We start from the raw sequence: 72,089 nt of genomic DNA, 5'->3' as shown, positions 1-72,089 counted from the left end.
TTAATATCTCCCACTAATTAAATAATTAACTTCTGTCCTCACATTTTAAGTAGACCACCCTGTCCCTCCACACCAGTTCCATATGAGCCCTCCCTCCTACACTTACATTCTTCCTTTGGGTACTGTGCATTGGAGAGGTAGGCTCTTCTGTCTGCCTCTCTTGCTCCCAGAACTTGTTTTATGGTGTGTGCTGTGTCCCACAGATGACAGGTGCATGGAGGAGAGAGGGGCAGGCACACTCAAAGGTGAGGAACCATCCATTCCTCTCATCAGTAGATGATGTAGTGTCCAGCAGCAGTGGCTGGCCCTACGTGAGGTCTCATCCAGTGCCAACTAAAACATCCTCATGTGCGACAGGTTTACCATATCGATGCCTGACATCAGTGTTTGACTGGGGCATAAAGGGTCCAACACTGATGTCAGGTGTTGGACTGGGGCATAAAGGGGAATGCAGTAGTAGGGGCCCATGATTAAAGGATGTGGTAATCCACCACCGGGAGTGTGGCCAGCCACCACAGTTGCTTGAGCAACCATTAGGCAAATATTGGTGTAGTTTCTATAGAAGAAAACCAAGAACCAAAGTTTTTCAGTGGTCCTGCTCCACAAGGTAACTGATCCTCCAATAGAGTAACGGTGTACAATGCAGTGCACAGTCTGCAACATGACCTGGGGTGGGGCCCTCAGACAGTGTGGCCCACCAGGGATTTCCCCTGTTCCTCTGTGTGCCAGTCTGACCCTGCCTGAGATATCACATAGTAAAGTGAATGCAGGTAAGAGTGAACATATTATTAACAATAATAATATGTAAATAATTGTATGGATTATTTTAATTAACGAAACACAGAAAAAACATACCTTGTCCCAAATAATTTTCACAGCACTGTAGGAGTAACACCTAGGTCACATATCACATTACAAAACAACACAACTCTTTACCCAGGTAAGGCACCTGTACTGGCAGTGTGAAGGAACATTATTATTCCAATTTGTGCTATTGGCTATTGTGAATTTTATGTTAGCATTCTGCTTGTATCGCCTCCCCCCACACACTACTTTACATATTGTTTCCATCACAATACATATTAGTGTTGGCATTTGCAGTAGTGCGATCATGTAATCATTGGTGTGCCGGGAGACATAGTGTAGCGTTGTAAAGGGATCCTTTTATGCCTGTCTGCAATAGTGAAGTGCTGCTCTGAGGCATGCACAGTCATATTTCTGGGTTGGGTATGGGATTCCAGCATCGGTATTTAGACCGTCGGCCACCCGTCAGCCGGGATCCTGACTACATCTCAATATTTCTAGCTAGCAGTTGTATTGAACAGGCAGGCACAGATTCCACTACACGTGCGAGATAAGAGCACAGGATGCTGAGAGCTCTGGGCTGGCACTCTTTGGGCTCTGTTGGCAGCGACTCTAGGCAACAAGCAATCAAATGTCTCCCCCCCCCTTTCCTCCCACACCTACCTCTCATCACCACACATAGCCCCCACAACATAATGAATGTTAGACAGGACACAAACACAAGTGCTAGGAAAGCAAGGGACACATGAAATTGGCAAAACAAGGCTTATGATACAAGTATTGGGAAACCAAAGAGGCGCATGAGGATAGAAAAACAAGGAGAACAGAAAGGACCCAAGGTGAAACACAGGCAAGTAAGGGACAGTGATGAGAAACAAGACAAAGGACATTAAGATGGAACAAGGCCAGAAAAGTCATAAGTGCAAGAGACATACAGTAAGGGGTAACCTAGTATAGACACTTAAGTATTGCATGTACTGTACATGAAGATATTACACACAGAGGAAAGAAGAGCTAAGAAAATCAGCAATGAGAACATGCACATAGGGGCTGGCTCACAGTTGCCTGTGAATCTGTTTAGCAGACAGAGTGTGTTTTTTTCACACTGGGCATGCTTTGTAGCTGAGAACATTTAGGGGTTGATGTATCATGCAGTGAAAAGAGCAACCAATCAGATTCTACCCATTATTTTATAGAATGCACTTGATAAATGCTTCCCCAAAGCAATCGAAATGGGAGCAGGTCTACTCGGCTGTCCATCACTCTCCTCGGTGATTCTCCCACTGCTCATGTATTAAACTATATTTCCCGGACTTCCGGCTCCGCCCCGTTGGAGATGGCTGCAGTCTGAAACAGCTCCCTTACAGCTGCAGCTTTTACACTGCTCCCAAACCTCCAGAGGGTCTGAAAAGTTGGGACTTCGCCACCGCTATAGCGAGGAACATTTTGGCTGTGCATGGAGAAGTATTTTACACCTCTCATGCCCCCTAAACAGCAGCGCCAGAAGCAAGAAAAGGTGAGGGGTGAATCCAAGATGGCCACAACTCACTCAGAGTCACCACACCCAGCCACCTCTGCCTCTCCCTTTTCCTCACAGACTGCTTCTAAGGCCCTGGAAATGCCCCCTCATGCTTTAGCCACTTATGCTCACATAGTTCAAGCTATTAAAATAACCATGGCTCATCTGATGCAGGAACATGCTGTCTTTTAAGCAAGCACTCCAGGAAGCTAATCACAATATACTGCACAGAGGAAACTAATGAAACTAAGGTGGGGGAGGTTTTCCATGATGTTTTTCTTCTGAAGCAACAGCATGATGCCCTACAGAAAGAACTTTATCAAATTCTGCACAAGCTCGATGATCTAGAAAACCGCTCGAGGAGAAAAAATTTGCACATAGTCGACCTCCCGGAGTCACTTAACGGTGACACACCACCTCTCTGCTGGATATGTTTGATATACGGGACTACTGTGGCGACAATGTGATAGAACGTGCTCACCATATCGCCCACTGCGAGACAAACCGGAGGTCCGGCCTCGAGTGACCATCTTTCGCTGTCTGAATTTTCTCCACCGTGAGGCAATATGGCAAGCTTCCAGAAAGCATCGCGCGCTTACATAGGATGATCGCAAGATCTTCATATTCCAGGACTATTCGGCAGAGGTCATGAGAGCCCGCAAAGCTTTTAATTAGGTGTGTGCTAACCTGGTTAAGGACAACCGCCGCTTTGCCCTGTTGTTCCCAGCTCATCTACGTATATTTACTAGGGACTTCTCCGTGGACTTTTCCTCTCCAGAGGACGCTGCTGCATTTCTTTGTGAGGAGACTGAAACAGCGGCTGACGATTCTTCTTGCTCCCATATGGACTCTCAGGGCTGACATATAGGTTCTATAAGTTTCATTAGCCTCTCCCTTTTTATATTGCATATTATTGCGGAGGTTTAGACCTCTATATACAGTAGGTTGTTCCCGATTTCTTGATCTATGTATGTGATTATTTTTTTTGCTGGTATTTTAATGTAATTGTTTCAATTACTTTATTTATACGTTAAGCTGCATACACACACAACGATTGAGTTAATGAACGATTTTAGTAAACGATTTTCTACCTTGAAAAAATGAACTAAAATCGTTTACTAAACTTGTTCATTTACTATGTTCATTTAAATGTAATTAACGATTTTTATGAACTACAAACGATTTTTGCATATTAACTTAATGAAAATCGTTGAGTTGACAAGTCTGACTGAACTACAAACTACAAACGTGAACGCGCATGAACAATAATTGTTCATCGTTTGACTCAGAAAGTGAACGATTTTTTCAAACGATTATCATTAAACGATATCGTTTAACGATAATCGTTCAAAAAATCGTGTGTGTATGCACCTTAAGAATTTGTTATATTATTGTCGCTGGCGGTGGCGACTGTCCTGATGATATGTTTGCACATTGTTTATGTTGATGGCTGGTCTATGTTTATGCATATGGGTGGACTGCTCAGATTTAGCTGCAGCTTCCTGGAGCCTTATTCACTGCTCTTCTATTAGTGTTTACTGATATATTTCTTGTATACACCGGGAAGTCCTGATTTCAGGGCCTCATGTTCCTTGCCCTGGTTTTTTTTATTTATTTATTTATTTCTCCATATATGGTTTTTTTCACTTTTTTTTTCATTATTACTTATTACTCCCTTTCCCCATCCCAGCAGCATTGCAGAGTCTCTAGAGCTTTTACTATTTCCAAATGGTTATCTTATCAGCAATATGTCATGTTTCATAACCTGTGGCTGTATGAACCTTCGGTACATATTTACATATTTTCATGTATTATTTGCATTGTCCCTGGTCTTTTTCTATGTTTAAGATTGCATTATGACTAATCTCAAATTTTGTTTCTGGAATGTGGGCGGTATTAACTCCCCCATAAAACGTAAACGTCTCTTGGCATATGTTTGGAAATTGCATACTCATTTACTGCCTCCTGAAATTTTAAAACTTAACACTATGGGATTTTCTGTATTAGCATCGGCCTCTTATAACTCTAAGAAACGTGGTGTGGTTATCCGGATTAGGAAACAATTGGGCCCACAAATTCACTTCTGCTACTCACACCCATCGGGGAGATATACAATCACTGACGTTAGTATAGCAGGTGAGAGGTTTGCAATATGTAATTTGTACGCTCCCAAACAGTACTCCAGACGGTTTTTTCAGGTTCTATTGGGTAAATTATGCCCTTATATGGACTCCTCACTTATTTTTAGTGGAGACTTTAACATGGTTTTCTCCCCTTACATGGATAGACAACAGCCTCCTTCCAGACCGTGCTGCCCCATCCCTAGGCCTCCCTTTCCTGGCATCGGAATTACGCGTGATAGACGTGTGGCGAGTACTCCTCCCTACCGATAGAGAATTCACTTGTTTGTCTGCTGCCCACGCCACACTATCCCATATAGACTACACATGACTTTCAGACTCTTTGCTTTCCAGTGTGGATGACGCAGGTATAGAGCCCATCAGATGATCCGATCATGCACTGATTTGGGTCACGCTGACCCCTTTGGTAGATACAGGATCCTATAAGCCTTGGAGATTTCCGTCTTACCTAGCCAACTCAGTTACGTTTACGAAGCAAAATGGTGTGACTATGCAACGAATAATGCCGATCACATAGATAACCCGGCTTTTTACTGGCAAACTGCCAAATCTGTTCTTAGCGGAGAAATGATCACCTACATGTCTAAATATAGGAAAGATTGTTTAAAATTGTACTTAAAGGCCCAGGCAGAACTAACTGAATCATTCAGAGTATTCAAACTAGATTCTAACCCCACCACTCGTGAGGCTTACACACGGGCTAAGGCGCACTTCAGTGGGGTTCTGGATTAGGCTGCTGCTCGCCCAGAAAGGGGAAGGACATTGTTAATTCCTTTGAGGCATTTCATACTGATTTATATTCTGATCTGGTCATAGATCATGCTCAGAAGCAGGACTTCTGGAATAAATTGGTCTTGCCGACCCTCTCCCCTGAGCAAGCAGAATCCCTTACTGTTCCCATCACCCAGGATTTAAGGGTTTAAAGGCACTTAAAGCTCCCGGCCCAGGCGGATACTTGGGGGAATTCTTTAAAAGCCTTTCCTCCCATGTATGCTCTCCCTTGGTATCATTTTATAATGCTATTCTTTCTGAAGCCTCTATACCTTTACATTTTAACTCTGCTATACTTAGTGTTCTGCCCAAGCCCGGTAGAGATGTCACACTGCCTGCTTCCTATAGACCTATATCCTTGCTAGATGGGGACTATAAACTATTCATGAAAATTATCTCTAATAGGATGAAACTTTTATTACCTGATGTTATTGGTTCAGATCAGACTGGATTTATCTGGGGTCGCCACTCTACTGTAAATATTCGCAAAGTGGTTTCTGTGCTGCAGTCGACTGTGGTCTCGTCTTGCCCACAGGTTATTATTTCCATGGATGGGGAGAAAGCATTTGACTTAGTCACATGGGATCACCTGTACTATACTTTGATGAAATTTGGTTTTCCTACTAAATTTATTTCCTTATTGAAGTCTTTATACACTGCCCCTTCCACCCAGGTATCAAGCAATGGCTTCCTATCTGCTCCCTTCTATGTACACAGAGGCACACGTCAGGGTTGTCCTATGTCTGTCCTTTTATTTACGATAGCCCAGGAACCCCTGGCAGTAGCGCTACATCAGTCACATAGCTTTACAGGTATACGTATTGGTTCGGCTGAGCTTAAATTGTCACTATTTGCAGACGACATGCTCCTGTTTGTTTCCAACCCCGCTACCAAGTATTATTTCTCTGTTAGCCCAGTTTGGATCATTTGCAGGGTATAAAATCAATTTACACAAATCAGAAATGATGCCTCTTGCGAATATCATAGCAGTGGATTTGAGGGATCATGCCTATCAACATTTCCGTGTTACGTCCACCCATTTCAAATACTTAGGTATTAATATTCCTGTGGTTACCTCCTCCCTATATCGTCTTAATTATACTCCTATTATTGCCCAACTGACTAAATTGCTGGATGCCTGGGAGATGCTTCCCCTGTCCCTACTTGGTAGAATCGCATTACTTAAAAGTGTAGCGTTTCCCAAATGATCATACTCCATACAAATGCTCCCGATTAGCATGTCACTAGCAGACATAAAAACCTGCACCAAGCTCTTTACCAAATTTCAGTGGAGAGATGGCAGACCCCGGTTGGCAGTGAACAAGTTACTACTTCCTAGGTCTCATGGAGGGCTGGGGCTCCCCGATATTCTCACATTTACTAGGGCGGTAAATTTTAGGTATATTGGTGATTGGTTGTTGAACAGGGAAACATATACCCATGCGCCTACTGAGGTAGCTGTGTTTTCACCTTACTCAGCTGCTGCTTTGTTGCATACGCCTAGAAACTCTATCCTAACTCACATATTTCATAATGTCTTATTTCTTGATACCTATTTGGCCTGGAGAGCTATTTGCACCAAACTATCTAGACCCTATACCACCTCAAAGTATATCCCTTTTACTGGTAATCCTATGTTCCCACCAGGACTAGATAACTCTAGCTTTTGCCAGTGGAAACAGAAGGGTATTGCCTTAATTAAGGACATTTTCGACCCAGGTGGAGTTATTCTCCTTTTCTCTACCCTCCATACTGATGCCCATATTCCACACAGACCATTCTATATGTACCTTCAAGCCACTCATTATGCTCGTTCTCTTCAATTCCCGGTTCGTTCCTCTAATTCGCCTGATCCTCTGCACAGTCTCCTATCCTTTCTTGTGGTACACCCCTATAAGACTAATAGGGGTATTCAATATGGGAGCGAAAACATTGATTTTGCGTTAATATCGCACTTTTGACGTCATTATCGCAGGTTTGACTTTTACACCGTATTCAATTTCAAAGACTTATCGCAGGTTTGAAAAGTCTTTGATAAAAAACGGGGATAACTTTTCACCATTGAATAGGTGTCGAAAAAAAGTGCAGAATTGGGGTTTAGGGGTGCAGGTTTAAAAAAAATGGCCTGCACCCCTGGGAATGACATTTAAAAAAGAACTGTGTCAAAAAAAGTTTTAAAAAAAAATAGGGACACCCCAAAAAATTTATTTACAAATTGGGTTAAAAAAAAAATGGGAAAAAATTGTTTAAAAATAGGAAAATAGGTTCAAGGCTATTCTGCAAGTATGCGGCAGGTGTTTTCTAGAATAGGCTATTAGCGGCGGCAGGTGCACAATTGCAGAATTTTTAAAAACTTACTTTAGGGACATCAAAATATGCTAGTACCCATTTTCATGTACCCCAAATTTGATGGGACCACTTAAAAAAACGAAAAAAATAACCTAAGTGATCTTCTGCATCACTTCTTCAATGTCGGGAAAAAACACCTGCTGCGTCTATTTAAATCCCCGACTTTCAATTACAGGCTAAAACGGGGGTACCCATAGTGATCCCCCATGTTTTTACAACTTTAGGGGGGTCCTACAATTTTTTTAAGGAAAAATTTGTAACTGTACGCAAATCCAACTTCGGAGCCTCCCGTTTTCGTTAATTTTATATTGAATACGGGGATATGCAGGCGCGCCCCCGATACTTTAACGCAAGTAAAAACTCTGATATGAAACGTAAACTTCGACAGCGAAGTTTACGTTTCATATTGAATACCCCTCTAAGTATCTTACTACAAATCTGGTGGGGAGTTCGCATGACAAGGTATGGAAACATACATTTTTATCATGGAGCAGAGACCTGGCTACTGTCACTTCCATGGACTGCTTGTTGCATACTTATGATGCTTCTCTTACATTTTTGCTGTTTCTGGCTACAAGAGGTTTACATCAAAACTATTAATAGAGCATATATCTTGCAGGCTCGCAGGAGCTTTATGGTGCAAGGGGAGACGGGTGATTGCTTAAAATGTAGGCGCCCGAATGCTACGTTTTTTCATAATTTCTGGACATGCCCTAAGTTCGCAAAGTTCTGCGGTAAGGTAATGATCTTTATTAACTCTATTTTTCACCTAAAACTTTATAGTGATCTGCTGGCCTTCTTATGTGCTAATCGCACAAACTGGGATTTGGACCCTGATAAATCTTGCATAGTCCCATTACTGACTGTCATTGTCACCGTAGGTAAAAAAAAAAGTAATTTTATGTGCTTGGACCTCCCCTTCCCCCTCCCTTTTTGGGAACGGTTAAGTCATTTATGCTGCAGACCCTGTATTATGATAGACAAGCAGTTTTCCCTACGCTGGAAGCAGGGGTTACATCCTTTTATAACAAATGGGGCGAATATATTGAATCACTCGACTCCCCTACACAAGCTCAGATTTTGAAGGTGTTTGAGACTACCTCATGGTATTTACACAGACAGTTATCTTGATACGGAAATTCTTATGTATAGTATTTCCTTTTGACCAGTTGTAAACCTGGATGTTCCTATATGTAGTATGTATGCTCAGGGGTAATGCTCTGTACATCACCCTGATATTGACCACATATTCTCTCTTCATTGATTCTACTGCAACGCTGCCTTTCTTTCTTTCTTCCTCCACCTCCACTCCTTTTTTCTAACATTTGTATTTTTTGCTGTTATTTTTGTGTTTTGATCCAGATATCCATATGTATTCTTTTACTTTTCTTTGGATTTATAATATTGTTCATGGGCTATGTTTGTAGTGTTATTCAAACTGGGACTACATTTCTACTTCCCTAATGTATGTTTAGTGGTTGAATCTATACACCAGTTTGCTTTTTCCATGTTACCTTTATATAACTATTGCACATTGTGATTTACTGTTATTGATAGCTGCCTGTAACATTTTCTACTTTTTTTGTCACTTGATTTTTGAAAATCCAAAATAAACAGATCTTTAAAAAAAACAAAAACTATATTTCCCTCCTTTTTTGTTTGTATAATCGGTGATCGGAGAGTTTGCTAGCAGGAAAGACTGAAGAGAGAGTCATATCCTAAGAACTGACGATCCCCTTCACAATACAAGCTTCTGAAAGCGTCTGGATTGTAAGTAGAATACCAACCAGAGATTACCCGTAATTAGTCTATGCTTTAATTAGGATCAATATTGAAACACGTGTTTATGCAAGTAGTATTTATTAAAATGTTTGTATATGGACAAAAAAAAATATCTGTATAACAAGTCAAACAGTAAACAAAAACTACATAATACACATGTACATCTGAGTGCTGAAATGGATACATATCATAAAAATAGTCACTGTATATCAACAAAGCAAAAATTACTGAGTGTCCAACTTAAAGTGAAAAATATACTCTAAACGAACAAGAAAAATGGGAAAAGTAAAAAAAAGGCCAAGAAAGAAGAGAGAATAATGAAAAAAGATGGAGGGGATAAGGTGGGGGGGAGGACCACCGGAGCTCCAATAAAAGTACTGGTCTATACTCGGGTAACTTATTTGAAAGGAAGGACTAAGATGTGCCAGCAAGGGATTTGTATCTGTTGGATTAAAAAAATTCCAACCATGGGAACCAGATCAGCAAATAATTCTGAAATTTAGGAGAGAACATTGATGTCATCCATTGATCTATACATTTCTATTCTTTGAAACCAGACAGTAAAGGAAGTAGATTTCCAGCGCACAGTGCCTTAGCTGCATGCACAGCTTGAAGACAGGCTGCAGACTTCACTGCACCCCCCCCCCCCACCCCCGCAGGTCTGTGACTCCCCCCTGGGTGTCCAACCCCCCTCCTTATCTTTTGCCCGGCTCATCTGTCTTCTTTCGGTGAGCCAGGCCACATGTCTGCAGTGCACCGGAGCTCATCTCCCTGGCTCTGCTGTGCAGACACAGCAGGAAGGGATCTGAATAGATCCTTGTGCTGTGTGGCTATGTGTAAATCTGCACAGGCTGCCATGTCAATAAATGTGAAGGTTATCGGGGGCTGAACGCCACCTGAAAGTGGCGTTCAGCCCCCGATAACCCCCACAAGATTAATGCTTTTTCGGAACTTGTTGAATAGCCCCGACACTTAATTTAAATTTTCACATACTTTTGTGAAAAATAAGGGATGATGTATAGGCCCCTAAGAGAGATATTTAGGAAGGATCACACCTAGGTATTTGAGATGTGTGAGGTGCCATTTAAAGGGAAATGTCTGTTGTAATCTAGTAAGAATGTCAGGAGGACCATTAAGATTTAGAGCTACTGATTTAGAGTAATTTATTTTAAAGAAAGACATTTCTCCAATTCTGAAATTCCTTCATTAGATTAGGAAGAGATAACATTAGATTGGTGATGATAACTAAAAGATCATCGGCGAAAAGGGCCAATTTGTATTCTAAATCAGCTACTCACAAGCCTGTGATGTTGGAGTTGGCTCGTATGGCTCTCGCCAGTGGCGTAACTACAGAGGTTGCAGGGGCCCTCCAGCCCAGCAAGCGTCCCCCTGCACCCTCTGTAGCTGGTGCAACTGGGAACGCTGGTCTCTGAAGCAGAGACAATAGACACCACTGATTGCTTCAGAGGCCAGCGTTCCCAGTGACGCAGTGTGCAAACGTCGTGATGACGTCACCCGCATCACCTGACATGTGAGGAGCCTTTGCGCCTGCTGGATCTATTTAGATCCAGTCAGCAGCAGGCACACATGCTGGAGCGTGGACACGTGTGAAGACAGGTAAGTACTGCACAGCGGATGGGGCACAGTATAAGGGGCATTACCGGAGGCACAGCATAAGGGGCATGACAGGGGGCATTGCATAGTGGGCACTACTGGGAGCACAGTGCATTTCATATTTCAAATGTTTCAGTCACCCGAAAATCTCATGCCCGAGCTGCAGCACTGTTTGCTGTATTTACTATTCCCTATTCTGTAAAATGTACTTCCACTGTATGATATACTGGTGCTATACATCCGCTGAAGTGCATCCTCCATGGGCAGGATGTACTTCATGTGGATCTATTCACAAAGGGTATATCATACTGCCACACATGTGCCTTGGGTCCTTGTATGGCTTATCTCCCAAAGTGCAACCTTCGTAGTGTGCCCACCATGGCTGCCTCACCTGGTACACTCGTGGATGGGATGAAAAATACATGGACCTGACTATTATGTTGGGACCCTACTCCTAGCATCAGGATGCTGCAGCCACATTTTGTGTCATCTCTTCTAGGCATAACCTATTCCATCCAGGGTAATCCTACGTAGTGCGCCCAAAATAGCTGCCTCATTTGGTACCTTTGTGGGTGGCATATTTAACCCATAGAAGTTAATTCCCAAAATGTGTGCACCAACCCTGCAATATGCTTATTGTGCTCTCTAGATTTCAGTTGATTTTAATTATCTTGGTGTGGTTTTCTACTTTTTTTTTGCAACACCAAATCCTTGTACAATGTGCCATGTTTTCTGATGTCTGTAAAGCAACTTTGAATCCTATGGGAGAAAAGCGCTATATAAATAAAATTATTATTATCCACTACATCTGTGTAAAGTACTCAGGCATGGGTCTTCCCTTGCACTGTGCATAAGCTTTTGCTGTAAGGGATATATACTGTAATGTTATATTTTTGTATATTATACCGATCATCTATTGAGTAATATTAATAGTGATTATGATTTTATTTATTTATTTATTAACAGTTTCTTATATAGAGCAGCATATTCTGTTGCGATTTACAATTGGAAATGTAAATAGAACAAAACTGGGTAGTAACACACAGATATATGGGTAGGAAGGCCCTGCTCGTAAGCTTACAATCTATAGGTAAATAGTCATTGATACACAAGGATAGGTGCTATATATTGCAACTTTGGTCCAGCCAGAATGGAGAGTTTCTTGGTGTGCTGCATGATCTGGTCACACAGGAATGTTGGCCAAATATCAGGAGGATGTGAAAGAAAGACAATGTGTGAGGTTATGTGTGGACTGTGAAAGGGGATACAATTAGATATGGAAGCTATGAAGGTTATGTGGGCGGTTCTGGAGTCTGATCAGCTTGCCTGAAGAGGTGAGTTTTCAGGGAACGCTTGAAGGATTGGAGACTAGAGGAAAGTCTTATTGTGCATGGTAAGGCATTCCATAGAGTGGGTGCAGCCCGAAGAAAATCCTGTAACCGTGAGTGGGGGCAAGTAATGCGTGGGGATGAGACGCAGATCTTGTGCTGAGCGGAGAGGTTGGGTTGGGAGATATTTTGAAATGAGTGAAGAGATGTATGTTGGTGTGGTTTGGTTAATAGCCTTATGTGTAAGTAAAAGTATTTTATATTGAGTACGGTAGAAAACCGGCAGCCAATGGAGAGACTGACAGAGTGGTGCAGCAGATGATGAACATTTAGCAAGGAAGATAAGCCTCGCAGCTGCATTCATAATGGATTGTAATGGCGATAGTCTGTTTTTGGGAAGGCCAGTGAGGAGACTATTGCAATAGTCAATGCAGGAAATAATGAGTGCATGGATTACAGTTTTAGCAGTGTCTTGTGTGCGATATGGTCGAATTTTGGATATGTTTTTTAGATGTATGCAACATGATTTTGAGACAGATTGAATGTGGGAAATAAAGGACAATTCAGAGTCAAGTATGACACCTAGGCAGCGATCTTGTGGGGCAGGGTGGATTGTCGAGTTATCAACAGAGATTGAGAGATCAGGTTGATAACTGTTAATACAATAATTTGAAACCAACAGTACACTGGTATCTTCAGATTCTGAGTGTCAAGCAACATGAAGAGGATCAACATGTAGTTTATTGGGTTTCTCCTGGTGATCTCATCAGGTATTGCCCATGCTTATTGTCTCCATAGCATTATAGACAATATGTTACAATTTGCCAAACACTTTTACCAAACAACTTGTACTTATGTTCATGTTACAATCTGAGTGTTACATATCACTGGTATTACTCGACCATTTTTGCAATAACCGATTTGGCCAACCCTTCTCCAGAAGACAATATGCCAGTAATCATGTGGTGATGGGGACAATTCATACGTTTTAAGGAACTCTGGACAAAAGGCCAAAGACTTTAATAAAGTAGTATATCTTCAGTCAGCTATTTCTGCCTTGTGCGTAATTTGTTATGTGAATAATAGATCTCACCTTTCAGGAGATAGTTACTGTCATTTATCATCTTTATGCTACACTTTACAACTGAATCATATACATTAGACTGAGAGATATGAATTGGGCACATGGGATATCATTTTCATATCAGTCAGAAATGTAAGGTCCAATCTCACTTCTCAGGTAGTGTCCACTGGGGAGTAGCGAGGGTGGTTCCTGTGGAGCATGACTCCGGGTGGACAGAGGGCGCCATCCAGGGTTCCGGAATTCATTGGTGCTACTCAGTATGATGGCCGCCTGTTAGTTTTATCTCGGTTTGTTTGCTCTATATCCTAAATAAGTTACGGATCTGAGATCCGTTTCTACATTTCATGCTCCCTCAAGTTGCCCAGATTGCCTCCGTTCCGACACTCCCTCCTCTGTGATCATCTTCTGTCACCTCCCCTTTCCTGTCAGATTTATTACATTCACTTCTCACCTCTTTAATTCCCTCCCCTCTCTACCCTGAGATCGGCTCATTGCCCCTGTCCACTCCTGTCTTATTGGCTTTTGTTACCTCCCCTCTCTGATCGACTCTTTGCCCATCCCCTCTCCTTTTCTTATTGGCTTCTGTCACCTATCCTCTCTGATCGGCACTTTCCTCTCCCCTCTCCTCTTTGATCCCCTCTTTCCTTCTCTCCTCATTCATTCATTGTGCTTCAATGGACTTAAAAGTGACACATCTGAGGTAAAGTCCTAAACTTCAATTATAAGGTATTCGATTAAACAAAGTCACTGCTTTGCTATTTAAAGTAATGATGTGTTCCCAGGCATGACCACAAAGTGTTATTTGAAAGGTCTTTTAAAAAATATTAGGAGACCTGAAATAATAATAATGGTGGTAGACAGAACATGATCAGTAGTACTTACATTAATATAGGTGCAATGTATATTTGCGAAATAGGAGTATAGCTAAGAAGGGAGCTTCCCATAGGTGTTCCCACTCCAGTGAAATCTGCTTGAGGCAGTAATAATCTGTGCACCCTGTGGAATTTCACTCTAGCACATGTATTCTGTCAATTTAAGTAAAATGACCAGAATATATAATACAATCTCCTCTATTGACTAATAACAATGATTCAAAGGAGATAATAATCAGATCCTGGGAGCTATACATAAAAAAAGCAGTGCCAAAGGAGCTACCCCTTAATGTCAGATAGTGCATCACCGAAGCATTCTATCCCCCCAATAGGACATCAATGCCAAGTGTCATACTGCCACAGTTTCTCTTTTTTCTCTTCACTTCAGTATTGGCAGTTCAGGCTGGCCATACCCCACTGGCACAGTTGAGTACAGGGAGGGGGGGCGGTATGACATGCACTTTCTCCGGGCGCCATGGTTCCACGCTACTCCTCTGAGTGTCCGTCCATTCAGTGCAGTTAGTTGTACTATATAAAATCCATCATCCAGTTCTAGTAGGCACACTGTAAATCAGATGTGCCTATTATACTCAACTCTGCGCTTTTCAGTGTTAGAGTATTAGGCGGTAGATGTACTAAGCTCTGGAAAGTGATAAACTACCAACCAATCAGTTCCTGTCATTTTCAAACATCTGTAACATGTCAGTTAAGAGCTGAGTGGCTGGTAGTTTATCACTTTCCAGAGCTTAGTACATCTCCCCCAAAGTCTCCTATGTCCTGCACTGTTTTCTGTCTTCTTCTCAGCATATTGTGTCTCCCTTTTGTTCCTGATTCTGTTTAGACTTTTCTTCTGGATTCTGATTTTGGTACCTTGAAGAATTTCCTAAGAGTTCCAGACTTTCGCCAGTTTGACCCCTCTCTTGTGATTGCTGATTCAGTATCACACTTTTCTCAAGAGAACCCTTTATTTGCAGGTATTTCAGCAAGACTACCATACAATCTTTCTGTGTAAGACTGGTATTTCTCTTTGTGTAATTTGCAGCTTTCTCTGTTAGAGCATTGTCCTCTCTGACGTCTTTTTTTACAGTTGAGGAGACCCCGGGAAAGAGATGGATAATAGTTGATTCTGTATCGATATTATGAATCATTATAGTATCGGCTTAGGTGAATCGTAAAAGGAGATATATTGTAACATGAAATCATGATGTTTCTGAGTGTCGATATATTGTGCTGCACATGCACAGTAGCTATATCCACTAGATCTGAGGCTGAGGTGGGTACGAAAAAACCAGCTAGTTGGCACTGTGAAATTTAGAATCAATCCACCCAATATATCTATATATCGCATTGAATCACGTAGAATTATCTATGTTCCAGGCACTTCTGGGATTAATGCCCATCCCTACCCCTGCATCACTATTGGTCTGTCTGCACATTAGAAGGTGGTGGTGGAGAGAGCCATGGGAGAGACCAGAAGACTGCCAAAGCCAGCGAAAGATCTGTCACAGTTCCCCTCTGCTGCCAAAAAAAAGCTGCTCTCTACTACCTGTTCCTGTAGATTTCACTACCTGCGGCTGCTCTTGTCTTAAGTTCAGTTGATTATTGTCTGAATCCTTAATAGTGTAGTCCAGAGTTTCACAAACTCCGCCATTACAGCCCAGGTTTTAAGGATATCCATGCTTGAGTTCAGATGATTAAATCAAATTGACTGAGGTACTAATTAATTCACCTATGCTCAAGCATGGATATCATTAAAACATGGACTGTAATGTCAGAGCTTGGGAACCTCTGAGTTAGGGCCTTCGGACAGTGCTTCTGTCACCAGTGAGTCATTAGGCCCATGGACAAAGTAATGTACTAGGCCTTTTGCCAATTTAGGTAGGCTCTGGGCCTGCTACCTAGTATGGGGATTTAGGCATGTGCCCCACTAGTTAGTCAGGCTCTGATCTGTGCCTTCAGCTTGCTGCATTCGGACATCAAGACAGTCCAGGCTTAGACCTGTGGCGCATTAGGATATCTAGTCCTCATTTCCCCCATTTTGCCGTTTTCCCATCTTTTCTCAGTTTGTGCCATTTGCTTATCATCTTTTCCTTTTTGTTTAGTTTTCCCCATTAGGGTGTGGTATGTTATGTCAACATTTAAAATGTTATTTCCTAGTTGTAATTACCTGAGCTCGTAAACAAGATAGTGCAGCCTCCAAGGATCAAATAGAAGATATCACTTTCCTCTAAATCATAAATAAAGTTCCAAATAAATGTATTCCTTGGTAATGGTAATATTTCTCCACCACAGGTGAAAATACTTCCACTAGTGGAAAAGTGTGTATAGAGAATAGCCCAATCCATTAACACTTAGTTAACTGTTTCCCCTGTACTGCTGGGCTCAATGTCGTTATCGACATGGAGCATACACAATGAACGATATTGTTAACGATATCGTTCAGTGACTGCACCCTCCCTCATCCCCATACTTGCAGAACCTGATGATATTGTCCGTTTGCCCTGCAAGTACAGGCAGTGAAAGGCATCGTTAACGACCTATGGGAGGGCGCATCATTAACAATGTCTTGCATACACACTGGACAAAATTGAACGTGATGAATGATAACGGTATTGTTCATATCATCCAACTTATCGTCTAATGTGTATGCAGCATAAGGATGGTAATACCAAAACGCTTTGCTGGCGGGACCCTGTGTGATCTGGATGCCTGTACACCGGTGAGCAGTATCGGCTTGAACATAGGGAGTAACTGGGACTCAGAGCCGTAACTAGACTTTTGGTGCCCTGTGCCAAAGACAGCATTGGCCCCCTCCCCCCCCACCCATTTTTTTTAAATAGGGACATACGATAGTGCACCTGACAAAGGGCCATTGCTTCATGGGGAAGGGCCAGGGATGAGATAGGGGTACTCCTGGGGCAGCTAGGAGATGCTGGGGATAAAAGAAGAGGAAGCTATAAGTGAGAATGATTATAAACAGGAAAACTGACAGGCCCAAACAGTGCCCCCTGCCCTGCGGTGCCCTGTGCCATGGCATAGGTCACACTACCCTAGTTACGGCCCTGACAGACTCCCCACATATGCGCCTGTCTGATCTTGCTCAGATCATCTAGCCATCTGGTAGGCGTTCCTACACATCAGGAAAGTTTTAAACTTTTTAAACTGTGAAACAGTATTATGCTATGCATATATTTTATTTTTTATGCTACACATCGTCTGGAGGCTCTTTGAAGTTGTAATATAGATTCATGCATTGTGGAATGTGTGCTGTGCTATTTCATCCTCCGTGTTGAGGAAAATTATAAGGTAACCTCATTACCAGAGGGGTGCGAAAAGGTGTGTGCCCTAAGTGTTATTGGATTGGGCTATCCTCTATACACACTTTATACACAGTAGAGGAGTGTTTTCACCTGTGGTGGAGAAATATTTGTAGAAAAACAGTCTACAGTCTATACTATGATATTTTTCTATTTGTTTATTTTTAGGAACATTTAAAATGTTGACAGTCAAAATGTTGACAGTCAAAATGTTGACATGGGTGTTATGTCACCATGTTCATTATGTCAACATTTGGTAAACTTGTGTATTCTATGTACTGCATACATTGGTTAAATTGTTCTGTGCTCATTGTAACAATTTGCTTTTCTGCATGTCACTGTTAGGACATAGGGGTTTATGTAAAAATATGTTAACTTTTTACTACAGTATATACCGCATCAGTTTGATGTGATATATTGCTTTGTTTAGTTTAAATTCATGTATACTTACCTTTCCTGTGATGCAATCCGGCAACCAGGGCTCCAGCAATGCAGTCTTCTCCTGCTGTACTCTGGATTCGTTAAGGTTCCCCCATTCTTAGCATGCGCTGGCCATCAGGTAATTTCACGTCAGTGCTGCGGCAGGTGTGGGGCAGTGCTAAGGGCAGCGGGAAGTTAAGAGATGGTGACCTGGCATATGCATATGTTGGGTCACTTAACTGGCGGGGCCAGGGGCAGAGTGAGGAGGCACTGGAGTTAAGGTGGAAGTGACCTGGCATATGCATATGCTCTGGGCTCCTCTGATTGGCTGCTGTTGGTGAAGGAGGCAGGGAGAATTAGAAGACAGGAAGACAACAGTCTTCTTTGCTTTTCTCCTGTCAGGAGGCTCCTTACACCATCCTGAGCTACAAATTGGTCTTCAGAAGCTAAATGGAAAGCTAAGCTTTCTGTGCTTCTATGGATTGCCCTCCCCATACTATTGTATGGGGAAGCAATGTCTATAACAATTAGGGGCACCACTGGAGAAATCTGAGATTTCTCCACGATAACCCCAGAATATTGTGAAGCAGTGTCTCGTCCTGTTATCACTGATAAAGGGCTTTTCACTGCTACAGGAATAGACCCCATAGTTACACTAGTAAACTACACTTAGTGGTAGAAGTTAGTATTGTGCATACAGTAAAATAACAACATAGCTATAGGACTCTTAGCGCTGTCATCCAATGGCTCCCAATCTTGAGAAAAGAAACCGCTGGGAGGAAGTATGCAATCAAGGGAGGGGGCGCAGAGTGGGAAAGTGCAGCGGACGAGCAGGCAAAAAGGGGGCGGGATGGAGCAGAGCAGTGGACAGAGGGGCAGTGCTGACATATGTATGTATGTGCGTGTGTGTCATACTTGCCGACAACCTGGCTGCCTCATCCGGGAGGAGGCAGCCAGGTCGGCACAGCAGGGGGCGTGGCAAGGTGTGTGACACGAATTTTGGCGCGGAGCGGGGCCGTGACTGCACGATTGCGTCACTGTGACTCTGCTACACAATGCTGAAATTATTGGCATTGTACAGCAGTGGGTGGGGTCACAATGACGCGATTCACCACGAATCGCGGCAGTCGCTTTCCCTGACCAACACACTTGTATTTTAAAAGTTGTCGGATGCGAGGGAGGAAGTATACGCCTCTGGGGGGTCGTTTGGCTGGTGGCAGCCTGGGAGAGTTGACCACTCTTCTGGGCAGCTGGGGGAGCGCCACCCGATTATCAGGAGCCTCCCAGCTGTTCCAGGGGAGCAGGCAAGTGGGGTGTGTGTATATACAGGAAATACAAGAATTGCACTCACAACCACTAATGATAAATATCCAGGGTGCTCCCATAGCAACATCCAGAGACAATTCTTAATAAATGTTGGAATATAAAAATCCAAAAAAGGGTCACTATGTATGAATGTGTGTGTGTGTGTGTGTGTATGTATATATATATATATATATATATATATATATATATAATATATATCTAAATAAATTGTGTGTGTGTATATATATATATATATATATATATATATACGTGTGAGTGTGTGTATATGTGTATATATATATATATATATATATATATATATATATATATGTGTGTGTATAGTATATATATATATTAGGGATGTGCAGGCTCGGATAGGTTCGAGTTTGCACGTGGAGTTCGGATTTTTCCCTCCAAAAAAACGGAACTCAGAACGAGGCAAAACATCATCTTACATGGACGAACATCATCATTCCTGGACAAAAGACCAGGAATGATGATGTTCGTCCATGTAAGATGACGTTTTGCCTCGTTTTGAGTTCCGTTTTTTTGGAGGGAAAAATCCGAACTCCACGTGCAAACTCGAACCTATCCGAGCCTGCACATCCCTAATATATATATATATATATGTATGTATGTATGTAGAAGTAACAAAAGTCAGGCGGCACTCAGAGTCTCAATACATCCAATACCCTCACCAGAGGGATTTAATAGTCGACGTTTCGAGGTGAATCCACCCCTTCCTCAGGACAACATAACAAAGTGAAACACATACATCAGAGCATATAAATACATAAAACAATATACACTTACCCCACTGTACAACCATGCACACCTGGGCTCCGTCCGGCGTCTGAACTTCCGGTCGAGCCACAGGTTGGTCACTATGACCCGTAGCTATGGCATTTCTGATCGCAGATCTATGCTGTGCCATCCTTAATTTGAATAAACACTCGGTTTTACCGACATAATAAAGTCCACATGGACATACAATAACATAGATGACAAAACTACTACTACACGTCACAGGCCACTTAATTTTAAATCTTTTTTTCATATATTTGATAATACTGATGTGTTACAATTGCTGCACGTTGCACAATTTGATGTATGATTATTTTTCATGCTGCACGGTGTGATATTATATATTTTTTGTATATTTAGGGTTGCCATGGCACCGGGTCCCACCCGAGTGACGTCACTTCCGGTTTTTGCGGAGCTGCCGCGACCGGAAGTTCAGACGCCGGACGGAGCCCAGGTGTGCATGGTTGTACAGTGGGGTAAGTGTATATTGTTTTATGTATTTATATGCTATGATGTATGTGTTTCACTTTGTTATGTTGTCCTGAGGAAGGGGTGGATTCACCTTGAAACGTCGACTATTAAATCCCTCTGGTGAGGGTATTGGATTTATTGAGACTCTGAGTGCCGCCTGACTTTTGTTACTTCTACATTTTGGGAGTGCTGTCCCCCTTGGAGGGCACCGGAGCGAGTACTGGGCTATATGACCTATGACACTGAGTGTGGGAGTGCCGGTGCACCGCATTGTGTATATATATATATATATATATATATATTGTGTGTGTGTGTGTATATATAAATATATATATTGTGATAGAAGCACTGGAGAAGTCTGGGATGGCATATATGTGTGTCCCAGATTCCTTTCATATGTGTTTTAAAAACCCCCAGGAAAAGTCTGTTATGCCAAACAGACCAGAAGTGTCGGCTTTAGGTAAAAGTCGGATAATGGGTCCTGGGGGTGTGGATGCGAGAAGAGAGGGAGGGCTCTATCCACAGGCCATTCCAGGTGTTGGGCCTTTCAGTCCGAGAGCAGGCTGATTAGTAGTTGCACGTGGAAATGGCTCATTTAAGCTGTGTTAAGTTTTGGTTCAGTGTCTCACATATCCTGGGGAGATTAGACACTCAGGTTTGTTCAGAGACACTGTGATATTTGAAAGTGCTGTGTTTGTGTTTTGTGGTAAGGCAGTAGGCCCCGCCACTTGTAGAGAGGGAATAACCTGTCTAGTTATTGACCAGACGGGCTAGGACTTATTTTTATGTTTCGTCTATTTTGTTGTTTATGTTGCACAATAAAACTGGTTCCCACCAGCTTGCACAAAAACCCTAGACTGGTGTGCTGTTTCCTGGCTGCTGTGTGTTAGGAGAGGGACCCCTACCCCAACTATATCACAAGATATATATATATATATATATATATATAATATATATCTGTGTGTGTGTATATATATATATATATATATAATGTGTGTGTGTGTATATATATATATATTATATATATATATTTTTTTTTATTTTTTTATTTTTTTTTCTTATGTGTGTGAGCATATACAGTATATGTGTGTGTGTGTATATATATAAATATATATATATATATATATGTTTGTGTGTATATATATATATATATATATATATATATATATAAATCGACAACCAGGCGGCACTCATATCAATAAAGTGGCAGGAAACCCAGATACGGGTTTCCTGCCACTTTAATGATATGAGTGCCGCCTGATTGTCGATTTATACGTTGTGGTCCCCGGAGGGGGCTCGTGAGAGGAAGGTACCTGCTTTGTCAATTCTATTGTTGGATGAGGAGTGCTGCTAGAGTGGTTCCTTTATATATATAATGTGTGTGTATGTATATATGTATGTTCATGTGTATATGTATGTGTGTATATATATATATATATATATATATATAAAAAATTATTTACTTATTTATACATCATTGTGAGTGTTTAAACATGGTGAGTGCTGGGTTTTCTGTTTTTATTTATTTAAGCAATGTGGTCACAGGCCACTTGCACCCCAGTCCTGGGAATGGCGAGTGTAGGTCTGCACCCCAAATCTAGGAGTGGCGAGTGCAGTGGATTTCTCACTTTATATATATATATATATATATATACTGGACCAATGGCTGCACTCCGAAGCAAAAAAAATCACTCAAACAGCATAGATTATTAGCAGCAATGTTTCAGAGCCTTTATTAGCACTTTTGTCAAGCCTGTTACAAAAACACAAACACTTACCACATTTAAATAGCAAGTACTCCACATTTGAACCCTCCCCTCCTCCCTGTGTCCGGCGCCCGTAGGCAGTTGCACCGGAAGTTGCGTCACACTACCCCAAGTATCCATGGTGATGTGTAAACAAATCATTAAGATTTCATATAACCTATTAAGAAATAGGTTATATGAAACAATGGAGCCCCAATGTTTCATTTAGACCTCGTGGGAACAAAGTGTCCAATCTAATTATCCAATTAGTCTCACATTGGAGCAATCTTTTAGTTCACTCGTCTCCTCTAGGCAGAGGTGGTATATGGTCGATGATTCTATATCTAAGGGCAGCGATGTTGTGCTTAGCCTCGGCAAAATGCCTAGCCACCAGTTGTTCACTTGTACCAGTGGCTATGGCTGCCCTGATGGCAGAGCGATGATGAGCCATGCGAATTTTCAAGGTACACTCAGTTTTACCAACATATATTTTTGAACATGGACACGTGATCGCATAAACAATAAAACTGGAATTGCAGGTTAAATAATATCTAATATTGTATTTAACCCATGTGAAAGGGTGAAAAAATGTGGATCCTGTTTGCAGTGAAGTACACGTAATACAATTAGGGCATCTGAAACAATCCGCCTTTGGTGTGCCCAAAAATTCCGATTTTTTTTCTTTCTACCTAGTTGGGAGATATCATTGTCTACTAAATAATCTTTGAGGTTTTTACTTCTACGATAACAAGACATCAATGAAGTGTTATGAAGTGGTTTAAGATCCTTGTCGGAGGTAATAATCGGCCACAGTGTTTTAGCCTCGCGATTAATAAATGTACTCGTGATTAAATTTGTTCACCCAAATATGTCTGCTCATTTTATTTGTAGATTTAGTAGAGGAACCAGATAATAAGTCCTCTACAGGGTTAGACAATGCTTTTCTCTTGGCTCTCTCTAACTCCACACTCATGTGGCCCCTCTGTCTAAATATTTCAAACATACCATCAAGCTGTCTGATGCCCTCATCACGGTCCTTGGCTATATGTAAAGCTCGCAAAAATTGTGAGTATGGGAGCGCATTTTTGAGAGGTGCAGGATGTGCGCTGCTTGCTAAAAAGATGTTATTTTTATCTGTAGCCTTAGTTTGTAGTGACGGTACCAACTTTAAGTCTTTTTTAGTAATGGTGACATCTAAAAAGTTCACCATGTTGGAATCTATGGTACATGTGAATTTCACTAGCCTGTCCAACCTGTTATACTTCTCAATAACTTCTGCGAAGGTCAGTGCACTGCCCCCCCACACGATAAACAAGTCATCAATAAATCGATAGAAAGCCAGGATCTTACTAGCAACAACTGGATCAGCAAAAAATACTTCCTGTTCAATGGTGAACATATATGCGTTAGCATAAGATGGGGCCACTTTGGACCCCATCGCACAGCCGGCTAGTTGAACATAGTATGACCCATCGAACATGAAGTAATTACGGGTCAACGTCAGTTCCAATAACTCCATGAATGACTGTATACATGGTCCCCTTGTACAAGGAATTGCCTGATATCAAATTTTTAGTAGCCTGCATACCTTCCCCATGTGGGATACACGTATACAGGCTACAGACATCCACAGAGCATAACCAACAATCAGGAGGCAAATTATTTTATTTCGCCAATGACACTAACAAACTATTGGTATCTTTTAAGAATGTCGGTCTGGCCTGTACACAAGGTTGAAGAAACATGTCCAAATAGGTAGAAATTGGTTGATACAAAGAACCCTGCACGGTTATAATAGGCCAACCAGGTGGTTTAACAGGATCTTTGTGTATCTTGGGAATAAGGTATAATCGAGGTTTTACAGGATACTTAACCTCTAAAGCTTTTTTTATTTAATTGGAAATTGCACCTTGAGAGCATGAAACCTGCAATAAATTATCTAATTCACACTTAAAAAGTGTAGTAGGGTCTTGAGTCAGTTTCCTGTAAGTAGCATTGTCCCCCAGCTGATTATAAGCATCATCCTTGTAATCTTGCAAGTTCAAAATGATAATAGAGCCCCCCTTATCGGCCTGTCGGATCACTACAGTATATCATCATAGGAGGCTCACTTTTTCAAAGAAATCCGTTCCTCTTTATTTAAATTCCAGAATTTAGGGTTTTTTATTAACTGGGTTGTCACAAACCGATTTGTCCAATAATCGAGAGAAAGTTTTTATTGAAGCGTTGTTGCTCATAGGGTTGAAGGAGGATTTATCTTGCAATTTTAAAAGTTGTGTGGGTACTTCAGAGGGAGTCGTGAGTTTATCTGCAAAAATTATTTGATTTTCAAGCTCCTATTTAATTTGTATGCCTCCATTTTCCATTGCGTCTGATCGAAAGGGACCGTAGGGACAAATGAAAGGCCCTTCCCTATTACCTTAATTTCAGCAAAGGAAAAAGACCTATTAGACAAATTGAAAATTAGGTCCGGCGTCCCCTGGGCGGATTTCCTCTGCCTCTCATTCTGATGACCTCTACGGGTGCGTTTGGGCGAGGCTCTAAAAAACGCGCCTGGTGCGATTTCCCACTGGAGAATGTGTGCGATTCTTGTGAGTGGATTTACACGTAGTATCGGTTTCACTTTCCGTGGTTACTGTATCATCAGATGTATGCAGCCGCAATCTAGGTATAGTACGTTTAAATAGGGGTCTTTTATCAGTTTTCGGGTAGGCTCCAGTCAACCAGTGGTACACCCTTTGTTGTTCTTAATCAAAGTCCACTTTTTTCCTTTTTTCCGCTTTGAATTTAAGTAACTCATTTTTATATGTATCGAATTGTAAGTTTAGTTCAGCTTCCCAATCGGTCTGTTTGTCTGCTTTAAGTGTAGCAACATGGATGGTTTGAAATGATTTGATTTTTTCTTTTGCGATGTTAATCTCTCTCTTAGATTAATCTATGACAAGCAATAGAAGGTTGAAAAAACACTTATTAAGAACAGATGTCTATCTCTTACAGAACTCTACATTGTAGCGTCCTATAGTGGGGACGTTTTTGACTCTAAAGCCACGTGGGATTTTTTTTATCTTTATAATATTTAGTTTAGTTAGCATAAGACTGTGGTAGAAAAAGCCGATCTCCTTTTTAAGACGTAACCAGTCATGATACAGTTCCACTGGAGCAGGGATCGTGGCATATTCAGCTAAATTGTCAGTAAACAAAATCGCTTAAGCCTCAGACTCTGAAAAACTTAAAATTGACCCTTGTTCTAGGGTAACACGATGATGCAGACCTTCAATATTTTCGCTTGCCGTTTTAAATGCAACAGAATCAACAGATCTGGGATGGGTATCTAGGCAACTAAATGGCCACAACCAACATCCCTGTGATAATATACTAGTGCTTATATTACATCGATGATTGGCACTTAGCAGTCCCCAATTTAAATTGTAGTGCTTTTAGCCACAAGAAAAGACTTGCAAACAAATACAGTCCTGGGTGCCTTGAACAATAACTGAGGGCTTGTAATCCAGCAATTAATACTCCAGTATCTCACCCACAGTTAGTAGATATACGTCCAAATTTCGGTACTCAATAGGTAAATCCTTAATAGCTGTGCCGGCTGCCCTCCACAATGTAGTCCTGAAACCAGGAATCACTGTAATATACTGGACCAATGGCATACCTCCCAACATTTGCTGGGAGGGAGTCGGGACCAGCGCGCGCCCGAAAAGGGGGCGTGGTCTAATCATTAATGGGGTGTGGTCAGATGACATGCCCCCGTTTACATCACTAATGGGGCGTGCCCAGCATCTCCGAGATGCTGGGCAGCCCCCGGGCTTCCCCCCATACTCCCAATAGATTCTGTGCGCATGCGCACAGCGTCTATTCTACCTCTGCATACACGCTGCTCTGCATAGCAGAGCAGCGTGTAGGCTTCCCCCAACTTCCCACCCACCACGGGACACTGCAGCCCGCGGGCGGGACAGTCCCAGAAAAACAGGACTGTCCCGCTAAATGCGGGACAGTTGGGAGGTATGCAATGGCGGCACTCCGGAGCAAAAATATCACTCAAAAAGCAAAGGTTATTAGCAGCAACGTTTCAGCGCCTTTATTAGTGCTTTTGTCAAGCCTATGACAAAAACACAAACACTTACCACATTTAAATAGCAAGTAATCCAAATGTGAACCCTCTGCTCCTCCTCGTGTCCGATGCCCGTAGGCAGTCGCACCGGAAGTTGCGTCACTGTACCCCAAGTAACCATGGTGATGTGTAAAGAAATCATTAAGAAAAAAATATATATATATGAACAGTGTAACGATAGCCCCGATACACAGTAGGGCTAAATAGCAGCAACATATGTGTCACCATACAACATATATCGTGATCATCCCTAAAAACATTGATTCCTGGTTTCAGGTCTACATTGTGAAGGGCACCCGGCACAGCTATTAAGGATTTACCTGTTGGGTGCCAGAATTTGGACATATACACATATATATATATATATATACACACACACACACACACACACACACACACACACACACACACACACACACACACACACACACACACACACACACACACACACACACACACACACACACACACACACACACACACACACACACACACACACACACACACACACACACACACACACACTCTCTCACTCACTCACTCACTCACTCACTCACTCACTCACTCACTCTCTCTCTCTCTCTCATATGGTAGTACATACGTATTTTATTATACATAAGAGAATCTTGCACTTTACAAAATAAAATTTTATTTCACATCACAGCAAGCAACATCACTACTATAGAGGTGCGCAGTAAAAGTAGCGATGTTGAGGGCACCATAATGGGCAAATGTGTGCACAGCCGTGATGGTCGGTGGTATATCGCCCATAACACTATACGTTACTGAGAATGTTATCCAATATCCAGAATAAGGGAGATTGGGCCTGACTCAGATATGTACACAATGCCGATCTTTATGCAGTTGAGCGATTACCGGTAATCTACGCATGAAACTCAGTCATCCTGCACGTACATCAAGTTGAATTCTCATTGTCGCTCACAGTGAGGATTTACACGCAAAGTGATTGACAGACAGGGTCAGTGTGTGAGTGGCAATGGGAGGGGGGGGTGGCACAACCTTTTTCAGGGCATTTCTCAGCCTGCGCCTGCGCCTGCGCCTGCGATCCTATACACAGTAGAAATGGTTCTGGCGTCTTGGTTCCCGCAGCCATACTGCAAGAGCATAGGGTTACCCAGAAGTCCGATAATTGATTTATCTGTGACCGATGCTGCTTCTTTGTACAGTCACTTAGATTTGCAGAGCCACCCGTCTCAATACATATCCAGGTGGCTATGACATTTGCATATTTTTGCACAGACGCTGAGTACTTCGCAGCTGTGGTGGCATTAGCTTCCATCTCTGAATCAGCCCTATTGTCCTGTATTGAAAATTTGGAACAAATTAAGAACAACTGGGAACTATAACAAACCATTTATGTCATAAATGTAATAAAACTGTATTTTTTTTTATTGCATATGGGGCATGGATTTGGTTTTCAGTGACTAATACTATACATGCAAGAAGCATAAAGTGATTTTTTTAAATGAAACGTATTATATTGAATGGACACTTGTGTCACTTTATTCCAAATATTTTCCAGCCCAGGCCTGGTCTTGGCAGAGACACTGTTGACAGCGGTTGCCAAGGAGACAGGATAGGTCCCATCTCTAGAGACGTCTGCGAGCGAACAACCAATCACCGGCGTCAGAAAAGATCATGTGACGCCGAGTTGTATAATACCGTGTCCCCGCCGGCGTGAGCGTGTACATCATCAACGGACAACGGTTGAGCCGGGCTCGGTGCGGGGCGCTGCTGCTATTTCTGCGGGAAGATGTTCGGGAACCTGCTCAGAGACTTCGAGGAAGACCAGTTTTTTTCGTGAGTATCACATTTCAGCCTTCACCGCTCGCTCGTACGGTTTTATATATATATATATAAATATATATTTTTTTCTCACGTCGTCTCAGCTGGGCTAGTAATGAAATACGATGGATGAGGACACCTATACCCCGGATGGGGCATGTTAGGTTGTTCCTCGTCATCATATGCCTTTATACCTATTGTGGAACTACAAGTCTCAGCTTGACAAGATGCACGGCTACCTCTAGTTCAACTAACGCTGGAGACTATCTATGGGTGCCATAAATCTGGAATATATTTGCCTATGCTTGTCCCTTGCGTTCCTCTCTATCTAGCAAGTGCTTCCTATTTTACTTTTTGTATCTCGTAGCTCATGATCTCCTCTAGGAATATGCAGCAACAGCTTATTAAATACTTTTAAATAGTTTGTAGAGCATATTTTGCATCAAATGTTTTCTGTGGGTCTCACATCCACTGTCATATACATTTTAGCTTTTAAAAAGTAAAACTGATTTCTGTTATTTAATCTTATTACATGATTTCGTTCTTGTAGTAGCACAGTTCCTGTTAATCTTATTTTAACATAAAATTTGGTACATATAAATATGAATATAATGTACTTGTATCCTACCTTACTGTAAAGTAAAATAAATGTATTATTTATTTAACTTTGACTACTTCCTATAATGTAATTCCAAGTCAAGAGCACCACTTGCGGTTGGTGCATCTAAAATTTGTAACTCCCGAACAGAACATCAACAACCCGTGGCACGCACCTAGTTTGGGAACCACTGCACTAGAGCCTTAGGCTAATGCCATGGGCATTTATGTTGGGGTCAGCTTTGCACTTCGCATTGCAAAAGGAGGGCATTAAGGATTTGCAGCAGTAACTTGTTTATTTCCTATGCAATAACCAGCACTATGTATTAATAGTTAATGCATGTAATTATACCACTTTACAGTATGTCTTTTACATTTACTGGTTTTAGAAGTAAATTATTATTCCATAACCATAGTGTTTAACAAGCACTATTGAACAGAGTATTTTTTTATTAAACAGGTTTTCTTTCAGTTAATTAACCTTTGTTTATCCCAGCAAAAACACTATGTACTGTAGTAATCAATCTAGTATAGAACCATCTATATAACTGTCTACCAAAACACCAAATTCATAAATGTTTCAGTTCTAAAACAACTTTTGTTTTTTGTAATAGGCAGCAGTGTAAGTACTATACTAATAATATTATTTTATTACAAATTATGTTTCTTTTGGTGACCAGAAGGTGGGGGGAGGCAATGTTTGGCTTGGGATGGGGAGTTAAAACTGCAAGATGGACATAATGTCACTCATCCAGTGTTTTTAAATGTAATGCCTACACTACATGGAGTGCTGGCTGCTGACCTGAAGAAAATGCAGTAAGTGAAGCTGCTCTCCATGTGAGTGTGGCGCTTGATTATGATGTCACAGCCAAACGCCATAGTTTCAGGAAGAGGGGATACTGCCCCCACCTCCTGCCGGCTGACACAGCACCAGCTCTGTCCTCAGTAGACCTAAGCTGGGTACACACTATACGATGCATAGTACAATATATAATTCTGATGTGGATTGAGAAGATATACTGTATCATACACATTGTATAGTATATACACCCGATCGTCCCTTCTGCTGTCCTGCACGTCACATGGGACAGTGCAATGAAAGACGCTGTGCAGTTACATGTAGCATGTAATGATACATTGCGCTGTCGTATGTCAGATTGTGCAGTGTGTACGGCATGCGCAATGTATCATTACTTGGTGTCGCTCGGCATCTACGTATGGTATGTACGGTAACTCATCCCATTGAGTGGCTCACTTCAATATCTTATAATATTCTGTCTGGCGTAATATAAATTTCTGTAACATAGATGGCAAATATGCTCAACAATGTGTTCAGCTAACTCCTGAGATATGTAAGGTAGGTAATTTATTTTTTCCATAGTCCCTGGTTTTGTTGGGTCTGGCTTATGAGTTCTTTAGAATTACAATATAAAGGTGCGTCACAGTAGGCAATTAAACTGAGCGATTGAACGATAACTACATCGTTATCGTTCAATCGCTCATTAATCGTTTACAAATTGTGCATTAAAATGCCGAAAACTACCAGTGATGCGCGCTCCTGCTTGTCATTTTTGTCATCAATCATCGCCTGAGCATGCAGGTCAATCTTCGACAGATTGGGTATGTTCGGGGATGAGGGAGGGTGCCTGCAGTGAACGACATATCGTTCATGTAGGCACTTTACAGGATGAGGAACGACTGTACGATTACAATGTTGTAATTGTACTGTTGTTCCTCTATCGGCAAGTGGATACGCACCATAAGAATTGCATTGTTTAGAATAAGATATTGAAAGGCCTCACTGGTCACAGCTATACACTGCTTTTTTTTTTTACCCAAATTTCCCCCTCCCCCCTAGGAGATGCTGGAAGGAAAATCCAAGGTTGGAGGGGTGATAGAGAGTGTAAAGCCGGGTACACACTAGATGACCTGTGTACACGACCGCCGGAAGATGCAACGAACGACATATCGTGCGGTCCGTACGTACCACACAATCTGGTGAACAACCGTACGCTATGTCGTTCCCCCACTGTATCCAAATGCATGGGGTCGTCAGTCACATCCTCAAATTGAGCAGCATGTAGAGCCGACCTAAAGATGCGATGGACAATGCCGTGGGAGCGCGCATAGGGCCTGATTCAGAGCCGGACGCCCTGAAAGAGCGCTCGCTCTGAATCAGGTTGTTTTTTTTTTCTGTGTGTTCGGCCCCCCACAGCTATTGCGAGCGGCCAGGTGATGGTCGCGATGGTCTTGACCATCGTGGCTTGCGTCGAGACCCTTGCGGTAGGGTCTCGTTTCCGCAAGCCCTAGTGAGCTTCTGGCTTTTAATAGAGCCGGAAGCTCACCACTGACATCACCAGCTGCACTCTCCAAGCCGGTCACTGGTCCCCTTCGCTCCATTTTCCCCACCGCTGCTGGCTGCTCCCCATCTCCCACCGCTGCTGGCTACTCCCCGGCTCTTTGTCTCACCACCACAAGTGACTGCTTCACGCGTTCCTGTCTCCGCGCGCTGGTAAAGGCTCCACGGGACTCTGTCTCCCCCCCCCCCCCCCCCCCCTGCTGCTGGCTGCGCCACGTCTTCCCCCGCTGCTCCCCATGTCTGTCTTTGTCTCCGCCCCCCCCCCCCCCTCCGCAGCTGGCTGCTCCCCAGGTCTCTTTCTCTCCCACCCCCCCCTCCCTGCTGGTGACTGCTCCACAGGTCTTCCACCGTAGTCCATCTACGTCAAGGATGGGGAACCTCCTGTCCAGGGGCCGTATAAGGACCTCGGAATAATTTGGTCTGGCCCTCTGAGCTTTTTTTCTGCTAGCCTCATCTGGCTAGCAGGGTGCATAGAATGGCACCCTGCAGCCAGAATCTATGCAGCAGTGCTACCTGCAGCATCCTTAGGATGCTTCAGACGGTCACACCGCTGCCCTTACAGCACCCCGGAGCATCCTCGGGATACTCCGGGCATTGCTGTAATCACCGGCAATTGTGGCTCTGCCCCCGTGTGACGTCACACGGAGGGCCGTGGCCTGCACTGGGCCTACTATAATGTTATATATATCAAAATGGCCCTCGGCATAAAAAAAGGTTCCCCACCCCTGATCTAAGTGCTGCTCTCTTATGTTTAAAGTAAAATTAATAAACTCGTGTCAGCATCTTCTAGCTGCAGCTCCACTGGCTTCTGTGATCGGGGGAACTTATCACTCTTCCTAAAAGCTGTGTCTGCAAAAGGAGTAGCTTTTGAAAAGGATAATTTTATTACTGGCTCTTAATGTTTTGCATACATTTTCATTAACATTTTTACCTGCGATTGTAGAAATTAAGTGTCCGGGCCATTGATTAAGAAGGTAAAGCAGGAGATATCACAGGTACCTCCTGCTTACCTTTCTCTCCCGGGATGGCCCGCTGTCCCCATACACTAGTATCACAGGTACCTCCTGCTTACCTTTCTCTCCCGGAATGCCCGCTGTCCCCATACACTAGTATCACAGGTACCTCCTGCTTACCTTTCTCTCCCGGAATGCCCGCTGTCCCCATACACTAGTATCACAGGTACCTCCTGCTTACCTTTCTCTCCCGGAATGCCCGCTGTCCCCATACACTAGTATCACAGGTACCTCCTGCTTACCTTTCTCTCCCGGAATGCCCGCTGTCCCCATACCCTAGTATGGGGACAGAATTCATTAAGCTCCAAAAATACTATATTTTCGGAGCTTAACTCCGGGAGCATTCAGTGCACCCGCTCGGAGCTTGCAGCCCACTCGTTCCCTATGGGAAGGAGTCCCGGGTTGCAAAGAGGGATCCTCTCTGATCCCTCCGCCCCTGTACGGGTCATACCACCAGCGCCGGAGCTTTTGTGCGCATACATGACTTTGTCCTTTTAGAGCATTGAAAAGATTCACTGATTTTTGGATCAGCTGTCTCCGCGCCAGAGCAATGATGAATTGCTCCGGTGCTCGCGACGAGTTAGTATGTTAATTATCAGACCCTGATAATTAACTTAATGAGTAGACCCCTTTGTGAGGTTCTTGGTAAATGTTTGCCCAAAAATGTTTGCTCATCCACCATATTAAGGTGAACCCCATCAGATAAGTCCCTAATACCAATACATTATTTCAATTTATCCAAGCCCCACCCCCTCACCATATAAAAGCATTAGGCTGTAAGTCAAATGCTCTTATACATACTACTAGAACTTGCTCTTTATTACAGATAATATATACAGGAGTTATATATCACTGGTGCTCCTAAATATTATGCAAATATATTTTTATGCCCATTTACAGAAAAATCTGAGCAGGAAGACTCAAAGTTCTCCATGGTAATGGTAATATCCATGAAATATATATATAATTTTCATGGAAGAAGGTGCTTTTTTGCACCGAAATGGCCGTAGGGCGTTCAGCTACCGGTCCTCTGCCACAGATCATCTCTTAAGACGATATTGAGTTGACAAGTACTCTGTAATTTCTAATACAATGCACTTTTTGCACTTTTTATTGTTGATCTGCTGGCTGATGGAATACATACATGGATTTCTAAAAGATTTTTGGCATATTATCAAGGTGTGCGAACTGTCTGTATTGGACTACGTGTGTGTATGGGTATATGTGTATATAATATTCTAATCAGATATCAATATAAACCAGCACAAAATATATAATTGTAGAGGAGGATGACAGTAGTGTAGAAAGCAGTGAGTCTGACAAGAGGTTACTGTGGCCTCAGAGTAACCTTAGAAGTAAGTGAAAGGAGATGTGTTCTAAGTATAAAGTGGATTGAACGTGTTGAGAGAAGAGTTTAAACAGTGCACTGTATACTTTTTGGATTCACATGCAAGAGTCTCTGTTACATAAATCCCCATGCAAAGCCCTCCTCTAATCTGATAACATTTGCAAGAAGAACATAGTACCTAGAAAATCAGTTTGCAAACACCGATTTAAATAAGCTCTTTTGCTGCATGTTATATACTGCAGCCTTATAAAGCGGGTTATCTTAAAATCACATTTGTATTTATTTGCAGCCTGTTTATACATACTCTACAGTGCTGTGAACTTACCCTTGTAAAGTAATGAAGTGCAACATTTCATACTGACTGTATTGTAGTTCTATTACAACATTTAATTTTGATGAGGCAGTGGGGTTTCAGATACAGGTATGTCATATTGGCCCAGTGTATGTACTATATGTATATGTGAGAGAGTGTATCTATATATTACAGGTTGAGTCTCCCATATCCAAAATGCTTGGGACCAGAGGTATTTTGGATATCGGAATATTCCATGTTTTGGAATATTTTGCATAATATCTTGGGAATGGGACCCAAATCTAAACCCAGAATGCATTTATGTATCATATGCACCTTATACACACAGCTTGCAGGTCATTTTATACAATATTTTCAATAATTTTGTGGCCCAAACAAAGTTTGTGTACATACATGAAATTAATTTAGGTTTAATTTACACCTTATACACACAGCCTGAAGGTCATTTTATACAATAATTTTAATGTTGTGCTTTAAACAAAGTTTGTGTACATTAAACCATCAAAAAACAAAGGTTTTACAATCTCAGTCATGCTCCAAAAATTCAGTATTTTGGAATATTTGGATATGGGAGACTCAACCTGTATATAATTATACACATACTGTACACCTATTATAGCGCAGGATATTACTTTAGATTTGTTTTGTGAATTAAAAAACTAGGTTTTATGAAACAAGCAGTAAATACAATGGATTACTTTATTACTGTTTATGCTGTATGTTCATCTTAACTCAGTACCTACCTCTATATTACAGTGCCTTGCAAAAGTATTCACCCCCTTTGCATTTTTCATGTTTTGTTGCCTCACAACCTGGAATTAAAATGGATTGTTTGAAGGTGTGCATCATTTCATTCACAGAACATGCCTACAGCTGTGAAGTTGTGTTTTTTTGTTTTTTTTTATATTGTGAATCAAATAACATTTAGGACAACATAACAGAAAACTTCAGCATGCATAACTATTCACCCCCCTAAAGTCAGTACTTTTTCGAGCCACCTTTTGCGGCAATTAAAGCTGCAAGGTGCTTTGGATAAGTCTCTATGAGCTCGCCACATCTTGCCCTTGGGATTGTTGCAAAACTGCTCCAGCTCCTTCATGTTGGATGGTTTCCGCTTGTGAACAGCAATCTTCAAGTCTGACCACAGATTTTCAATTGGTTAGAGATCCCGGCTTTGACTAGGCCATTCCAACACATTTAAATGTTTCCCCATAAACCACTCGAGTGTTGCTTTAGCAGTATGCTTCGGGTCATCGTCTTGCTGGAAGGTGAACCTCCGTCCCAGTCTCAAATCGCAGGCAGACTGAAACAGGTTTTGCTCAAGAATATCCCTGTATTTAACACCATCCATCTTTCCCAAATCATGTCTTCTTATTTTTATCACTAAGTAATGGCTTTTTTCTGGCCACTCTTCCATAAAGCCCAGCTCTATGGAGTGAATGGCTTATTGTGGTCACATGCACAGATACACCAGTCTCTGCTGTGAAACTCTGCAGCTCCTTCAGGGTTACCTTTGGTCTCTGTGCTGCCTCTCTGATTAATGCCCTCCTTGCCCTGTCTGTGAGTTTGGGTGGGCGGCCCTCTCTTGGCTGGTTTGTTGTGGTACCATGTTCTTTCCATTTGATGATGATGGGTTTGATGGTGCTCTGGGGGATAATCAAAGATTTCAATATTTATTTATTTTTATAACCCAACTCAGAATTGTACTTCTCAACAACTTTGTCCCTGACTTGTTTGGAGAGCTCCTTGGTCTTCATGGTGTGATGCCTCTCACTTATACCCCTTTTACACCAGAGCAAAATCCTGGGTTTTTGCTCGGTCTACCCGGGTTGCAGCTTAGTGTAAAAGGGTCCCTGAAAAATATCCTGGGTCAAGTGACCCTGCAAGCCAACCCAGGTAGCTACCAGGGATGGACCCAGGTAATGGTGCAGTGTAAACGGTGCAACCCGGGTTATCTGACCTGGATCATGCCTAAAATGAGCGGATTGGTGGTTGTGGAGCATTCACCTCCCACTTTTTATGACCTCACAGGTTTAGCAGGGCAGACCTGAGTTCAGTGTGAACAGGGCTGACCTGGGAGTAACCCAGATCAAAGGTGCAGTGTAAATGGGTCTGACCAGGGTTGGAACCATGTCCAAAAACCCAGGTCGGACCTGGGTTTTTGGTGGAAAAGAGGTATTAGTGGTGTTGCAGCCTCTGGGGCCTTTCAGAAAAGGTGTGTTTATACTGACAGATCATGTGACACTTAGATTTCACACAGATGGACTTCATTTCACTAATGTGACTTCTGAAGGTAATTGGTTGCACCAGAACTTTTGAGGGACTTCATAGCAAAGGGGTGATTACATATGCACATGCCAATTTTATTTATAAAGATTCTTTTTTTATGTATATTTTTCTCATTTCACTTCACCAAATTAGACTATTTTGTGCAGATCCATCACATAAAATTAATATAAAAAAAAAATAATTACAGGTTGTAATGTATCAAAAAAGGTAAAAAGCCAAGGGGGTGAATACTTTTGCGAGGTATTGTATGTCTGCAATATCCGTTCGCTTTGCTTTAGTTTAGACCAATGTTTTCATGAGTGATGCCTATCAATTTGTTTTCATCTAAACAAGGCATTCCTACCAATTCCTTCTTTTTTAGGACCAAATGTTGCATTTATTACTCTGATAAAAACATTACCAGCCACTTGGAAGCTTTTGCTTTTATAGAGACAAAGTTACAACAAGATGATTTCCTAATTCTTTATCAGTCGACATTGTGTAACTACATTATTATTATTTATTTGCTAAATATGAACTTTGAACACTGCCTGTATGAGGTGATCCTCATATACAGATATTTTTTACCTTTCCGGACAGTTACTTTCCCTCAATAGTTTAAAAGTAAGTAATGCGACACATGTGTCTTAACCTTTTCTTCATATATAAGTTATGTCTCCAGTTAGTACCATATGCAATTACTAGCTGATATACTCTGGTTTCAGCCAGATAGACCTTAGATATTTACTGTTTTCATATCGCCACTACAGTAACACATTAATCCTTCACCTCTATAGTAATGCATCCCCTCCCTCACTGCTATAGTAACACATTCCACTCCCTCACCTCTGTAGTAACACATTATCATCACTCACCTCTGTAGTAACACATTTCCCTCCCTCATCCGTGTTGTAACAGATTCAACATGCCCCTCCCTCACACCTGTAATAACACATTCCCCTCCCTCACCTCTATAGTAACACATTCCCCACTCACCAGTAAGATGTTGTGCTGAGAAACATGTTTTTGTTGCGTTGGAGTAACCATTACATTGTTTTGGTACTTTGAGTTGTTTGCAGTTGTATTTAGGATACTAATTATTCTATGATGATTTGTGCTTGGAAGAATGTAAACATCCAGTAACGCAAGACAAAGTGTTTACTTTATTATATTATTACATTTTTATTTAAAATTTTTACTGTATAATTCACAATAACAATTATTACTCACTGGCACATTTCTTATCTGTACATTGTGCCTACCCAAAAACTATTGAATAGTATTATTCCTCTTGCTGAGGTGCGATATAGAAACTGGTGTATTACTGGTCCTAAAGGCCTGCACTGGTGTATTCCCTACTTGTGTTATAATGGAGAACTTATGCACTGGACCACTGTGTCAGTCTGTACTGCTGGCTGCATCAACTGGATGAGTATCCCTTAAAATTGATTTTCTTTCATGTCCAAGTTGGAATTTCATTATTCTTTTAGTGCGAAGTTGGAAAATTGGCCGGCGCTGTGTGAAATCTCTTGGACAGCGTTCATGTACAATTGTTACCAGCTTCTGCCAAACATCTTTTCATGATAGCGTAATATAGTATGTAACTGGTCATATCAAATTGTTCTTTGATATATTGTCTTTGAGGTTATTTATTTCACTAACTATTTAACTTTTATGTAACACCTTTTTTAAACAAACAAAAACCTATTTTTGCATTTATAGATCCACAAAGTGTGGCAAAGCATTAGAGGAAATTATCTTTAAGGGTACATGTCTCCGTTCTCCATCACCTATTATTCCTGGCATTGCTGGCTGTGCTACAAATGTGGCTACATATATCTATTCTCCAATTGCACCAAATAGCGCCACAGACTTTTTCTTAAAATATTCCTCTTAATGTGCTATACTAACGCTAAGTAATTAGAACGCTATTGGCTAAATAGGACACAAAAATGAAGGAAAAAGTATATAATCTGTGCAAAAGGCGAAGCTGCTATATTATAGTATAGAACCTCTGTCTTTTGCTTTTTCACACAGATTAAGTATTTTTTCCTGAATTGGCGTCTTAATTCGCTAACCGTGTACGAAGGACCAGATACAGCAAGGAACGCAGTTGGTAATACGCACGCAATCGGATGAATGTTGCGTACTTCTCATGCTCATGGCGTTCCAGTGCATTTCAACGCTGTTTCAGGAGTGTGCATATATTAGCCACTGCGATGGCCTATGCAGCCTGAGGCCTGATAGCGTGCATGGTTGTTAGCGATTTCTGAGTAAGGTCAGGACTTGTGCAAGTGTGTGTGAGGCTGCGATGGTACTCGATTGTACCGATGGTTTTGCAGTTTTGCTAAACATTACGGATGTGTGGTAAGTAAAGTTGGCGTCCTTATGTTATGTTGCGAGGGCATTGCGATTGCAATGGATTAGCATACTATCGCAGTTGAACTGCGTGCATAATCGCTATTGCATATGCAGTTGCGTACAGTAGTGAATCAGGCCCAAAGTTCTGTACTTATGATTATTTTTTGTTGCAAAGGAATTTGTGTATAGAAACAGATTAAATATAACAATGCGTATTTAAGGAGACGTGTTGCATTCCCAACTCGTCCCATTAATGTGAACACAGAGTAATAATGGGAGTCTGCTTTGAAATCGATGTAGAAAGATTATAGTGCTGATTAAATATCACATGTTATGAAGGTGACTTGGCCTGGCAGCGGCTCCTATCCTTTTGGAATGGGAGTATAAATGATACAGTTCTAAACTACAATTGTCACAACTGATATCCATAAAAAATGTCAGACATCTGTCTTTGAAAAGCAACAATACCTCGACCAGGTTCAGGGAAATATCTGAAAATAACCCTGTTGCATTGCATCTGAATGAAGAATAAACAATTGTAAAAACTCACTATAACTTGTGTACTCGTTTGCTAAAATCTGATCCTGCAGTAACTGTTGCATGGATGTAATGGTTTCCCATGGATGAAATCTTCCTATGGGGAAACCATCTCAGTTATCTGGGCAGCCTCCTTCCCGTATCCTACAGGCAGCTTAATCAATTTAGAAAGCTCCAGAGTTAGCTTGTCCCAGCTGTATATTCACAACAGGGTGTCTGAATAGCACTGCTCTGGAAAAAAGAAAAGTCAGCCGAGCGTGTCTCATTTGTCTCTGTGCTGAGTTATGTTTTGGTGTGCCCACAAATTGCTTTGGTATTGTACCTAGCTTGTGCGCCCAGTACACTTCTGATTGCTCGCCAACTATCTGCCCTGGGCAAAGTAGAAGTGAGCCTATTATTGCGTTTGAGGTGGAGAACTCTGCAGAAGTGTCTAGTTCACATCAATATACCATCCCACCACTTTACAATCACCCCTTTCAGTTCATAACATGTTTCCATTTTTATCCTACAGCTATGCTTAGCCTCATTTATGGGTTAAATTATACATGAGGGTACGGGGACTACACAGTAGTTACGGACTATACAGCCGCATTCATCACGTGACATTTCTGCGTTTTTTTGAAGGGGTGCTGGTTTTTTTGTTGCATTGGGCAAAGCGCATCTAATGTACAATTTCGATGTCTGCTGATGTAACCAGTGGAAGCTGCAACATTTGTGACCTGAGATGGTCTTAAAATAGTTTTTGGTTTGTGAAATTGGCTGTGCTTTAGTCCAGAAGCATGGCCCTGACCATGAGCCCCTTCTATCTCAATATTGATTAGCAAAATGTAATTTTTACACTGCTTCTGTACGTTGTACCCGGCCCAGCCCTCCTCTACCAGCGTTGCAAGCTGCTGCTCTTCTGGTAATGCCACGGTCCCCTTGGAATACATATGCTTGATCAGCATTCATAATGTCGACAAGCAGGTGAATGGCAACAGAATGTCGGCGGCACAAAGCAGAAAGTTAAAATGCTGCTTAAAGCACTTTAACAATGTTGGCAGTATAAATGTAAAGATGCTGTTTTAGCATGTTTTCATTTATACTGCCGACACAGTTAAGGAGCATACATACTAGACGATCTGCTCCCTGAGCGATATAGCCTAGTGTGTCCCCGGCAGGGTGTGCTTGTTCATGACATTGAGCACACCCGCTGAACGATATCATTAACTATATCCAGTGGCAAACGCAGGATTTTGAAAGGGGGGTTTCCAAATTCTTGATTACCGAAAAAACATCTAGCCACAAATAAATATATAGATGCCCCCAGTAGTGCCCCTTATACAGTGCCCCCGGTTGTGGTCCCCCTATGTAGTGCCCCTTATACAGTGCCTCCAGTAGTGGTCCCCCTATCCAGTGCCCTCCAGTAGTGCCCCCCCTATACAGTGCCCTCAGTAGTGCCCCTGAGTGGTCCCCCCTATGCAGTGTATCCAGTAGTTCCCCCAGTAGTGCCCCTATTGCACTACTGGGGGAGCTCCCCCTACAGCCAGCCCAGGCAGTATAACAGGGACTCTTGGAGAAAAGTTAAATTGTTCAGCTGCTCGGGCCGGCGGCGAATGCAGCAACAGGCAGGGGGGTTTCTAGATGCTCGGAAACCCCCCCTGCGTGCGCATGTGATATCGTTCAGCGCCGGGCTCTCTCCCCCATTCCCCAACATGCAGCAAACTGACGACATCGTCAGGTTGGCCTGCATGTTTACTTGATGAACAATAATGACAAATGACCCGCGGGAACGCGCGTCGTTATCGTTCATCTTTTTGATGTTAAAAGTGGACGACTGAACGATAACGATATCGTTATCGTCCAGTGTGTACGCACCTTATGTGTGATGTAAGCAGAATTTTATCTTTGTCTGTATTGTGCCACCGACATTCTGCTCCTGATCTCCTGCTTGTTGACATAATGGAGTATTGTTACTAAAGTGCAGGTTTTTAGAAGTGGAGATGTTGCCCATAGCAACCAGTCAGATTCTAGCTATTATCCTCTATCTGGTTGCTATGGGCATCATCTCCACTTCTAAAAACCCACACTTTAGTAAATATACCCCTATGAATCCTGCTTGTCGACATTATGAATGCACCCAATCTCCACAAACACAGTTCTTGTCTTACATTTTCTAGGTGTGAAACGGCTCTGGATTTCCATTTACATTTTTAAACAAAAGCAGCCATTTTCCATTTGGGAAAACTGTTTGTTTCAAGAGCCAGGATTTATACCGTATCTGTTTTAGAGATTAAAAATAGTTTCCTTAAAATAAAAGCAGGTTTCATGTCTGGACAAGGTTGTCTCTGGTTCTGGGAACTCTGAGTCTGCATGTACTAAATATAAATTTGTCACAATTCCTTAATTATCACGTCTGAGAAAAGCAACACGGTAATCAAATTTATAGCCGCACATGGGTGAGTCATTTTTTTCTTGTTCTGCTTGTTTAAATGAGCACCTTTTGATTGCATCTGTCTGTACTTCAAATACTGCTCTGCTTTCCTGTGTGCAATAATTCTTTCTGAAAGTGTCTGAGACAAACATACCTGTCATTGAAAGGAAAACACACTTACGTGATGATGTATGCAGCCAATGGGCGGAATTCTTTTGTTTCCAGCCCCCATCGCGCCCGACGGAGCTATTCAATTGTTTCTCCTGTCGGGGGCGATCAGTTGCCAGCGCTCCATTTCAGCTCACAGCCCCAGAGGGGTGCGAGCTGAAATCGGCGAAAAGTGACCTGTTCGGGCGCCCAAATGGCACTTTTCACGATCGCTCCCAGCACTTTGGTCGGTGTTAGCTGATTTACGCGGCTAAACCCGACCACTTTGGGCGCGATGAGTGGGAAAAGCTCACAAAATTGAATAGTGGCCCGCGATCTCCCGTCACTTTAGACGGGAGATCCAGGCCGCAAATACAATTGAATTCTGCCCAATGTGTTCATGTTCTGCAGCCTAAATGCTCATTCGCACCTTTTACACAAAGGAAATAAAAACATAACAATTTAGAGCCTTTTTTGTTTATGTTGTTCTTTGAATATTTTTTTTTTTCATCAGTCAGTTAGAAGAAACATATTGTAATGCTGGGTACACACTAGTAGCTATATCTTTCAATGGATTGCTGAACGATATATCTATTGCGGATCAGCTGGTGTGTACTTCTAAACGACGCTGAGTATTTAAATGCCCGCCCAATTGTGATGTTTGGGCTGATTGGCAAGTGTGTCTAGCTTACCAAACGGCCGCAAAGTCTGGTAAGTGTGTACCCAGCTTAAGAGTCTTGACTTGGCTGTTGGCTATGTAGATATATTTGCTCGTGCAGTCTTTGCAGATTCCTAAATGCAACATAATTACACTGCTGAATATGTTGTTGTGAATCATAAACTGCTCCTACTTGTACAGACCTTAATCACTGTTGTTTCTTTTTTTGTTTAGTGTACGCAGCGCCATACAAGAACAAAACCATAAATAACTAATCAAAATAAATATAATGTAAAAGGCATAAAACAGACGTAACAACCAAACAGAGAAAAATTATACAACAAATTGAAATGCAATTCTTAGGAAAAGCAATTGGTGATCCCATACAAGTGTAGGGCAGACGGGATCAAAATCACTGACTATGGGGCCTATGTATGAAAACTTGATGAGAGAGAAAATAGTGAGCTATAAATTATCAACCAATCAGCTTCTAACTTACATTTTATAGGGGCATATTCAACTAGCTGCGGGGTTTACCACGCCGGACCTATTCAATTAGCAGGGATACCCAGCGCGAGAGTACCCACAGTCGGACTTTACCTTGCAGCTCATGGAGGTGCGAGGTAAAATCCGCGTAAAAACCACCAAATCAGGCTTGTGCGCGGGGAAAAACCCATTGATTTTGCAGTTTTCGCACCGCAGGGATTTTGGCCAGCAATTGGTCACGGGGTAAACCCTGCGGCTAATTGAAAACCTCCCATAGGCTGTGTTTGAAAAATGACAGGAGCTGATTGGTTAATATTTATTTCTCTCACAATTTTATCTCTCATCAAGCTTTGATACATAGGCCCCTATATCTCAAAGTGGGACAGACAGGAGATGTGGAGTGAGAATCAAGAAGTTGAAGGGCCTGGTATTCAACATGTGGCCCTCCAGCTGTTGTGAAACTACACATCCCAGTATGCCTGCCACTGTTTTGCTATTACAGCCTGCTAAAACTGTGGCAGAGCATCCTGGGATGTGTAGTTCCATAACAGCTGGATGGCCGCATGTTGAATACCCATGATCTAAAGCAGGGGTGGGGAACCTTTTTTCTGCAGAAGGCCATTTTGATGTATATAACATTATTCGCGGGGTCGGTGCAGGCCACGCCCCTTCCTTGTGGTGTCACACGGGGACGGGGCCACAATTGCCAGTGATTACAGCAATGCCTGGAGCATCCTGATGATGCACCGGGGAGCTGTAAGGGCAGCAGTGTGACCGTCTGAAGCGTCCTGAGGACACTACAGGCGGCACTGCTGCATAGATTTTGGCTGCAGGGTGCCAGATGAGGCTAGCAGAAAAGATCAGTTTTAGTGACCGGGCCCATAGATTGAATTACACCATCTGTAGCAGGGTGTAGTGCTTGTGCCTCTGTGCTGTGATAATTGGTGTACATATGTCTAGGTGAAAAGTTTGGAGAAAATCTAACGTATTATTTAAGATTGTTCTTAATTTCTATTTATTTTTCTTCACAATGAATTAAAACCAGTTAATGCCACAGGTCTATATTTTATATACAAAGTAATAAGTATATAATATTTTTTAGAAAATGAAACTTAATTAACATACACTTATATAATGAAATAATAATGTATTATGCTAAAATTGCAGAGATCCATTCACTGCACACCAAGAACATGTCAGACAGATGATGAGAAGTTTCTCTGATCCTTTTGGCCGGGATCCCTTCTTCAGTATCACAGATGGCAGATCTCATGGCCGCAGAGGGCAGCATGGTTCCCAGGTGGCTCTGAGGGAAGATCACAGGGTAAGCACTTTCCAAGTAGTTCCTGAGTTCACACTGCTGTCATCAACTGAGACTTTATAGTCAGATTCATTTCAAAGAACTGATTGTTAGCTTAGGCCCAGTCTGCGGGCACTGTAATGCCAACCTTTAACTGCCCTGATTTGCTCTTTTCTTTGCCCACAGCTGTTCTCATCCAGTACTATTCCTATAATAGTTTAACACTTGTTAATTTTACTCTATTAACTGTTTTAGCTCCCTAGCTAGGCACATAATTGCAGTTACAGACATTGATGTACAAGTTTAGCACCGTTGAGCCCCTACAACAGATGTCAGTTCCTATACTTCTCACTGTGTAACTGATAAAAGCAAGCTTGGCATTCTTCCATCTGCTATATATAGCAGGCCTATTCCCTTCTCTAAAAGAAGCCCTCTGGCTCAGTTTCACCGGTTTTTGACATAAAAAAGTCAGGTATCCTAGACCAGCAGCATGGGAAGCCGTAGCAAAGAACTGCTATTCCGAGGCCGTACTCTATGAACCAAATACATATATAAACCAAGAATAAAAGCATTGCAGGGTCAGGGGTCGCTGGAGCTCTGCCAGGCTCAGACACTGTAATCTGAACTTGGATATCAGCAGCCCACTAAAGGGGCTTTAGAGAGCAGTCATCTGCAGGTCAGAAGGAAGAGCTGCCAAATATATCCCGCCTTCTCGAAACCTAAACCCGACTACATATATATAAAGCACACTGTTTTTTGAAAAACTAATCTCATCGTTGTTGTTGTTGTTGTTGTTATTACAGTAGTAAGCAAATATTTAGCGTTAATGGAAATGACAAATGAAAAATACATTTCTGGCTAACATGCTAATTGTTTGTGATTATAACTGATAAGATAATTAGTAAAAAATAATTGTTAATGATTTGCTTTTTCAGTTACTGTATGATTTGCTTTATCATTTATCAGAATGTCCTAAATGGATAATGCTGCCAGACTGATGCCTCCATTTATTGAATAAATAAAGATGTCTAATGTACTCCTCAGCCAGATAAGCTTGCTTGTAGTTCATGATGAAGCTTTTGCTGTAAGAAAGCACATGAGCTTGATATTTTGTATCTAACCCAGGACCTTGGTGAATGTGAGTTTACAGTAAGGACTTGCTCACATGAAGGGGTTTATATGTGCTGTACATGTGGTGTGAGAGAACCTGTTGAGCACATGCTGAGTGGATTGAACCTGTGATAAAACTGCAGGGCCATTGATACCTGTGCATTAATTCCTTAACAAACCACATTCACAGTGCGTAGTAACACCCTGATGCTGAGGTTCCCAAACTCCACCATTACAGTCCAGGTGGTAACAATATCCATGCTTGAGCCCAAGTTAAATCAAATTGACTGAGGTGCTAACTAAGTCATGTGCTCAAGCATATCCTTAAAACCTGGACTGTAATGGCAGTTTGGGAACCGCCTTGTTCTAGTTCATTTATTTGTTTCTACAAAAATAAAAATGCATTTGCTGAGCACCAGGGAAATCTTTTCCATTGTAACCATGCAATAAGTGTCTCCTAAAATGTGTTCCAGTATTCATTACATGAAAATGATATTGATTACAACTGATGCTTTTCTTGCAGGCTTCAAGTCTGTCCCATATGCCTAGTGCCCCCTTTTCTAGCTTGGTCAGTACTCTGTGACGTGTGCAGTGTTAGCTCTGCCTGGTGGCATGTGTGATTTTTTTTTTTTTCTTTCTGAGTTGTGATTTGTAGCATGTTTATTCCTGGCCTTTGCAACATGATTACACGTGGGGTGTTTGGCACTTGCAGCACGCTGTTGTTCCTCAGAGACAATGCTTGCTAAGTGTAAATATAATTGCATGTAGTATGTACTAAAATACAGAGTTATGTGATTTTTATTTTTTTTTGCTTTTCACTTTTTTATTAATTATTTTATATTTGCCTTATTCTTATGTTGCTTTCTTTCTTTATGTGGGCAGTCGAGTTCACTGAGTACAAAAAAGCCCCAAGTCTTGCTAACACTGGTCTGCCATTCTTTCTATGTAAATAACCTTTTTTTTCTGTAGGGTTGCAGTTTAACTTGGTCTATTTTATTTTATTTTTATTGGAACTAGTTTTTGCCTTAAAGACTTGTGTACAAGGAACTGTTATGTAAAATGTCACACATACAAAGCAAGACTTCTGGACTGTGCGCATGGCTATGGTGATCAGCGGACTGGCAGGGATTATGTGTCAGCCTTCCGCCTGGTGCTGAATGCAGCCCCTTGCACAAGGTGGCAAAGGGATGTGTTGTATAGGAGATCACAAAGCTTCCCATGCATGTACAGCAGAACCCCAATGGTTATTTACAAACATGGAGATCTGGAATGCAACACGAGAAGTCTCAGTGACTTGTTAATTAAGGAAAATTCCCACAACCTATTTATTGGTGTCGGGTGTCCCTCCATACTCCCCTTAATGCTTTATTTATATATGTCATATCTGCAGTCTCTTCATACCCTACATACAAGAAGTCCTCTAATTTATCACACACTTTTTTTATGTTAAAGGCCCCCATACACTATCTGACAGTTTGCCGGCTTCTGCGGGCTGGAACGGAAACGCTGATGACCGGCAGCCATCAATGTTCCGCGATCCGTCGGAGGATCATGAAGTTCTCCATGTTAAATTTCACCCATTTGCAAATCGCAATCATATTTTGATAGTAATCGTCAAATCAATGGATTTCGCTAATCCTGTAACCCGGCATCGCAGGAACGCGACAATCCGTCGCTAGTGTTTGGCCCCTTTACATTACCGTTTAATTCCATTTCCTTGTTGTGCTGTTAAAATTTGCTTAAGGAGAGTTTATCATGGGGAAAAACTGCATTTGTTTATTGTATGAGAGAAACGTGGTTATTTAAATAACACTGTTTTCCCTTTTCTGTCTAATTTAGAAGCACTGGAGAGGTAGATTTTAAAACAAATGATTTTATTATTTCTGACAGATTCCCTTTTAATGATTTTTATTATCGATATTTTGGGAAAATTATATTATGGAATACTTATTATAGGAACACGTGATTGATTTGCATGAAACATTATAATAATCTGTATGTTCATGTGAAACAAGCCACCAACACTACTTTGCTTATATTTTCACTTTAATATCTTACTTCATATTTTAATTTCACTATAGTCCTTTGATAACTTGGGAGTGCGATATATCTCAGGACAGCTATATTCAGACCTGTTTATTCAATGTAAAATCAATCCATTATAACCTTTAGTTTAGCGAGATCCATGATAATATATACAGACTGCTAAACTTAGTTACTTTAATGTCTGTGAACGTATATTTAAGTAGGTTTTTATGTAACACTGGTTACAATCAGTTTTGCCTAGCATTGCCTGGGATTATCTTTGTGTAACTTGCCTACCCACAGTGTCTGCCGCTGCCTCCAGCCACAGCACCTCCTTCGCTCCCCTCTTTGCAGTTGCAGTGCACCTTTTTGGGATTTTTCTATTTCCTTTATTTCTTTGCAGCAGGGGACACTTTTAGCATTAATATCGTGCCAATGGGGTGACTTTTTATCCCCCAAAGAGAAATATAATTTAGTTGTATTTTGTCTTTGCAAATTATTCATTAAGCTCCATATGATAGAAATAATACTGTTGCAAACTGACATTGCTGGGAAATAAGAACTATATACTGTCTTGTGTAAGTATACAACTTTATTTTTATTTTTTAATTTTAGGCCACTGACTTCAAGGATACTTTCCACTCCTTTGACAGTGTGATGGCAAACATGAGGAACAGAATGATAGACATGCACAAACAAATCGTAAGTGTTTTTAAATTTGTTTTAAATTTTGTATTTTATTTTCTCTGATTTATTTAATCAGTAAGATGTTTTAAGTAAAGAATGATGATTGAATTAGCAAAATGGTTCCTGTGTAAGTGGAAAAGCATGTGCTTTTATCCATTGTACAAGGTGCTGGCTCACAAAAGGATTCAGACCAGGGCCCCATCTGTGTGGAATTTGTATGTTCTCCCCGTGTTTGTGTGGGTTTCCTCCCGAAACTCCTGTTACCTTCCACAAATCAAAAATATAATGGTAGGCTGATTGGCAAAAATGAACCCTAGTATATATGTATGTGTGATATGGACTATAGATTGTAAGCTCCACTGATACAGGGACTGATGGGAATTGTAAGCTAGAACTGATACAGGGACTGATGGGAATTGTAAGCTCCGCTGATACAGGGACTGATGGGAATTGTAAGCTCCGCTGATACAGGGACTGATGGGAATTGTAAGCTCCGCTGATACAGGGACTGATGGGTATTGTAAGCTCCGCTGATACAGGGACTGATGGGAATTGTAAGCTCCGCTGATACAGGGACTGATGGGAATTGTAAGCTCCGCTGATACAGGGACTGATGGGAATTGTAAGCTCCGCTGATACAGGGACTGATGGGAATTGTAAGCTCCGCTGATACAGGGACTGATGGGAATTGTAAGCTCCGCTGATACAGGGACTGATGGGAATTGTAAGCTCTGCTGATACAGGGACTGATGGGAATTGTAAGCTCTGCTGATACAGGGACTGATGGGAATTGTAAGCTCCGCTGATACAGGGACTGATGGGAATTGTAAGCTCTGCTGATACAGGGACTGATGGGAATGACATTATTCTCTATACAGCGTTGTGTAATATGTGTGCACTATATAAATAACTGTTTATGAATAAATTGGTAATTATATAAATATATTTATTTCTTGGTTACAGCACAAACTATGGGGTAAGAATCTATTTATCAGACTATACGACTATTAGTATGGTTCCTCTTTCTATAATATTGCACCTAGATTTCAAAACCCTTTCCTAGACTGCAAGATACCAAATAATTAACATTCATGGAGCAGGTTTCAATGCAAAGAAGAATCGCTGCGGGAGGGAGCTCCTGCAGCTATTCAATACACTGCGCTATTTGAGCGGGCTAAAGGATTTCTTCTCGCACCCCCCTGGGGATGTGAGAAGAAATTTGACAAAAGTGCTGGGCGCGCAGCTGTTTGTCAGCTTTAGTTGGAGAATGCCGGTTCAAGCGACTAAACACCCAGGTTAAATCGTGAGAACCGGCATTCTCTGGCTTAACCACTTCCCGACCAGGCAAACAGCGCGGTGTATTGAATAGCTGCGGGTACTCTCTCCTGCCGCTGTTCATCAACGCATTGAATTGAATTCAGCCCATAATGTGAAATGCGTACTTTACCATGCAGGAATATTTCTATATTGGATCTGATTACTCCTTTATCTAGCACCTTCTAGAAGATAATAGCTAGAATCTGATTAGTTACTATGTATGGGAGACAATTCCACTTCTGAAAACCTGCACTTCAGTAAATATACCCCTTGGAGAGAGAGAAAGTGGAGAAGTTACCCAAAGCAATCAACTGCCATTTATTTGAAATGACAGAAGCTGATTGGTTGCTTAGGGCAACTTCCCAACTTTATCTCTCTCCAAGGCTTGATACATTCCAGTCTCTTGACCAGTGTAAGGTGCTAGTAACTTGGAGGATGATATCTTCCGTTACTAAAGCTGGGTACACACTAGACTAGGGGTGAGCAATAAGCGCCCCCCCCCCAGATGTTGTAAAACTACACATCCCAGCATGCCCTGCCACAGTTTTGCTATATGGCCATGCTAAAAATGTTGCAATGCATGCTGGGATTTGTAGTTCAACAACATCTGGAGGGTCGCTTATTGCCCACCCCTGCACTAGACGATATGTCGTCCGATCTGGCGACATATCGGGCACATTGTCTAGTGTCTACCCTCAATGTCACTGACTATGCGCTCCTGTAGGAGAAAGGAAAAGGACATCGCCCACACCACAATGATCTCAACATCAAACCTCCTCACCAACCAGGTGAGTAGAGCGTGCAGACAGCTCCGGGACTCTAACTCCCTCGGACCGCAGTATCTTGCGGCACCGGAAATCTCGCACATCCCGGAAGGCACTGTTACTACAGGTGTGAGGGAGGGATTGTATTTCTACACAGGTGAGGGTGGGGATTGTCGAATGTGTTACAACGAGGGAGGGAAATGTGTTACTACAGAGGTGACGGAGTGGAATATGTTAGTGCACAGGTGAGGGTGGGTATTGTCTTACTATAGCAGTGATGCATTACTATAGAGGTGAAGAATTAATGTTACTGGAGTGGTGAGATGGAAACCGTAAATATCTAAGGTCTACCCTGGTAAAACCGGGTACATAAGCTAGTTCAATATATGGCACATCACGTTCAATCCCAGGACAGCATTTAATAGAGGGATATCTCTGTATCTTCCACAACCCACATCCTTCCATGGGCAAGATGACCTAAGAGGATCCTTTATCTGGACTTACTCAATTACAATCTTATATTTCTGGAACTTGTCAAACTTACAGCAGGGAGTCCCTTGGTTGGTGGAAACAACCATTGTTGAAGGATCTGAGAGTGTCCAGATGCCAGCACTAGAGATTGGGGCTCTCATCTAAACACAGTACTGGTGCATGATGGTTGTCTCCAGAGTGAAAGTAAGCTACATGCAAATATTCTACAAATGAGTGCAGAGTGGCATGGGATCCAGTACTTTTAATCCCTAATATGTGTCAAACATATGTTGTTGCACAGGCTTATTAGGTGACTAAGGTGTGCCAGATGTGCCTGAAATCCTGATATTGAATTTTCCAAGGTGGTGGTGACACATTCTCAATAATGTTTGCACATTATCAACATTATCTTTCAACTGATGCCCAAGTTGGAAGGGAAGATCCTTTAGAATTTGTATCAATAAAAATGTCTTCAGTGATGATCAGTGTTGGTTTACATCATGAGCCCACCCTACATTGGTATTGCTTATGTTACATCTCATTGTTGGGCTGCTGGAGTCTGAGGAGGAAATAATCCATGTATTATACTTTTAATTTTGTTTCCGTGAAAGACTCCATGGCAGCCCCAATATTCCCACCCGTATTTTCCGGTGACCACTTGGGAACTTACTCAAAGACCATAGAGGCAGAGACAGCCACACTCGTATTGTCCTTTCAGCGGTTTTTCTTTTCCATGTCTCTACGCAGCTGACCAGTGCAGTAACACATTGTTAGGGCTGCCATTGAGTCTTTCACGGAAACTAAATTACCAGTATATTTTGTTTATGCTTACTGTAAAAATGTGTGCTTTATTAAACTTATTTTTGAATTCATCTTTTCGGCAAAACCAGGGGTTCCCAAACTGTCCGAAGGCACCCTATTAATCCAGGCTATTCGTGCTTGTGCACAGGTGGTTTAATCAACTGACTGAGGTACTAATTAAGTCACACGTGCTTAAGCATGGATATCCTTAAAACCTTGAAGACTGAGTTTGAAAACCACTAGTCTAAGCTAAAAATAAAGTATGCGGAACAAATTTTGTGTGACATTGATGTGTCCTGTTTATTTTTCAGAATGGAGGTAGTCCTAGTCACATAGATGTATACATGATCCTGTTACACTTTTCACCCCCTCCACAATTGCTGCCAAGATTTTCCCTGGGCCATGACTAAAACGCCATTCACTGTTCCTCCTGGCAATTAATAAAAGCTTTTCAACACTTCATATGCCAAACATAGATATGTTTAGTCTTTCCAAGAATACGCCTCGTCTATACCAATACTTGATTTAATGCATCATGTTTATACTTAAATATTAATTTGCTATAAATAACACTTCACATTCACTCAATTGTAACCTTATGCCATGTTTGGTCATGGTGCAAGGCTGGGCAGACTTGCTTATGTGTACAGTGTACCAGCCAAGTCTGTATATGAGTTATTCATACTTTAATGTAGTAATATTATCCCCCCTCTAATGCTGCAGCTCCTGGGTTAAAAAAAATAAAATATAATCTTCCCTCGTATGTGAGACACTTTAGCCCTGGGATCATAGTGCTATAATCGTGCTCTCGGCTCGTAAGCTCACACTTGCTCTCCCAAAGACATGGCACACTAGTAACAGCAGTACTGCATGTGTATATTAAGCTTTACTGAGACCCATAATAGCAACAGATAGGCAGGTGTCAACCTTGTGTTTTATTAGTGTGTTTGCTAACAAATAATCTGAAAAGTAATGAGAGAGTTTCTTAAATGCAGTTGGAAAATGCAGCTTTTATTATTCAGTTGATTTGTATAGCTTGTGTGTGACCGGGTAGAGTGTTTTACATTTTTTCAATGGAGCTGGATTTGACCTGTTTAGTGAGTGTTCAAAGCTTTGGGAAATGTTAGTGTGCCAGCAAATAGCAGGTCACATTCACTTTAGTTTAATGATATGAATAAATAGAAGAGATGTTCTGCTTTTTACTGACCTAGAAAACACTGGTTGGGTAACTGAAGTGTGACCTCAGCCTTATTGTGGTACTAGAAATCTGCGTGTTGGAACACACCCTGTGCTACCACACCGCTCCGCAACATAGACATCACTCACTTCTCCTTTTATCTATCCCAATATTCAATCCCCTATTATACGGATGTGTCCTTAAGCTGGGTACACACTTACCGATGTGTGTACTCAGCGATGCATTATATGATCCAGGGCCGACTACCCGATATCTCCATTCACCTGCCTGCCGTCGGCAGCTGGGTCGTTCCATTGGCCTTACATGCACGCCGACGGAACGACCCCGTTGGATGACCTGCGGGAGCGCACATTGTCGTCCATAATAGGTACACATCTAATGTTTACCCACCTTTACACATCTTTTGCTGCAGTTGCACTAAAAAGCCTCTCTCGGCGTGCCATGTCCCGTGAGACTCTGCTAGCGCCCGGCATCTACTTTTTTTTGCCAAAAAAATGCATCTAAATTGCAATGCAACTAGGATGCACCAACAGACTGTGCTGAGTATTTGTGCGACTGCATATCTGTATACAAAGTGCTACAATGTAGCAGCCGCAGATTTTTTCATTCCAAGTTCCATTGTGCACACAATACAAGAACATACAAATCAGGGGCGTCTTAAGAGAGGAGGGGGCCCGTGTGCACTCCCTGTGCGAGGCCCCCTCCTCTCTCCCCGGTGGCCGGCAGATGACTGAGGCGGCTGGTCAGCCACAGGAGCATCAGTAGACTCCGGGCACTAGAGTGTGCCTGGAGTCTACGGGTGGGGGCAGGGGGGGGGGGGTGTCCGGTTGTCTGGAAACCCTCCTCCCCCGGCCACGCCATGACCACAATAGAAATATTATGTAATATCATTTTACTAGTGCTGCATGTTCTCCTCAGTATCACAAATGAAATAATTAGCACCACCTGTGGATCTTTTAGCATGTGTCCGCCAGTAACGAATGCACGTGCGTACCAACTAGGAGGTCTGGAAAACATACAGTGTTAGGCTAGTTTCTCACACAAAACTGTTTGTCCAGACGGCAAAAAACTGTCCGCTTTTTTTCCTGTGGATTAGTCCCTTTCACAAGCAATGGTTTTGTGCCGTGTGTAATGTTTTTGCTGTGTGTTTGAATCTCTCTTCAATCTGTAAAACTGAAAACGGTGGACAGCAGCTGTCCTAGTCAGTGGTTCATGGCGACCGTACACTACACTTTTGTATGATGCATATTAAAGCTGGTTAAGTGTTAATTATGTCCTCTTCATGGATTGGCCACACTCACTCTAAAATAAAGCATTTGGAAACCCCCCTCCAGAAATCCTGCGTTTGCCCCTAATTTGTTATATCATAAAACTGAAACCATGCCAGGCTCACATTTATGTTTCATTTCTTACTGTTGTGATTTTGTTTCTCTAGGAAGGATTGGCAGACCGGCCTGACGCTCACACATTTCAGTCCTCTACAGTAATGACATACTCCAAGACTGGAGATGAGCCCGCTAAGATTTTCCAAGCGTCAAGTCAAACCCGCAAAGCTCCTGGCGGTGTGAGTATCATTCCTGTTGTGCTGAAATTTGTTTTAAGTCTCCATCAATAAGTCAGATGAAATGTAACTAGTCTAAAATACTAAGGGCCAAATGTAATCGGGTGGGAGTTTAAGAAAATGTGAGCGTTTAGCAGTCATATTAATGTGCACATTTTTATCATTTTACTTGCAATTAGTGCCTGAGAAACTCTATAAACTAGTGTGGTTTATTAACTAATGTTAATTCAAAAAGTAAATCACAAACACTTTGCTCCAACTATATGAAACTGTAGCACTATCAGGGTTTATTATAATCTGTGTTTTACCTTCAAGTTAGTAGCTGCAAGTATCTGCCTTTTACTACTGCACGGCGTGATTGAAAGCTGGCTCGTCACTGGCTTATTTACAGCTACTGTACTTATACCATCAAGATATATGGATTTAAACCTATGCGCTGTGCTCATGTCACTTCTATGTGTTCTGTAAGCGGAAGCAGAGGATAGCAAACTGTCAGTGAAGCATTTGCCTAGCAGAAGTCTCTAATAATATGCTTGGTTATGTCCACGGCCAGTCACTTGGCAACATGATTCACTAATGCGTTTTGTGTAGAAAATGTTAAGGTATGAGTATTAGCTAGTATGTCAAGGAGCGTGCTGAAGGCTGCACAGCTTCTATTTAGGTGAGGACCATCACTGACTAATAATAATATAAAAATAACAGCCGCACCATGCCAAAAAGACTAAAATACATCATGACCTTTACAAGTCGCAGTATTCAATAAAAATAAAATTGTGAATTGTAGCGCAGTATTTGATAGTCGGCTGCCTATATGAATAGTCCTACGAATTGAAGTAAAAAAAAACCTTAATTAACATTAACAATTAAGATAGCAAATGTTCTAAGGTCAGGTGTGGAACACTGTATCGCCGGGCCCCATAGCAAACCTTAACAGGGGGCCCAGCAATGCCGCTGTAGCTTACCAGGTCCCCTGCTGTGCTCTGAATAGAGTAAGGAGAGGATGGCTTATAAGCTTGTGTTTTACCTTGTGCAGAGCTGTGGGTGCTTTATGGAAATGAGTAGGGGACTACTCCCTTCCTGACCTAACGGCTACACCCCTTGCACCTACAGTAATTCTGCCACTGTCCAAGGCAGCAAGAGATTAAATATATTTTAGGGGACTTCAATGAGCTGTGATAAGATGAATTTAGCCATGTAAACAGGTTAACGCAGCTGGTCGCAAATTGTTTGCTATTCAGTTAGTTGCACAAGTTAACGCGTGTTAGCTTTCCATAGGACTTAACTGGGCTTTTTCTTCGAATCCCCTGAGCAAGTGTAAAGTTGGAAAATCCCTATTTTAAGGTAAAAATGTTGGGACTTTGGGCCTGATTAAAGAGATTTATGTAAATCTGGTATTTATGTAAATCTCTGATGTTTGCAAATCTGCGCAGGAGCCACACGTGCATGTGCAGATCTGTTTTCTGCGATGTCGGTCACAGTGCCCCGACATGCTGCTGGCCAATAAGGGTGGCAACTGGAAGCATTGCAGAAAATGGGGGCGTGTCTGCCCGAAGCCAGTTATTGTGTTCTTGGATCGAGTAACACTGTCCCCAGCAGCGTGATTTACTCAGACATTCTGAGTAACCTGAGTATTATCTGAATGTCCGATGGTCACACAGTTGATCAGAGATCTGTCAGGCAACTTCTTTTAACACAAGACGCCACCTGAGGCATTTACATGTTGTTGCATAGCCAAAGTACAAAGAAACAGCGGCTGCCACATTCCCATTGTTCAAAAACCCTGGAACACCCCCTCCACCCCCCCAATGATTCATTAGGCACTTTGTGGGGTGATATTCTGCAAAGTTCAGAATAATGTGTTAAAAGATATGGGACCGGTATATGGGATTGTTGTATTGATGGGACAGTTCTTTTTAAACTTGCAGGTGGGAGTTACTGATTTATTTATTTTTTTAACAAATGTTTAAAAGTGGCAAAACTGACGCAACAAAAATTCTCTTACAGCCATTTTTATACCCCCAAATGTATCTAGTGCATTTATTTGCTGAAAGACACTTTCTCTCATTTCAGTGTTCTTAAAAAATACAAAAAGTCCATTTGACTCCTTTTAAGAGCCCAAAATACTTTGCTTTTGGCCTCTAATAGACTTTTGTACTGATATCCATTAAAAGTGTGCACTTTGAGTTAATGGAAGCTTATGATGATCCACCATTGGGATGTAGTCAGGAAGCCGACAGTCTAAATGCCGACCGCCGGCTTCCCGACTGTCTAATCCCGGCAAAATACTAATGACAGGCGTCAAAATCCTGACGCCTGTCATTAGACCTACGCCGGCTGCCCAGCATACCGAACAAAGGTAAGCCGAGCGCAGACAGTAGGGTTAGGCACCCCCGGAGGGAGGTTAGGGTTAGGCACCACCCCCCAGGATACTTAGGTTTAGGCTGTGGGGAAGGGGGGGTTAGGTTTAGGCACTAGGGGGAGAGGTTAGGGTTAGGCATCCCTAAGGAGGGTTAGGGTAGGGAATTAGGTTAACGGTACTTACCTTAATTAGCGAACGGGATCTTCACCCCTGCTGGACTTCCGCTGTCAGGATTTGAACCATGCGGCTGGCGGTAATACCTACTACACCCCCCCCCATTACCCTTTGACGTCCTTTTTTTTTCTGCAGTGCATGGAATTATTGTCGCGTCCCCATGTATCTAGATGCCGGAATAGGGGAAATGACAGAAGATAGGAGACTTTCAGTCGACCCACCACCCAACCTCTGCACTAAAGATTTTTTTTTTTACACCTTGACTGCACGGTGATGTCTCTCTTAAGCACCCTTCTCCTTGGCGCCCCATCGGTACTGATTGCATTGGTGACTAAGTAGATTTTAAACTTGGCTACAGCACTTGAGTGCCCAAGACGAGTGGAACTTTGTCATCTGAATTGTACCTTCTGAAGATGAGTCCCACTCCTTCTTAGCCCTCAAATGGTAAAATATAAAAGGTTTCCTGTCTCAGTGGAGAACATGCTATATAAGACACCTTGTCTGAACAGTAGAAATATGTTTTTGTGAGGAGGACCAGAGACACATTCTTTCAAGTTCCTAGGAGAAAATAATGTTTAAATAAGACACTTATCTGATGCCAATGGTTCAAGCTGTGCCTGACTCGCTAAGGTTTGTAGTTTAATTGATAGCCCCTTCAAATGTACAATATGGCCTGGAATAAGCCAAATGCCTGAGCTATTCATTTAGTAAGGGGCTAGTTAAACTACAAAATTCAAAAACCAAAAATGCACAAAATGGCCTTCCCTCCTGCTCAGAACCAGGTTAGGACATTTTTGTGGGTAAGAAGCTATTCTTGGACATTTATCCCAACTTTGCAACTATTGTAGACTGATACATCTGATGTAGACTCGAGTGTACTACTGTCCCAAGGAGTCAGGGTGAAGTAAACCCAACACAATAAACCACAGGTTCTCAAACTCTGTCGTCATGACCCCAAACAGTGCTTGTTTCCAGGGCTCCTCACAGAATCACAAGTTAAATAATTAGCTCCACCTGTGGATCTTTTAAAATGTGTCCTTGTGTGATGAACACACCTGTGCACCTGCTGGGTGAGCTGGAAAACATGACCTGTGTGGGGTCCTGAGGACTGAGTATGAGAGCCACTTCAATAAATCAAAAGCTAAACCTACAAGTATACAAATTAATTCACAGTAGGGGTAGTATTGTCATTAAGTTTTACCTAGAGAGATGTATGATGTTTTTCAGTTGCCCTGTTATGGGGCACATCCACTAGACTATCTACTCCCTGTCCAATCTTTAAACGATTGTCCCTTGATTTTTTTCCCTTGAAATTTTATCTTTCAGTCTGAACGATTTGCAAATGACTTGCAGTCTATCTTTAATAGATCAAGTGAAATTGACCTGCACGTTCAGTCGACTGACGAGACGATCAAACGACCAGCGGGATCGCGCATCGGTGATCGTTAACGACCAAACACTGCACGATTTATAACCTATTCTTAAACGATTGAACGATAACGATGTCGTTATCGTTCAATCGCCTGCTAAAATCGTGTGGTGGATGCCCCCCTTTAGCCTGGATGAGCCAAAGTTGAAAAAGAAAAAAAAAAAAAAGCTTACATTCCTTCAGTTGTCCTGTGAACCAAAGAGCTAGGAAAAGAATTGAAATGCTCAGAGACTTGCCAGGATTCATTACTTGATGTTCATGGTGACTTACTCTATGAGGTATCGGTGAGGGGGATCCTTTGAGAGGGACTGACAGTTTTTCATACTTGCTCAGTCAAAATGCAGTCAGTGAGGGTAAAAGAGGGCATGAGGGACATATCTAGTTCTAAATATGCCAGTAATCTCTGGTATTTTTCAGTTCCGTAATGCAATGTCTTTGATACAGAATATTACAAAAATAGTATACTCAAATTTAAAAAATACACTATTTAGTGTACCTACACATTGTAATTACAACAATATTTACATTCGAGTGCAATTTTTTTTTGCAGCTGAAAGAAACTAAGAAAGCGGTCCGTGATTCTGAAAGTGGAGTGGAAAAAATAGCAGTTGGACATCACATTAAAGATCGTGCCCATATTGTCAAGAAGTTAAAAAACAACAAAACGGGGAACCATGAAGTCGACCAGGAATTTCTTAATCTGGATGAATGTGAGTGCTGTTAATTTGTGGGTTCTGTATTGCAAGTATATTGATGATCTATGGTTCTTGGACACAAATGTTGTGTGCTTCGTAAATGAGGATGTTCATGTCTACACCACCTCACCACAATTGGAAGCAAGCTAAAAGTGCGTCTAAATGCTGTTGCATTGCGGCTGCTTTTCCCTGGCTCTCTGTGAAAATGCCTTTGTTGTCTGGACCTCCTGTGTGCTGTGGCCATCTTTGCTGGTCTCCATTTCAAGCATCCTGTTTGCTGTTCCGGAGGTTGCGGCTGCCGTCTGTACCTGCTTCTTCAGAGCTAGTTCTGCTGACCTCTCCTGCATATACTGACAGCCGCCAGTTGCTCCTTGGTGTTAGTTAGCAAGTATTGATCTGTGTCATACACTACACGGTGCTACATTGTCACTTCCTGGTCCTTTCATTATATATTCATCCCTCTGTTCAGTGCAGCCACGCACCCTGGGTCACGTGTGAAGAGCTATCTTCTGGACTTCATTCTGATAGGAAGTAAGATGTATGTGGATACATCTATATGCTTCCTCCATGCTGGCCTGTAAAGCTCCTGCTAATAATGGACTGACCTCCTTGGCCCCTCGGGGGGGTCACTTATATTACACAAGTACTCTGCTCTCCTGCTTCATATTGCTTCCAGGTCCTATTCATCAACGTGTGGCTCTAGGAGGCCATTGTTTTTGCTTCTTTGATTGTTTCAAGATGGTTGTGGTCTCGTTTCGACAGTCTGCCTTGGATTGGGGTGATCCTCCTTAAACAACTTTAGTTTGCCTGGGTTCTCATGCATACGACAGTTTCCAATTAGCAGCTCTAAATTAGCGCTGCTAATGAATTGCCCCGAAGTGCCACCCGACGCCGGCATTTACCGTGGATTTTTTTCAGGACCTGATGTGTCCCGAAAAATAATACATGAAAAGTGCCCTTTTTTTCACAGCTGAAAGGTCTCTTTTATATAAAGTGTTTAATTTAACACAATATGTAATCTCCTTGTTCTTGCCGAATGTTTTTTGTTTTTGTATACTTTAGTTTTAATATATGCAAATTCTATATATACTGTACTGTTCTATTTTCATGCACGTATTTGCCATACCTTATGTCTATTCTGCAGTTTTGGGTGTATATGTGTGGAGGGGGGGGTCTACGGCCAAAAAAGGTAATATTCACATCAAAGTCCAAACTCCTAACCTTTTTTAGTACCATCCCTTTCAATAGAATGAAGTTTTCTGTTCTTGGTTTAGCCTAATTCATAGCTCAAATAAATCAGTGAGTCACATCTGGTCTGACCTTATTACATGTCACCTGTATGCGAGAAGCTTTTAATTAAATGCTTGTAGAACACCTACAAATTCACTTTAACATTGTCGGCCTATACCTTTTAAGGACACGTTCGGCATAGTAGTGCATTTGCAAGTTATCTTGTCACCTGTAATTAATTCCTTCTCAATGTATAGTGAACTATTTAAAAAAAAAAAAATTAATTAAAAACTTTCCCCCTAAATCCTCAGCCATGCCTAAAACTTATACAGAATGAGCTGGTTTCCACTATAAGTTTTAGTCTATAATAGAGCGACCATGATCTTGGTGTGCTTCTACTATAACAAAAACTAGCCCCTTGTTGTCAGTACACTTTGCACCGTGCTCACAAAATATTGTATCTAGTGGTCCACAAATTGAGGCACGGCAATGTGTCTGCTTCATGTTTCAGTGGGAATACCTTCACTCTGCCTGTGCAACTTTCTGTTCCACCACAGGTGTGGCCATTTTGTCCTACATTAATGATATCTATTGCCTTTATTGTCACTGCATATCCATTTTATTAACACCACCAAGCATATTAATGCTATTAACAACAATTCTATATAGATGATTAGATGCTTACATGTGGTAATTGGTCTGATAAGTTTTCTTGTATTTCAGCGGAGGCACCGTTGTTTAACAATGAGTGGGACCGGAAGATCTCAAAGTTCCACTCCTTTGAAAACAATTTCCCCTTAGAAGCTCCAAAACGTCAAAGTGCTCACTATTCCACAAAAATAGGACCCCCTGATGTGTCAAGGAGGTGAGTCTGATATGATTACATGGGAAATGGCGGAAATTGTTTATACACACTTTTTCAATTTAAGGTATTCATTGTGGTACTACTTCACAAAAACATGAAATTTGTTCTGGTCCTGGAGATGGAAGAAATATCTGGCAGTAAAGAGGGACAACCTTATACAAATGTTAACAGGAGAAAAGTGTTATGTCGATATGCTGTCTGTCAACATTGTGCATGTTGACTTATCCTTTGTCAACATAATGTCCATGTCAACATTTTGTACCAAGGGGCAGCAGCTAACCGACTGGGTTTGTTAAAGCAAAAATAAATTATGAAATGGTTTAAAAAGGTATTTATGCTTCTCACGTATATAATATGTGTAATAATTACCATGTAATGTGTTTGAATTGTAAATCTATTGTATGCTGTTAACCTCATGTTCTGACCACTACTGCAAACATGAGCTGAACTGGAAGTCAGTCAGCAGTCCACCTCCAATGAAGATAAATGGCAGGAGGTCAACGCAAGTGTATCCAACTCCACGATTTCCATGCTTATCAAGGATATCATCTATAAAATTTTGTATTGTTGGTGTTATCACCGAAATGGACAAAATGTTTCCCTTAGTAGACCCGACTTGCTAGAGGGGGAAGTGGCCACATGGGGAACTTTCTATCATATTTGGACCTGTCCTAAAGTATATTTTGGGTCAAAAGTCACTTGACTTTATGTTGGATGATCAGATCCCTAAGGAACCATGGATTTTTCTCTCCTTTTACCCCCCCAAGGCCTCTCAAGGCACTCGACAACATGTCCTAGCAGCTGCCCAATCTATGGTTGCATCAAGCAGAAGCTTTCCCCTCTCAGCGGTCAGTAAATGCATCTGGCATGTCTCATGCATGGAGAAGATTACCTACTCCCTTTATGGTAGACCAGACTTCTTTAACTTGGTGTGGTTATTTTGGCTCTTCTGAGAGTTCTTACACTCCCCTCCTACTATACTCACTACCTTATACCGAGACCTCATCCCCTTTACATTAGCCACCTCTTTGGACTCCATTTGATGGAACAGCCTCTGCCTCATATACTATTATTTGACTCTCTGCCCTGAACCCAACCCCCCTCCTCTCAAGAACCTTGTCTACGTGATGTCAATGTCTGACCTGAACTATGTTGTATGGTCGTCCCTATTTTTCACAGTAAATGCTGACCTTGTGCACACGGTCTTCCCTACTGTGTATATGCTTTGTATTTATTACTTGTGTCCTTTCAAAAAGAAAGTGTTTACTAAAAGTACTTTCTCCCAATGAGCCCCAACTTTATATTTGCACCCATTTTTAGAACAGAGACCGCACATTGCAATAAAGCCCACTCAATAACAATCCCATATCCTTTATACAAAGCACCATACTCTTCAGCGCTTTACATTCCTTACATTCCTATACAAATTTTTCAGAAGAGTGAGGGTACACTGTACAACTGTCAGTATTACGTGTCACGTTTGTGTAGCTTTAATTTTATATATCGCATAGGTTGTATTGCTCATAGAAATGCATATTTTTGCAAAAGTGTGTCTATTGAAAATATAACATGAAACCTAAGCTCAGATGATAAACACCAAGTTAATTTTGTGTAATGTAAAGGCTGTGCACCTTCCCACAAAGCAGTGAGAACCCCACCTTCCCCAATAAGTTCTCCATTATCTCATTTACATATTCTCCTTGTGCAAAACAAAGTCGTCTTTTTGTTTTTACATTCATGTGTCTAATACAAACTGAGCAGGGAATGCCACCAACTCGTCCCATTAAAAGGTGCAAATTTTGGACCTCTACAGAGGCCATTGTGACCGCGGACTTATACATTTACTGTAAAAGTGCTGCATGCTCATATAAATGGGCGTCTGATTTCACTTATGGTACCCATACACGGTATGATTTTTTACCCGATATGGACAGTTTCGACGGGTTGTACAGACCAATCGTATGAAAATAGGTATTTTCTGTGTGTTCTCCGACCCCTATGCGTGTCCCCGCCGTCGTCTTGTTGGATCGCAGATCAGATGGTTTTGCAGAGAGATCTACGATCTTTTGAGTACAATGTGATACACTTCTATGCATCCTATCCTATGATCGGAACGATCAATCGTACACCATTTGACCACATCTTATGAAGAATTACAAGGGCAATCGTACAACACATCTTACCAACTTTGAATCGCACCATGTATGGAGGCCTTAAAGAGCACTTTGAAAGGCTCATGCAAACAGAATGGATTCCTGTAGTAAGGTTTACTAATTGGGCTGTGTAAAAAACATACCCCTCATAACCACAATCTTTACTTCTGCTAAGTGATGAGGGACTTTTTCTGAATGCTAGTACTAGTTATTTTTGATAAGATGACTCTCTTACAAGGTTAGAGTTAGGTCTTAGGGTTATTTAATAGAAAGCTGCTACATTAGGTATTTTACATGACGTAAAATTCAGCATAAACTATGTAGAATTCAGAAATAGTTGGTATAGTGCAGTTATCCTTATGGAACCAGAACCACCTATTTTCATACTCCACCCATGACCCTCCTTTTCCTGGGTAAGCCTTTTCACATATTATTGTTACTATTGAATGACCTTCGTCTTACTCTACTGGTGGTTTTCTCTTCTATTTAGCTTATTTCATGCAGTGGGAGTGAGTGACCATCTGGCAACCCCAGATCTATCACCTGTACCTATAATCTCTGCAACATGAATGGTTTCTCAGATATGTATCGCACTCACCATTGTTCTGTTAGGTGGGAGAGGAACTTTCTTTCAGCCTTTCCATGCAAATCTAAAATTGCTGTACCACTTCCAGGAAACTTACATCTCTTCCAGCAGCTTTTACTAAAATATTTTTTTTTGTTTGTATGTTCTATTTAAATTAGGACCTATGTAGTGTTGTTGTGGCTGCCCTTTGCTATAACTACAACAAAGCACCCCTGCCGAGTGCGGACAGACCACCTGCAGAGTCACAAATATGTGGACGATAAACTGCGGTCTGGGTGTCACTAAAACATGCACGCAAACAAAGCACTTTTTTTTTTTTTTACACTGGGGAAGTGCACCCCTGATTGACAGAGCACCTCCCCCCCCCCCAGACAACACAGCACCCCTTTATGGACTGCAGCCCTAGCCCCTTGATGGACAGGACAACAACACAGCGGCAGCCCTTATGTATAACACAGCAGCTGCTGCACCCACTGAAGCCCCCCTTTTATATACTGCAGCCCCTTTTTTGGACAACACAGCAGCAGCCTTCAGCCCCAGACCCCGTCAGGAAAAGTTGGACAACACACTGACGCAGACAATGACAGCAACACGTCTGTTCAGTTCACCATCCACACCCGGAGTGAAAATGGCGCCGATCACCGGGACCTTTACAGAATCCAAAACACACGAGAATCCGACAGTGGGGGGATAACGTTTTTTTTGCCTCGTTTTGAGATCGGAGTCAGGCGGGAAAACCCGAGCCGAGCTCGGTTCTTGTCTCTGATTTGGAGGTTCGGATGGGGCCGGTTCCCGCTCATCTCTAGCTATAACCTAGATATGATGAGCAGAGCTAAGCAGTGTTGTATCCAAGGGCAAAGAAACTAAGAATAAATTCTACCTAAATTATACAAAGATTTGGTTAAAATACATATGGGAGCCAGAAAGATAAGACTGTATTTAGTGAAAGTTGCTGGTGCACTTGTATGGAATCAATATTTTATAGTGGTCCTCTCACCTACACACATGACTACACACCGTTATGAGCATGTAGCCTGTGAGATTCAGAACCTCATGAATAGAAGTCTGGCTGTGCTTAATTTATTTCACTAGAAAATTGCCATCGGAGTTGGATCTGCCACCTGTACTTAAATGACCTGACTATAATAAATTATATCCTATCTACAGTATAGTCATGTTTTGTTTGTTCTCTGTTGTCTGCTGTTACAAATAATAATAATTTAAATTTTTTTTTTATTCTAGGGAACGGAACATCTCAAAAATGGTCATCTAGAAGACACTTCATAGCATGTGACTTGTAACAACAGCGTTTCATAAGTAAACAGAACATTTGGTAATATAGGCGAGACGTGAGCATACACTTTGTATCAGGGCTTCAAAAATAAATAAGATGTGCGCATTTCATTGGTTCTGCATTTTATTTCTAAAAGTCTGTCAGTCAGTTCTCCCATTTATCACCGATAATTAGCCGCCTCTCTTCTAAGATACAGGCCATCCTGAGTCAGATATGATGCAGTATATATATTCATTACAGTTCCAAAGTGTGTTTGTGTATATATTTTTATATATATATATATATATATATATATATATATATTTTTTTTTAGTATTACTTTGTTAAGATTGTAGTTTTATGATGTACCAACATCAGGATATAATTTTAATAGTGTAGATGTATGTGCTTGGCCTATGCAGCGGTCAGCGTTATAATTATGTATCTAATGCTCAGAAGGTTTTTCCACATTTTACATGACTTTATTTAATTAGCTTATGATTTATTGAGACCTTTACTTAAAAAAAAAAAAAAAGCAAACATTGTGGTGAGCATTTACCTAACTGGGCCTGATTCACTACGGATCACTATTGCGTTCACAGCTGCGATTACGCACACAGTTCTTTTGCGAAAATATGTTTGCAACTGCTCCCCCGGCACAGACGCCCACTATCGCTTGCAATCCTGTGTATACATCAGTAACATCAGCCCCTCACGCAGAATTACAGCAGGTCTCATCTGTCTCAGCCGTCTCATCGCACGCAGTGAGTACTCAAGCTGCGACTGCTGTCACAGTGGCTAATTTATGTACCCCCAGGAAATGGTGTTCAAACGAACAGGCACGTCTGCGTTTCTCTGACCACTCTCCCGTCACCACCCTCCAAACACTGACGTCCCGTCACTGACTCTGCGAAGGCTTTGTATCTGCGTACGTGATCTCCGTGCAGCCGCAATACTGGGCGGCGTACTGCGATGCATGTGCAGTACACACCATCGGCCAATCTGCGTACGCAGTTGAAATTGCAATCCATGCTGAATCAGGCCATATGTGCTTTTCAGGGAACACTTTTTCTCCTTCAGTACTCCATGGCAGCCCTTCTAATGGTTAAGTCCCTTGTACGGTAGTTAGAGAAAGGTGTCTAAAAATGTGCGGCTCCTCCTTTTCCCTGGTGTTTTCCTGGTCTATTAGCTAGGTTCTTTTCTTTAGCAGGGGCTCACCTCTCTCATGGTTCTCAGTGACACACCTTCCTAATGCTGCAGGCCAAGATGGGGTTCAGTGTTCTGCACATGAAAGAAGCATCGGGCTGGTTGTGAGAAGCAGGAAGCACTAGTAGTACTTCAGTTTTGGCTGCAAACATGGAAGAAACCACTTCTGAAAGCAGGATGGAGACTGGTCCCAAATAACTGACAATCAGAAAGATTGGTCTGTGATTAGTGTTTTCTTCTGTACCTGTGAATACAAAAGAATAAAATCTGTGCAGCCTGTGAAAGTCTTTCTGCACAGAATGGGGTACACTGGCAAATCCCAGAATAAGGAAAGAAATCAGCCTTCAGAACATTTGAAAACTTTGCATGGACAAAAGAAGCTTTTGTTGCCATTAGTGATCTATGCTTTAGGCCTGGTGTTATAAGAAGGTCTCTTACAAGCATAAATGTAGAAGATAGTGTTTCACATTCAGAGACACACCACAAGTTTAGTGTTGAATCTCGAAATTGAAGATACACCTATGAAATGTAATTTATGCATGTTGGCGCCAAAGGATTTAATCTTTAAGGAATGAGATCAAATAGAAAACACCAGTCCAATGTTATAAAGGATTATAATGTATGTATCCATTTGATTGTGAAGATATTCCATAGACAAAAAAAAAAATCTTACGGTTTCACATGTCCCATTAAGGTTTCTTAGACATGATCTGAATTTTCACAAAACCTACTGAATTTCAGCCACTCAAACTCAAAAAAGCTATGAAATTCTGATCATAAAGGCTGACTCCTTCATGGATGTGTTCCTTGCTAAATACAGATATGGTATGCCATCACACCCTGTGGTTAACTGTAGATTCAGTACTCTCGCAGAGTGAGATTACTGTCACTCACAAAATGGTGGAGCTGCTAATTCACAGAATTGTGTGCTCATTGGAATACACACATGCAGTTTATGCAACTGAGGTCTGAGCAGAAGATAGAGCTGCACAGATGGGCTAAGAGTGGGATGGATGGGGGAAGAGACAGCGGTGTGGATGGGGGAGACTGAAAGGCGTGGAGAGGGGGGGAGATTAGGCAGCACATATGGAGGGGAACCAAAGTGATGCAGATGGGTGGAAAACAGATGCAGGGGAGAAGAGAGCAACATTGATGGGTGGTACAGAGTGGCATGGACGCAGGAAGACAGCAGCGCAGATGGGTAAAAACATTGGTAGGATGAGGGAATACAGACTAGCACAATGTGAGAACACCCATCCGTAGGGATTGGGGAAGACCGATTAGGAAGACAGAGTGGCGTGGCTGGGGAAAGGTAGTAGTGCAGATTGAAGGAAACATAGTGGCACGGATGCAGGAAGTCAGGGCAGCGCGGTGTGGAAAGACCAATTGGAGCGGATCAGGGAATAAAGAACTACCACAGTTAGGAGACCACACAGCTGTAGGGATTGGGCAAGATAGAGCAGCGCAGATAGTGTACATGCATAGACAGAGTATGATTCAGAAATTAGGGAGTTGAATGTGTATTCTGAATGAGATGGATGTTGGAACCCAGTGGGATTGTTGTGGTGAACGATTGGGAAGATTGTGGGCACCTAGTAGGATGTGTGTGCCACATAACTGCTCAGACCTCAGTTGAATAGACTGTGTGTATTACAATGAGCACACAATTCTGTGAGTTAGCAGCTGCACCATTTTTGAGTGACGGCAGTCTCACTCTGTGAGAGTGCTGAATCTACAGTTAACCACAGGGTGTGATGGCATACCATATCTGTATTGCGCAAGCAACACGTCCATTAAGGCGTCAGCCTTAATGATCGGAATTTCATTGCTTTTTTGAGTTTGAGTGGCAGCAATTCAGTAGGTTTTGTGAAAATTCGGAGCATGTCTAAAAGCCTTAATAGGACATAGGAAGCCATAAGGTTTTTTTTGTCTATGGAATTTCATTAAATTTATTAACCATCAGGGTTTGGAGGAGCAAACGGAGCCACCTGAAGGGGAGAAGGGCAACAAAATGATACACTAGGTGGAGGAGGGGCCGGCACAAAGGTGTTTGGGTGGTGCAGAGTGAGAGACGGCTGGGGGGGCGCATGTCTGCTAAGACTACAATTCCACTATAAGAAGGGGGTATGCTTAGACATCCCATGGATGGAAAGATGGAAAGTATTTAAAAAACCAAAAAAAACCAAACCTATTTTCTCAGGCACGAAATTGAAATCCAGCATCGACAGAGACTCAACTAAGGATTTAATATTGTGGGGAGATACCATCCATGCGTACAGTGCCTAGCAAAAGTATTCACCCCCCTTTGCATTTTTCATGTTTTGTTGCCTCACAACCTGGAATTAAAATTGATTGTTTGAAGGTGTGCATCATTTAATTCACAGAACATGCCTACAACTGTGAAGTTGTGTTTTTTGTTTTTTTTAATATTGTGAATCAAACAATATTTAGGACAACATAACAGAAAACTTCAGCGTGCATAACTATTCACCCCCCCCTAAAGTCAGTACTTTGTCGAGCCACCTTTTGCGCTAATTACAGCTGCAAGTCGCTTTGTCTAAGTCTCTCTGAGCTTGCCACATCTTGCCCGTGGGATTTTTGCTTATTCCTCAAGGCAAAACTGCTCCAGCTCCTTTATGTTGGATGGTTTCCGCTTGTGAACAGCAATCTTCATAGTCTAACCACAGATTCTCAATTGGATTGAGATCTGGGCTTTGACTAGGCCATTCCAACACATTTAAATGTTTCCCTTTAAACCACTCGATTGTTGCTTTAGCAGTATGCTCCGGGTCATTGTCCTGCTGGAAGGTGAACCTCCGTCCCAGTCTCAAATCGCAGAAACAGGTTTTGCTCAAGAATATCCCTGTATTTAGCACATCCATCTTTCCCTTGACTCAAATCAGTTTCCCAGTCCCTGCTGCTGAAAAACATCCCCAGAGCATGATGCTGCCACCACCATGTTTCAGTGTGGGGATGGTGTTCTTGGGGTAATGGGATGTGTTGGGTTTGCGCCAGACAGCGTTTTCCTTTGGTGGCCGAAAAGTTACATTTTAGTCTCATCTGACCAGAGCACCTTCCTCCATACATTTGGGGAGTCGCCCACATGCCTTTTGGCAAACTCAAATCGTGTCTTCTTATTTTTATCACTAAGTGGCGCTTTTCTGGCCACTCTTTCATAAAGCCCAGCTCTATGGCGTGTTCGGCTTATTGTGGTCACATGCACAGATACACCAGTCAGCTCCTTCAAGGTTACCTTTTGGTCTCTGTGCTGCCTCTCTGATTAATGCCCTCCTTTCCCGGTCTGTGAGTTTTGGTGGGTGGCCCTCTCTTGGCAGGTTTGTTGTGGTACCACCATGTTCTTTCCATTTGATGATGGATTTGATGGTGCTCTGGGGGATCCTCAAAGTTCGATATTTTTTTTATAACCCAACCCAGAATTGTACTTCTCAACAACTTTGTCCCTGACTTGTTTGGAGAGCTCCTTGGTCTTCATAGTGTGATAACTCTTGCTTAGTGGTGTTGCAGCCTCTGGGGCCTTTCAGATAAGATGTGTTTTATACTAACAGATCATGTGACACTTAGATTTCACACAGGTGGACTTCATTTCACTAATTATGTGACTTCTGAAGGTAATTGGTTGCACCAGAACTTTTGAGGGGCTTCATAGCAAAGGGGTGATTACATATGCACATGCTAATTTTCAGAATTTTATTTATAAAGATTATTTTTTAAAATATATTTTTCTCATTTCACTTCACCAAATTAGACTATTTTGTGCAGATACATCACATAAAATTCAGATAAAAAAAAAATGAATAAATTGCAGGTTGTAATGTAACAAAAAAGGGAAAAAGCCAAGGGGGTGAATACTTTTGCAAGACACTGTATATTGAGAACAAGATAATTGGGAAATAACTGTTGAGATGTATTGAAATGCTTCAGAAATAATTGAAGTATAGACAGAAGAGCCTATGTGTTACACCCTTGGGCAGCTGATACACAACCAGTTCAGCACAGGAAGTTTCTCCAGTTCTGGATTTCTAAGAGCCTTTTTATAGAAGTGATGGTGACATTAGTGGTGGAGTTGAGAAAATAGGGTGTCACGATAAATTCCAACAGGTAATAACCTTATTGTATGAACATGGCTGGACATAAGAGAGAGTACACTTTTTTTCTTAACAGTAAGTACCATTTCTGGGGCACAAAAAGCTATGTGATTAAACATCTATTTTGCCCCCAGGATGGACTTGGTAAAGTTTTCACCTTATCTATGTTCAACGTTGAAGCATCAGCATTAAGTGACTGAGTCGGACGCAGTGGAGTCCATGTGTGCTGCTTTTTCCAGTGTCAAGTTTGCGACTTTATGCTAATACCGCTATAAACCCTTTCTCTTGTGTACATCAGCGCGTATGAATGCGCAAAGGCTGAGACCCCACTTTGAGGGTCTCCAGACACTGCAGTCATGCTTGGTGCATTTTTAGAAACCGCATTAGTCGCACCAATTAAACCTGCACCAGCCTTATGCTCCGTCTAAGTATGGCCTTCAGTGTGAGTGATTAAGCGTTTGTGTACCCAAACACTTCATCTACACACCTGTAACACTCCCCTAAGACACCCATAAGACGGACCATCTCTGTGCTTCTGAATAGCCACCTCCCTGTCATCGCCTAGTAATGCCCATACATTGTCCGTACACTTCTGCATGCGTGCACCTGATATCGCAACTGTGACTGTGTGAACACAATCTGGTCACATTCACGGTGCAACTTATGCTGGGTACACACAACGATTTGTCGCCTGATCTGGTGGATCGGACCTACATATCTGGCGCATCGTCTAGTGTGTACCTGCTATGTTACTGATGATGCGTGCTCCCGCGTGTCGGCGGCGGCATTCTCCGTCAGCCCTACATACAGAGGACCTACGGGTAATGTGTTAGAGAGGGCCATACTGCCGAATGCAGAATGACCCCCTGTCGTCGCTCTGTCACTGTGCATCGGCAAGTGTGTATGCACTTTGCTATGCTGGGTCTTGTTGCTGCAGATGTCTGGCTTGGGTACACATAGTCTTGTGTGTATCCAGCCTTAGGTACGTGATCAGTAAAAAAATTGTTCAACTGCATCTAAACATTGACAGTGTGCCACTCAGAATCAGGCCCAAAGTGTTTTTTCTTACAGGCAAATTTAAATGAAGACTTGATTAGTTTTCTTCAGGCAGAATTCGCCCCTCTGCAAGGTCCTTTGTGGCTCCGATGGATGTTGCTTTTAAAATGATTCAGAAGATCTCCTAGAGGTGGATGATACTGTGTCTAGTGGCAATTACTTCTCCCAGAAGAGTTATGCGTTACAAGTCCAATCCAGCTTTTTACCAAAGGTGGCATCTACATGTTCTGTTACCAGGGAATTATTTTACTATCTTTTTACTCACAACGTGTTCATAGCAAAGAGAAGAAACTGCATTCACTGGATTTAGGCCCTGATTCAGACCCACTCGCGAGCGGCTGTCCGCTTGCAAGTGGGTCGATGTTCTGCACTGAGCATGCGCACGACGGAGGGAGCTCCGTTGTGCGCATGCGCCAGACGCGACGAGCGAAGGAAAGTCCTTCGCTCGTTGTGTCTGATCAAAGGGGACGTGCTGTCGATGTTGATTGACAGCACGCCCCCTTTGGTGGGCGTGCCTCCCTGACGGGGGCGTTCCCACGGGAACGCCTCCCGTCAGAAGCCGGCCCACTGACATCACTAGTGATGTCAGTGGGAGTGATTTTGGCTCTGATAGAGCCAAAATCACTCCGGAGCTTGCGGTTGAAAACCTCAACCGCAGGCTCCGGCTCGCAGTTTCGATGGTCGCGATGGTCAAGATCATCGCGGCCATCAAACTGCACGCTCGTATAGGCTGTGGGTGGGTGGTAGTTATGGAGGCCGGCCCTCATTCAGAGCGTGCGCTCTGCTCAGAGCGTACGGCTCTGAATGAGGGCCTTAGTGTGCACTATTCTGGCCTATTTATGCAGCACAAAGTCTTAGTAATGTAGTACAATTAATTGTGATTCCAAGAGGACTTCAGAAACGTTATATCCCTTCCAAGTAATTAATTTCTATGTTATAGAAATAATCACACAGGCATACAAGAAATG

The 72,089-nt window shown here is 42.0% G+C and overlaps 1 protein-coding gene across 3 annotated transcripts; it reads left to right on the top strand.

The window, feature by feature from the left end:
* Window positions 1-28,131: 28,131 nt before the first annotated feature.
* MLF1 (myeloid leukemia factor 1) lies at window positions 28,132-64,882 on the top strand. 3 transcript variants are annotated; one of them, XR_015869835.1, is made up of 9 exons: window positions 28,132-28,270; window positions 43,923-44,079; window positions 45,689-45,733; window positions 47,806-47,892; window positions 53,864-53,992; window positions 58,502-58,661; window positions 60,600-60,741; window positions 61,509-61,589; window positions 64,723-64,882. XR_015869835.1 is itself a non-coding variant. In XM_088447631.1 (8 exons), the coding sequence occupies exons 1-8, from the start codon at window positions 28,224-28,226 to the stop codon at window positions 64,751-64,753; spliced, it is 798 nt and encodes a 265-aa protein (XP_088303757.1). In that variant the 5' UTR covers window positions 28,133-28,223; the 3' UTR covers window positions 64,754-64,882. The 3 variants fall into 3 exon arrangements, 2 of the variants coding, with proteins under 2 accessions (XP_088303757.1, XP_088303758.1); XM_088447631.1 differs by lacking the exon at window positions 61,509-61,589 and having other exon boundaries at window positions 28,133-28,270; XM_088447632.1 differs by lacking the exons at window positions 45,689-45,733; window positions 61,509-61,589 and having other exon boundaries at window positions 28,133-28,270.
* Window positions 64,883-72,089: the final 7,207 nt, after the last annotated feature.

This window comes from Taudactylus pleione, unplaced genomic scaffold (assembly GCF_031769625.1).
Source record: "Taudactylus pleione unplaced genomic scaffold, aTauple2 ptg000436l, whole genome shotgun sequence".
Taxonomy (NCBI): Eukaryota; Metazoa; Chordata; class Amphibia; order Anura; family Myobatrachidae; genus Taudactylus; species Taudactylus pleione.
Note: the sequence above shows the minus strand (reverse complement) of the source record. Positions and strands in the feature narration are given on the sequence as shown.

Excerpts from the sequence above, each read along its gene's own strand:
- MLF1 (XM_088447631.1), top strand. The coding sequence starts at position 28,224 with ATGTTCGGGAACCTGCTCAGAGACTTCGAGGAAGACCAGTTTTTTTC. Across the intron at positions 44,080-45,688 it reads CTCTGAGGGAAGATCACAGG|GCTTCAAGTCTGTCCCATAT; the intron begins GTAAGCACTTTC and ends CTTTTCTTGCAG. Across the intron at positions 53,993-58,501 it reads CCCGCAAAGCTCCTGGCGGT|CTGAAAGAAACTAAGAAAGC; the intron begins GTGAGTATCATT and ends TTTTTTTTGCAG.